The sequence below is a fragment of the Idiotropiscis lumnitzeri genome, chromosome 14, assembly GCF_059441095.1.
Source record: "Idiotropiscis lumnitzeri isolate Australia: NSW breed Sydney's pygmy pipehorse chromosome 14, RoL_Ilum_1.0, whole genome shotgun sequence".
NCBI classification, from domain to species: Eukaryota; Metazoa; Chordata; class Actinopteri; order Syngnathiformes; family Syngnathidae; genus Idiotropiscis; species Idiotropiscis lumnitzeri.
Window position 1 is genome coordinate 256 of NC_142404.1, and position 71,886 is coordinate 72,141.

Below are 71,886 nucleotides of genomic sequence, written 5' to 3' on the forward strand. Positions count from 1 at the left end.
TCTTGCTTGGTACTTTCAATGGGCTCTGTCTGAGGTGGGATTCGAACCCACGCCTCCTGGGGAGACTGCGACCTGAACGCAACGCCTTAGACCGCTCTGCCTTCCTGGCAACTGGTAATGCTCTCTTGACTGTGTTTGCTTTGTTATTGCTTGGTACTTTCAATGGGCTCTGTCTGAGGTGGGATTCGAACCCACGCCTCCTGGGGAGACTGCGACCTGAACGCAACGCCTTAGACCGCTCTGCCATCCTGGCACCTGGTAATGCTCTCATCACTGTGTTTGCTTTGTTCTTGCTTGGTACTTTCAATGGGCTCTGTCTGAGGTGGGATTCGAACCCACGCCTCCTGGGGAGACTGCGACCTGAACGCAACGCCTTAGACCGCTCTGCCATCCTGGCACCTGGTAATGCTCTCTTGAATGTGTTTGCTTTGTTCTTGCTGGTACTTTCAATGGGCTCTGTCTGAAGCGGGATTCGAACCCACGCCTCCTGGGGAGACTGCGACCTGAACGCAACGCCATCCTGGAAGCTGGTAATGCTCTCTTGACTGTGTTTGCTTTGTTATTGCTTGGTACTTTCAATGGGCTCTGTCTGAGGTGGGATTCGAACCCACGCCTCCTGGGGTTACTGCGACCTGAACGCAACGCCTTAGACTGCTCTGCCATCCTGGCATCTGGTAATTCTCTCTGGACTGTGTTTGCTTTGTTATTGCTTGGTACTTTCAATGGGCTCTGTCTGAGGTGGGATTCGAACCCACGCCTCCTGGGGAGACTGCGACCTGAACGCAACGCCTTAGACCGCTCTGCCATCCTGGCACCTGGTAATGCTCTCATCACTGTGTTTGCTTTGTTCTTGCTTGGTACTTTCAATGGGCTCTGTCTGAGGTGGGATTCGAACCCACGCCTCCTGGGGTGACTGCGACCTGAACGCAACGCCTTAGATCGCTCTGCCATCCTGGCAACTGGTAATTCTCTCTTGACTGTGTTTGCTTTGTTATTGCTTGGTACTTTCAATGGGCTCTGTCTGAGGTGGGATACGAACCCACGCCTCCTGGGGAGACTGCGACCTGAACGCAACGCCTTAGACCGCTCTGCTATCCTGGCAACTGGTAATGCTCTCTTTACTGTGATTGCTTTGTTATTGCTTGGTACTTTCAATGGGCTCTGTCTGAGGTGGGATTCGAACCCACGCCTCCAGGGGAGACTGCGACCTGAACGCAACGCCTTAGACCACTCTGCCATCCTGGCATCTGGTAATGCTCTCTTGAATGTGTTTGCTTTGTTCTTGCTTGGTACTTTCAATGGGCACTGTCTGAGGTGGGATTCGAACCCACGCCTCCTGGGGAGACTGCGACCTGAACGCAACGCCTTAGACCGCTCTGCCATCCTGGCACCTGGTAGTGCTCTCATCACTGTGTTTGCTTTGTTCTTGCTTGGTACTTTCAATGGGCTCTGTCTGAGGTGGGATTCGAACCCACGCCTCCTGGGGAGACTGCGACCTGAACGCAACGCCTTAGACCGCTCTGCCATCCTGGCAACTGGTAATGCTCTTTTGACTGTGTTTGCTTTTTTCTTGCTTGGTACTTTCAATGGGCTCTGTCTGAGGTGGGATTCGAACCCACGCCTCCTGGGGTTACTGCGACCTGAACGCAACGCCTTAGACCGCTCTGCCATCCTGGCAACTGGTAATGCTCTCTTGACTGTGTTTGCTTTGTTACTGCTTGGTACTTTCAATGGGCTCTGTCTGAGGTGGGATTCGAACCCACGCCTCCTGGGGAGACTGCGACCTGAACGCAACGCCTTAGACCGCTCTGCCATCCTGGCAACTGGTAATTCTCTCTTGACTGTGTTTTCTTTGTTATTAATTGGTACTTTCAATGGGCTCTGTCTGAGGTGGGATTCGAACCCACGCCTCCTGGGGAGACTGCGACCTGAACGCAACGCCTTAGAGCGCTCTGCCATCCTGGCAACTGGTAATGCTCTCTTGACTTTGTTTGCTTTGTTATTGCTTGGTACTTTCAATGGGCTCTGTCTGAGGTGGGATTCGAACCCACGCCTCCTGGGGAGACTGCGACCTGAACGCAACGCCTTAGACCGCTCTGCCATCCTGGCAACTGGTAATGCTCTCTTGACTGTGTTTGCTTTGTTCTTGCTTGGTACTTTCAATGGGCACTGTCTGAGGTGGGATTCAACCCACGCCTCCTGGGGAGACTGCGACCTGAACGCAACGCCTTAGACCGCTCTGCCATCCTGGCACCTCGTAATGCTCTTATGACTGTGTTTGCTTTGTTCTTGCTTGGTACTTTCAATGGGCTCTGTCTGAGGTGGGATTTGAACCCCTGCGTCCTGGGGAGACTGCGACCTGAACGCAACGCCTTAGATCGCTCTGCCATCCTGGCACCTGGTAATGCTCTCATCACTGTGTTTGCTTTGTTCTTGCTTGGTACTTTCAATAGGCTCTGTCTGAGGTGGGATTCGAACCCACGCCTCCTGGGGAGACTGCGACCTGAACGCAACGCCTTAGACCGCTCTGCCATCCTGGCAACTGGTAATGCTCTCTTGACTGTGTTTGCTTTTTTTCTTGCTTGGTACTTTCAATGGGCTCTGTCTGAGGTGGGATTCGAACCCACGCCTCCTGGGGAGACTGCGACCTGAACGCAACGCCTTAGACCGCTCTGCCATCCTGGCAACTGGTAATTCTCTCTTGACTGTGTTTGCTTTGTTATTGCTTGGTACTTTCAATGGGCTCTGTCTGAGGTGGGATTCGAACCCACGCCTCCTGGGGAGACTGCGACCTGAACGCAACGCCTTAGACCGCTCTGCCATCCTGGCAACTGGTAATTCTCTCTTGACTGTGTTTGCTTTGTTATTGCTTGGTACTTTCAATGGGCTCTGTCTGAGGTGGGATTCGAACCCACGCCTCCTGGGGAGACTGCGACCTGAACGCAACGCCTTAGACCGCTCTGCCATCCTGGCACCTGGTAATGCTCTCATCACTGTGTTTGCTTTGTTCTTGCTTGGTACTTTCAATGGGCTCTGTCTGAGGTGGGATTCGAACCCACGCCTCCTGGGGAGACTGCGACCTGAACGCAACGCCTTAGACCGCTCTGCCTTCCTGGCAACTGGTAATGCTCTCTTGACTGTGTTTGCTTTGTTATTGCTTGGTACTTTCAATGGGCTCTGTCTGAGGTGGGATTCGAACCCACGCCTCCTGGGGAGACTGCGACCTGAACGCAACGCCTTAGACCGCTCTGCCATCCTGGCAACTGGTAATTCTCCCTTGACTGTGTTTGCTTTTTTCTTGCTTGGTACTATCAATGGGCTCTGTCTGAGGTGGGATTCGAACCCACGCCTCCTGGGGTTACTGCGACCTGAACGCAATGCCTTAGACAACTCTGCCATCCTGGCAACTGGTACCTCTCTCTTGACTGTGTTTGTTTTGTTCTTGCTTGGTACTTTCAATGGGCTCTGTCTGAGGCGGGATTCGAACCCACGCCTCCTGGGGAGACTGCGACCTGAACGCAACGCCTTAGACCACTCTGCCATCCTGGCATCTGGTAATGCTCTCTTGAATGTGTTTGCTTTGTTCTTGCTTGGTACTTTCAATGGGCACTGTCTGAGGTGGGATTCGAACCCACGCCTCCTGGGGAGACTGCGACCTGAACGCAACGCCTTAGACCGCTCTGCCTTCCTGGCAACTGGTAATGCTCTCTTGACTGTGTTTGCTTTGTTATTGCTTGGTACTTTCAATGGGCTCTGTCTGAGGTGGGATTCGAACCCACGCCTCCTGGGGAGACTGCGACCTGAACGCAACGCCTTAGACCGCTCTGCCTTCCTGGCAACTGGTAATGCTCTCTTGACTGTGTTTGCTTTGTTATTGCTTGGTACTTTCAATGGGCTCTGTCTGAGGTGGGATTCGAACCCACGCCTCCTGGGGAGACTGCGACCTGAACGCAACGCCTTAGACCGCTCTGCCATCCTGGCACCTGGTAATGCTCTCATCACTGTGTTTGCTTTGTTCTTGCTTGGTACTTTCAATGGGCTCTGTCTGAGGTGGGATTCGAACCCACGCCTCCTGGGGAGACTGCGACCTGAACGCAACGCCTTAGACCGCTCTGCCATCCTGGCACCTGGTAATGCTCTCTTGAATGTGTTTGCTTTGTTCTTGCTGGTACTTTCAATGGGCTCTGTCTGAAGCGGGATTCGAACCCACGCCTCCTGGGGAGACTGCGACCTGAACGCAACGCCATCCTGGAAGCTGGTAATGCTCTCTTGACTGTGTTTGCTTTGTTATTGCTTGGTACTTTCAATGGGCTCTGTCTGAGGTGGGATTCGAACCCACGCCTCCTGGGGTTACTGCGACCTGAACGCAACGCCTTAGACTGCTCTGCCATCCTGGCATCTGGTAATTCTCTCTGGACTGTGTTTGCTTTGTTATTGCTTGGTACTTTCAATGGGCTCTGTCTGAGGTGGGATTCGAACCCACGCCTCCTGGGGAGACTGCGACCTGAACGCAACGCCTTAGACCGCTCTGCCATCCTGGCACCTGGTAATGCTCTCATCACTGTGTTTGCTTTGTTCTTGCTTGGTACTTTCAATGGGCTCTGTCTGAGGTGGGATTCGAACCCACGCCTCCTGGGGTGACTGCGACCTGAACGCAACGCCTTAGATCGCTCTGCCATCCTGGCAACTGGTAATTCTCTCTTGACTGTGTTTGCTTTGTTATTGCTTGGTACTTTCAATGGGCTCTGTCTGAGGTGGGATACGAACCCACGCCTCCTGGGGAGACTGCGACCTGAACGCAACGCCTTAGACCGCTCTGCTATCCTGGCAACTGGTAATGCTCTCTTTACTGTGATTGCTTTGTTATTGCTTGGTACTTTCAATGGGCTCTGTCTGAGGTGGGATTCGAACCCACGCCTCCAGGGGAGACTGCGACCTGAACGCAACGCCTTAGACCACTCTGCCATCCTGGCATCTGGTAATGCTCTCTTGAATGTGTTTGCTTTGTTCTTGCTTGGTACTTTCAATGGGCACTGTCTGAGGTGGGATTCGAACCCACGCCTCCTGGGGAGACTGCGACCTGAACGCAATGCCTTAGACCGCTCTGCCATCCTGGCACCTGGTAGTGCTCTCATCACTGTGTTTGCTTTGTTCTTGCTTGGTACTTTCAATGGGCTCTGTCTGAGGTGGGATTCGAACCCACGCCTCCTGGGGAGACTGCGACCTGAACGCAACGCCTTAGACCGCTCTGCCATCCTGGCAACTGGTAATGCTCTTTTGACTGTGTTTGCTTTTTTCTTGCTTGGTACTTTCAATGGGCTCTGTCTGAGGTGGGATTCGAACCCACGCCTCCTGGGGTTACTGCGACCTGAACGCAACGCCTTAGACCGCTCTGCCATCCTGGCAACTGGTAATGCTCTCTTGACTGTGTTTGCTTTGTTACTGCTTGGTACTTTCAATGGGCTCTGTCTGAGGTGGGATTCGAACCCACGCCTCCTGGGGAGACTGCGACCTGAACGCAACGCCTTAGACCGCTCTGCCATCCTGGCAACTGGTAATTCTCTCTTGACTGTGTTTTCTTTGTTATTAATTGGTACTTTCAATGGGCTCTGTCTGAGGTGGGATTCGAACCCACGCCTCCTGGGGAGACTGCGACCTGAACGCAACGCCTTAGAGCGCTCTGCCATCCTGGCAACTGGTAATGCTCTCTTGACTTTGTTTGCTTTGTTATTGCTTGGTACTTTCAATGGGCTCTGTCTGAGGTGGGATTCGAACCCACGCCTCCTGGGGAGACTGCGACCTGAACGCAACGCCTTAGACCGCTCTGCCATCCTGGCAACTGGTAATGCTCTCTTGACTGTGTTTGCTTTGTTCTTGCTTGGTACTTTCAATGGGCACTGTCTGAGGTGGGATTCAACCCACGCCTCCTGGGGAGACTGCGACCTGAACGCAACGCCTTAGACCGCTCTGCCATCCTGGCACCTCGTAATGCTCTTATGACTGTGTTTGCTTTGTTCTTGCTTGGTACTTTCAATGGGCTCTGTCTGAGGTGGGATTTGAACCCCTGCGTCCTGGGGAGACTGCGACCTGAACGCAACGCCTTAGATCGCTCTGCCATCCTGGCACCTGGTAATGCTCTCATCACTGTGTTTGCTTTGTTCTTGCTTGGTACTTTCAATGGGCTCTGTCTGAGGTGGGATTCGAACCCACGCCTCCTGGGGAGACTGCGACCTGAACGCAACGCCTTAGACCGCTCTGCCATCCTGGCAACTGGTAATTCTCTCTTGACTGTGTTTGCTTTGTTATTGCTTGGTACTTTCAATGGGCTCTGTCTGAGGTGGGATTCGAACCCACGCCTCCTGGGGAGACTGCGACCTGAACGCAACGCCTTAGACCGCTCTGCCATCCTGGCAACTGGTAATTCTCTCTTGACTGTGTTTGCTTTGTTATTGCTTGGTACTTTCAATGGGCTCTGTCTGAGGTGGGATTCGAACCCACGCCTCCTGGGGAGACTGCGACCTGAACGCAACGCCTTAGACCGCTCTGCCATCCTGGCACCTGGTAATGCTCTCATCACTGTGTTTGCTTTGTTCTTGCTTGGTACTTTCAATGGGCTCTGTCTGAGGTGGGATTCGAACCCACGCCTCCTGGGGAGACTGCGACCTGAACGCAACGCCTTAGACCGCTCTGCCTTCCTGGCAACTGGTAATGCTCTCTTGACTGTGTTTGCTTTGTTATTGCTTGGTACTTTCAATGGGCTCTGTCTGAGGTGGGATTCGAACCCACGCCTCCTGGGGAGACTGCGACCTGAACGCAACGCCTTAGACCGCTCTGCCATCCTGGCAACTGGTAATTCTCCCTTGACTGTGTTTGCTTTTTTCTTGCTTGGTACTATCAATGGGCTCTGTCTGAGGTGGGATTCGAACCCACGCCTCCTGGGGTTACTGCGACCTGAACGCAATGCCTTAGACAACTCTGCCATCCTGGCAACTGGTACCTCTCTCTTGACTGTGTTTGTTTTGTTCTTGCTTGGTACTTTCAATGGGCTCTGTCTGAGGCGGGATTCGAACCCACGCCTCCTGGGGAGACTGCGACCTGAACGCAACGCCTTAGACCACTCTGCCATCCTGGCATCTGGTAATGCTCTCTTGAATGTGTTTGCTTTGTTCTTGCTTGGTACTTTCAATGGGCACTGTCTGAGGTGGGATTCGAACCCACGCCTCCTGGGGAGACTGCGACCTGAACGCAACGCCTTAGACCGCTCTGCCTTCCTGGCAACTGGTAATGCTCTCTTGACTGTGTTTGCTTTGTTATTGCTTGGTACTTTCAATGGGCTCTGTCTGAGGTGGGATTCGAACCCACGCCTCCTGGGGAGACTGCGACCTGAACGCAACGCCTTAGACCGCTCTGCCATCCTGGCAACTGGTAATTCTCCCTTGACTGTGTTTGCTTTTTTCTTGCTTGGTACTATCAATGGGCTCTGTCTGAGGTGGGATTCGAACCCACGCCTCCTGGGGTTACTGCGACCTGAACGCAATGCCTTAGACAACTCTGCCATCCTGGCAACTGGTACCTCTCTCTTGACTGTGTTTGTTTTGTTCTTGCTTGGTACTTTCAATGGGCTCTGTCTGAGGCGGGATTCGAACCCACGCCTCCTGGGGAGACTGCGACCTGAACGCAACGCCTTAGACCACTCTGCCATCTGGTAATGCTCTCTTGAATGTGTTTGCTTTGTTCTTGGGATTCGAACCCACGCCTCCTGGGGAGACTGCGACCTGAACGCAACGCCTTAGACCGCTCTGCCATCCTGGCATCTGGTAATGCTCTCTTGACTGTGTTTGCTTTGTTCTTGCTTGGTACTTTCAATGGGCACTGTCTGAGGTGGGGTTCGAACCCACGCCTCCTGGAGAGACTGCGACCTGAACGCAACGCCTTAGACCGCTCTGCCATCCTGGCAACTGGTAATGCACTCTTGACTGTGTTTGCTTTATTATTGCTTGGTACTTTCAATGGGCACTGTCTGAGGCGGGATTCGAACCCACGCCTCCTGGGGAGACTGCGACCTGAACGCAACGCCTTAGACCGCTCTGCTATCCTGGCAACTGGTAATGCTCTCTTGACTGTGTTTGCTTTATTATTGCTTGGTACTTTCAATGGGCACTGTCTGAGGCGGGATTCGAACCCACGCCTCCTGGGGAGACTGCGATCTGAACGCAACGCCTTAGACCGCTCTGCCATCCTGGCAGCTGGTAATGCTCTCTTGACTGTGTTAGCTTTGTTCTTGCTTGGTACTTTCAATGGGCTCTGTCGGAGGCGGGATTCGAACCCACGCCTCCTGGGGAGACTGCGACCTGAACGCAACGCCATCCTGGAAGCTGGTAATGCTCTCTTGACTGTGTTTGCTTTGTTATTGCTTGGTACATTCAATGGGCTCTGTCTGAGGTGGGATTCGAACCCACGCCTCCTGGGGAGACTGCGACCTGAACGCAACGCCTTAGACCGCTCTGCCATCCTGGCAACTGGTAATGCTCTCTTGACTGTGTTTGCTTTGTTCTTGCTTGGTACTTTCAATGGGCACTGTCTGAGGTGGGATTCAACCCACGCCTCCTGGGGAGACTGCGACCTGAACGCAACGCCTTAGACCGCTCTGCCATCCTGGCACCTCGTAATGCTCTTATGACTGTGTTTGCTTTGTTCTTGCTTGGTACTTTCAATGGGCTCTGTCTGAGGTGGGATTTGAACCCCTGCGTCCTGGGGAGACTGCGACCTGAACGCAACGCCTTAGATCGCTCTGCCATCCTGGCACCTGGTAATGCTCTCATCACTGTGTTTGCTTTGTTCTTGCTTGGTACTTTCAATGGGCTCTGTCTGAGGTGGGATTCGAACCCACGCCTCCTGGGGAGACTGCGACCTGAACGCAACGCCTTAGACCGCTCTGCCATCCTGGCAACTGGTAATGCTCTCTTGACTGTGTTTGCTTTTTTTCTTGCTTGGTACTTTCAATGGGCTCTGTCTGAGGTGGGATTCGAACCCACGCCTCCTGGGGAGACTGCGACCTGAACGCAACGCCTTAGACCGCTCTGCCATCCTGGCAACTGGTAATTCTCTCTTGACTGTGTTTGCTTTGTTATTGCTTGGTACTTTCAATGGGCTCTGTCTGAGGTGGGATTCGAACCCACGCCTCCTGGGGAGACTGCGACCTGAACGCAACGCCTTAGACCGCTCTGCCATCCTGGCAACTGGTAATTCTCTCTTGACTGTGTTTGCTTTGTTATTGCTTGGTACTTTCAATGGGCTCTGTCTGAGGTGGGATTCGAACCCACGCCTCCTGGGGAGACTGCGACCTGAACGCAACGCCTTAGATCGCTCTGCCATCCTGGCACTTGGTAATGCTCTCATCACTGTGTTTGCTTTGTTCTTGCTTGGTACTTTCAATGGGCTCTGTCTGAGGTGGGATTCGAACCCACGCCTCCTGGGGAGACTGCGACCTGAACGCAACGCCTTAGACCGCTCTGCCATCCTGGCAACTGGTAATGCTCTCTTGACTGTGTTTGCTTTTTTTCTTGCTTGGTACTTTCAATGGGCTCTGTCTGAGGTGGGATTCGAACCCACGCCTCCTGGGGAGACTGCGACCTGAACGCAACGCCTTAGACCGCTCTGCCTTCCTGGCAACTGGTAATGCTCTCTTGACTGTGTTTGCTTTGTTATTGCTTGGTACTTTCAATGGGCTCTGTCTGAGGTGGGATTCGAACCCACGCCTCCTGGGGAGACTGCGACCTGAACGCAACGCCTTAGACCGCTCTGCCATCCTGGCAACTGGTAATTCTCCCTTGACTGTGTTTGCTTTTTTCTTGCTTGGTACTATCAATGGGCTCTGTCTGAGGTGGGATTCGAACCCACGCCTCCTGGGGAGACTGCGACCTGAACGCAACGCCTTAGACCGCTCTGCCTTCCTGGCAACTGGTAATGCTCTCTTGACTGTGTTTGTTTTGTTCTTGCTTGGTACTTTCAATGGGCTCTGTCTGAGGCGGGATTCGAACCCACGCCTCCTGGGGAGACTGCGACCTGAACGCAACGCCTTAGACCACTCTGCCATCTGGTAATGCTCTCTTGAATGTGTTTGCTTTGTTCTTGGGATTCGAACCCACGCCTCCTGGGGAGACTGCGACCTGAACGCAACGCCTTAGACCGCTCTGCCATCCTGGCATCTGGTAATGCTCTCTTGACTGTGTTTGCTTTGTTCTTGCTTGGTACTTTCAATGGGCACTGTCTGAGGTGGGGTTCGAACCCACGCCTCCTGGAGAGACTGCGACCTGAACGCAACGCCTTAGACCGCTCTGCCATCCTGGCAACTGGTAATGCACTCTTGACTGTGTTTGCTTTATTATTGCTTGGTACTTTCAATGGGCACTGTCTGAGGCGGGATTCGAACCCACGCCTCCTGGGGAGACTGCGACCTGAACGCAACGCCTTAGACCGCTCTGCTATCCTGGCAACTGGTAATGCTCTCTTGACTGTGTTTGCTTTATTATTGCTTGGTACTTTCAATGGGCACTGTCTGAGGCGGGATTCGAACCCACGCCTCCTGGGGAGACTGCGATCTGAACGCAACGCCTTAGACCGCTCTGCCATCCTGGCAGCTGGTAATGCTCTCTTGACTGTGTTAGCTTTGTTCTTGCTTGGTACTTTCAATGGGCTCTGTCGGAGGCGGGATTCGAACCCACGCCTCCTGGGGAGACTGCGACCTGAACGCAACGCCATCCTGGAAGCTGGTAATGCTCTCTTGACTGTGTTTGCTTTGTTATTGCTTGGTACATTCAATGGGCTCTGTCTGAGGTGGGATTCGAACCCACGCCTCCTGGGGAGACTGCGACCTGAACGCAACGCCTTAGACCGCTCTGCCATCCTGGCAACTGGTAATGCTCTCTTGACTGTGTTTGCTTTGTTCTTGCTTGGTACTTTCAATGGGCACTGTCTGAGGTGGGATTCAACCCACGCCTCCTGGGGAGACTGCGACCTGAACGCAACGCCTTAGACCGCTCTGCCATCCTGGCACCTCGTAATGCTCTTATGACTGTGTTTGCTTTGTTCTTGCTTGGTACTTTCAATGGGCTCTGTCTGAGGTGGGATTTGAACCCCTGCGTCCTGGGGAGACTGCGACCTGAACGCAACGCCTTAGATCGCTCTGCCATCCTGGCACCTGGTAATGCTCTCATCACTGTGTTTGCTTTGTTCTTGCTTGGTACTTTCAATGGGCTCTGTCTGAGGTGGGATTCGAACCCACGCCTCCTGGGGAGACTGCGACCTGAACGCAACGCCTTAGACCGCTCTGCCATCCTGGCAACTGGTAATGCTCTCTTGACTGTGTTTGCTTTTTTTCTTGCTTGGTACTTTCAATGGGCTCTGTCTGAGGTGGGATTCGAACCCACGCCTCCTGGGGAGACTGCGACCTGAACGCAACGCCTTAGACCGCTCTGCCATCCTGGCAACTGGTAATTCTCTCTTGACTGTGTTTGCTTTGTTATTGCTTGGTACTTTCAATGGGCTCTGTCTGAGGTGGGATTCGAACCCACGCCTCCTGGGGAGACTGCGACCTGAACGCAACGCCTTAGACCGCTCTGCCATCCTGGCAACTGGTAATTCTCTCTTGACTGTGTTTGCTTTGTTATTGCTTGGTACTTTCAATGGGCTCTGTCTGAGGTGGGATTCGAACCCACGCCTCCTGGGGAGACTGCGACCTGAACGCAACGCCTTAGATCGCTCTGCCATCCTGGCACTTGGTAATGCTCTCATCACTGTGTTTGCTTTGTTCTTGCTTGGTACTTTCAATGGGCTCTGTCTGAGGTGGGATTCGAACCCACGCCTCCTGGGGAGACTGCGACCTGAACGCAACGCCTTAGACCGCTCTGCCATCCTGGCAACTGGTAATGCTCTCTTGACTGTGTTTGCTTTTTTTCTTGCTTGGTACTTTCAATGGGCTCTGTCTGAGGTGGGATTCGAACCCACGCCTCCTGGGGAGACTGCGACCTGAACGCAACGCCTTAGACCGCTCTGCCTTCCTGGCAACTGGTAATGCTCTCTTGACTGTGTTTGCTTTGTTATTGCTTGGTACTTTCAATGGGCTCTGTCTGAGGTGGGATTCGAACCCACGCCTCCTGGGGAGACTGCGACCTGAACGCAACGCCTTAGACCGCTCTGCCATCCTGGCAACTGGTAATTCTCCCTTGACTGTGTTTGCTTTTTTCTTGCTTGGTACTATCAATGGGCTCTGTCTGAGGTGGGATTCGAACCCACGCCTCCTGGGGAGACTGCGACCTGAACGCAACGCCTTAGACCGCTCTGCCTTCCTGGCAACTGGTAATGCTCTCTTGACTGTGTTTGCTTTGTTATTGCTTGGTACTTTCAATGGGCTCTGTCTGAGGTGGGATTCGAACCCACGCCTCCTGGGGAGACTGCGACCTGAACGCAACGCCTTAGACCGCTCTGCCATCCTGGCAACTGGTAATTCTCCCTTGACTGTGTTTGCTTTTTTCTTGCTTGGTACTATCAATGGGCTCTGTCTGAGGTGGGATTCGAACCCACGCCTCCTGGGGAGACTGCGACCTGAACGCAACGCCTTAGACCGCTCTGCCTTCCTGGCAACTGGTAATGCTCTCTTGACTGTGTTTGCTTTGTTATTGCTTGGTACTTTCAATGGGCTCTGTCTGAGGTGGGATTCGAACCCACGCCTCCTGGGGAGACTGCGACCTGAACGCAACGCCTTAGACCGCTCTGCCATCCTGGCAACTGGTAATTCTCCCTTGACTGTGTTTGCTTTTTTCTTGCTTGGTACTATCAATGGGCTCTGTCTGAGGTGGGATTCGAACCCACGCCTCCTGGGGAGACTGCGACCTGAACGCAACGCCTTAGACCGCTCTGCCTTCCTGGCAACTGGTAATGCTCTCTTGACTGTGTTTGCTTTGTTATTGCTTGGTACTTTCAATGGGCTCTGTCTGAGGTGGGATTCGAACCCACGCCTCCTGGGGAGACTGCGACCTGAACGCAACGCCTTAGACCGCTCTGCCATCCTGGCAACTGGTAATTCTCCCTTGACTGTGTTTGCTTTTTTCTTGCTTGGTACTATCAATGGGCTCTGTCTGAGGTGGGATTCGAACCCACGCCTCCTGGGGTTACTGCGACCTGAACGCAATGCCTTAGACAACTCTGCCATCCTGGCAACTGGTACCTCTCTCTTGACTGTGTTTGTTTTGTTCTTGCTTGGTACTTTCAATGGGCTCTGTCTGAGGCGGGATTCGAACCCACGCCTCCTGGGGAGACTGCGACCTGAACGCAACGCCTTAGACCACTCTGCCATCTGGTAATGCTCTCTTGAATGTGTTTGCTTTGTTCTTGGGATTCGAACCCACGCCTCCTGGGGAGACTGCGACCTGAACGCAACGCCTTAGACCGCTCTGCCATCCTGGCATCTGGTAATGCTCTCTTGACTGTGTTTGCTTTGTTCTTGCTTGGTACTTTCAATGGGCACTGTCTGAGGTGGGGTTCGAACCCACGCCTCCTGGAGAGACTGCGACCTGAACGCAACGCCTTAGACCGCTCTGCCATCCTGGCAACTGGTAATGCACTCTTGACTGTGTTTGCTTTATTATTGCTTGGTACTTTCAATGGGCACTGTCTGAGGCGGGATTCGAACCCACGCCTCCTGGGGAGACTGCGACCTGAACGCAACGCCTTAGACCGCTCTGCTATCCTGGCAACTGGTAATGCTCTCTTGACTGTGTTTGCTTTATTATTGCTTGGTACTTTCAATGGGCACTGTCTGAGGCGGGATTCGAACCCACGCCTCCTGGGGAGACTGCGATCTGAACGCAACGCCTTAGACCGCTCTGCCATCCTGGCAGCTGGTAATGCTCTCTTGACTGTGTTAGCTTTGTTCTTGCTTGGTACTTTCAATGGGCTCTGTCGGAGGCGGGATTCGAACCCACGCCTCCTGGGGAGACTGCGACCTGAACGCAGCGTCTTTGACCACTCTGCCATCCTGGCCCCTGGTAATGCTCTCTTGAATGTGTTTCCTTTGTTCTTGCTGGTACTTTCAATGGGCTCTGTCTGAAGCGGGATTCGAACCCACGCCTCCTGGGGAGACTGCGACCTGAACGCAACGCCATCCTGGAAGCTGGTAATGCTCTCTTGACTGTGTTTGCTTTGTTATTGCTTGGTACATTCAATGGGCTCTGTCTGAGGTGGGATTCGAACCCACGCCTCCTGGGGAGACTGCGACCTGAACGCAACGCCTTAGACCGCTCTGCCATCCTGGCAACTGGTAATGCTCTCTTGACTGTGTTTGCTTTGTTCTTGCTTGGTACTTTCAATGGGCACTGTCTGAGGTGGGATTCAACCCACGCCTCCTGGGGAGACTGCGACCTGAACGCAACGCCTTAGACCGCTCTGCCATCCTGGCACCTCGTAATGCTCTTATGACTGTGTTTGCTTTGTTCTTGCTTGGTACTTTCAATGGGCTCTGTCTGAGGTGGGATTTGAACCCCTGCGTCCTGGGGAGACTGCGACCTGAACGCAACGCCTTAGATCGCTCTGCCATCCTGGCACCTGGTAATGCTCTCATCACTGTGTTTGCTTTGTTCTTGCTTGGTACTTTCAATGGGCTCTGTCTGAGGTGGGATTCGAACCCACGCCTCCTGGGGAGACTGCGACCTGAACGCAACGCCTTAGACCGCTCTGCCATCCTGGCAACTGGTAATGCTCTCTTGACTGTGTTTGCTTTTTTTCTTGCTTGGTACTTTCAATGGGCTCTGTCTGAGGTGGGATTCGAACCCACGCCTCCTGGGGAGACTGCGACCTGAACGCAACGCCTTAGACCGCTCTGCCATCCTGGCAACTGGTAATTCTCTCTTGACTGTGTTTGCTTTGTTATTGCTTGGTACTTTCAATGGGCTCTGTCTGAGGTGGGATTCGAACCCACGCCTCCTGGGGAGACTGCGACCTGAACGCAACGCCTTAGACCGCTCTGCCTTCCTGGCAACTGGTAATGCTCTCTTGACTGTGTTTGCTTTGTTATTGCTTGGTACTTTCAATGGGCTCTGTCTGAGGTGGGATTCGAACCCACGCCTCCTGGGGAGACTGCGACCTGAACGCAACGCCTTAGACCGCTCTGCCATCCTGGCACCTGGTAATGCTCTCATCACTGTGTTTGCTTTGTTCTTGCTTGGTACTTTCAATGGGCTCTGTCTGAGGTGGGATTCGAACCCACGCCTCCTGGGGAGACTGCGACCTGAACGCAACGCCTTAGACCGCTCTGCCTTCCTGGCAACTGGTAATGCTCTCTTGACTGTGTTTGCTTTGTTATTGCTTGGTACTTTCAATGGGCTCTGTCTGAGGTGGGATTCGAACCCACGCCTCCTGGGGAGACTGCGACCTGAACGCAACGCCTTAGACCGCTCTGCCATCCTGGCACCTGGTAATGCTCTCATCACTGTGTTTGCTTTGTTCTTGCTTGGTACTTTCAATGGGCTCTGTCTGAGGTGGGATTCGAACCCACGCCTCCTGGGGAGACTGCGACCTGAACGCAACGCCTTAGACCGCTCTGCCATCCTGGCACCTGGTAATGCTCTCTTGAATGTGTTTGCTTTGTTCTTGCTGGTACTTTCAATGGGCTCTGTCTGAAGCGGGATTCGAACCCACGCCTCCTGGGGAGACTGCGACCTGAACGCAACGCCATCCTGGAAGCTGGTAATGCTCTCTTGACTGTGTTTGCTTTGTTATTGCTTGGTACTTTCAATGGGCTCTGTCTGAGGTGGGATTCGAACCCACGCCTCCTGGGGTTACTGCGACCTGAACGCAACGCCTTAGACTGCTCTGCCATCCTGGCATCTGGTAATTCTCTCTGGACTGTGTTTGCTTTGTTATTGCTTGGTACTTTCAATGGGCTCTGTCTGAGGTGGGATTCGAACCCACGCCTCCTGGGGAGACTGCGACCTGAACGCAACGCCTTAGACCGCTCTGCCATCCTGGCACCTGGTAATGCTCTCATCACTGTGTTTGCTTTGTTCTTGCTTGGTACTTTCAATGGGCTCTGTCTGAGGTGGGATTCGAACCCACGCCTCCTGGGGTGACTGCGACCTGAACGCAACGCCTTAGATCGCTCTGCCATCCTGGCAACTGGTAATTCTCTCTTGACTGTGTTTGCTTTGTTATTGCTTGGTACTTTCAATGGGCTCTGTCTGAGGTGGGATACGAACCCACGCCTCCTGGGGAGACTGCGACCTGAACGCAACGCCTTAGACCGCTCTGCTATCCTGGCAACTGGTAATGCTCTCTTTACTGTGATTGCTTTGTTATTGCTTGGTACTTTCAATGGGCTCTGTCTGAGGTGGGATTCGAACCCACGCCTCCAGGGGAGACTGCGACCTGAACGCAACGCCTTAGACCACTCTGCCATCCTGGCATCTGGTAATGCTCTCTTGAATGTGTTTTTCTTTGTTCTTGCTTGGTACTTTCAATGGGCACTGTCTGAGGTGGGATTCGAACCCACGCCTCCTGGGGAGACTGCGACCTGAACGCAACGCCTTAGACCGCTCTGCCATCCTGGCACCTGGTAGTGCTCTCATCACTGTGTTTGCTTTGTTCTTGCTTGGTACTTTCAATGGGCTCTGTCTGAGGTGGGATTCGAACCCACGCCTCCTGGGGAGACTGCGACCTGAACGCAACGCCTTAGACCGCTCTGCCATCCTGGCAACTGGTAATGCTCTTTTGACTGTGTTTGCTTTTTTCTTGCTTGGTACTTTCAATGGGCTCTGTCTGAGGTGGGATTCGAACCCACGCGTCCTGGGGTTACTGCGACCTGAACGCAACGCCTTAGACCGCTCTGCCATCCTGGCAACTGGTAATGCTCTCTTGACTGTGTTTGCTTTGTTACTGCTTGGTACTTTCAATGGGCTCTGTCTGAGGTGGGATTCGAACCCACGCCTCCTGGGGAGACTGCGACCTGAACGCAACGCCTTAGACCGCTCTGCCATCCTGGCAACTGGTAATTCTCTCTTGACTGTGTTTTCTTTGTTATTAATTGGTACTTTCAATGGGCTCTGTCTGAGGTGGGATTCGAACCCACGCCTCCTGGGGAGACTGCGACCTGAACGCAACGCCTTAGAGCGCTCTGCCATCCTGGCAACTGGTAATGCTCTCTTGACTTTGTTTGCTTTGTTATTGCTTGGTACTTTCAATGGGCTCTGTCTGAGGTGGGATTCGAACCCACGCCTCCTGGGGAGACTGCGACCTGAACGCAACGCCTTAGACCGCTCTGCCATCCTGGCAACTGGTAATGCTCTCTTGACTGTGTTTGCTTTGTTCTTGCTTGGTACTTTCAATGGGCACTGTCTGAGGTGGGATTCAACCCACGCCTCCTGGGGAGACTGCGACCTGAACGCAACGCCTTAGACCGCTCTGCCATCCTGGCACCTCGTAATGCTCTTATGACTGTGTTTGCTTTGTTCTTGCTTGGTACTTTCAATGGGCTCTGTCTGAGGTGGGATTTGAACCCCTGCGTCCTGGGGAGACTGCGACCTGAACGCAACGCCTTAGATCGCTCTGCCATCCTGGCACCTGGTAATGCTCTCATCACTGTGTTTGCTTTGTTCTTGCTTGGTACTTTCAATAGGCACTGTCTGAGGTGGGATTCGAACCCACGCCTCCTGGGGAGACTGCGACCTGAACGCAACGCCTTAGACCGCTCTGCCATCCTGGCACCTGGTAGTGCTCTCATCACTGTGTTTGCTTTGTTCTTGCTTGGTACTTTCAATGGGCTCTGTCTGAGGTGGGATTCGAACCCACGCCTCCTGGGGAGACTGCGACCTGAACGCAACGCCTTAGACCGCTCTGCCATCCTGGCAACTGGTAATGCTCTCTTGACTGTGTTTGCTTTTTTTCTTGCTTGGTACTTTCAATGGGCTCTGTCTGAGGTGGGATTCGAACCCACGCCTCCTGGGGAGACTGCGACCTGAACGCAACGCCTTAGACCGCTCTGCCATCCTGGCAACTGGTAATTCTCTCTTGACTGTGTTTGCTTTGTTATTGCTTGGTACTTTCAATGGGCTCTGTCTGAGGTGGGATTCGAACCCACGCCTCCTGGGGAGACTGCGACCTGAACGCAACGCCTTAGACCGCTCTGCCATCCTGGCAACTGGTAATTCTCTCTTGACTGTGTTTGCTTTGTTATTGCTTGGTACTTTCAATGGGCTCTGTCTGAGGTGGGATTCGAACCCACGCCTCCTGGGGAGACTGCGACCTGAACGCAACGCCTTAGACCGCTCTGCCATCCTGGCACCTGGTAATGCTCTCATCACTGTGTTTGCTTTGTTCTTGCTTGGTACTTTCAATGGGCTCTGTCTGAGGTGGGATTCGAACCCACGCCTCCTGGGGAGACTGCGACCTGAACGCAACGCCTTAGACCGCTCTGCCTTCCTGGCAACTGGTAATGCTCTCTTGACTGTGTTTGCTTTGTTATTGCTTGGTACTTTCAATGGGCTCTGTCTGAGGTGGGATTCGAACCCACGCCTCCTGGGGAGACTGCGACCTGAACGCAACGCCTTAGACCGCTCTGCCATCCTGGCAACTGGTAATTCTCCCTTGACTGTGTTTGCTTTTTTCTTGCTTGGTACTATCAATGGGCTCTGTCTGAGGTGGGATTCGAACCCACGCCTCCTGGGGTTACTGCGACCTGAACGCAATGCCTTAGACAACTCTGCCATCCTGGCAACTGGTACCTCTCTCTTGACTGTGTTTGTTTTGTTCTTGCTTGGTACTTTCAATGGGCTCTGTCTGAGGCGGGATTCGAACCCACGCCTCCTGGGGAGACTGCGACCTGAACGCAACGCCTTAGACCACTCTGCCATCCTGGCATCTGGTAATGCTCTCTTGAATGTGTTTGCTTTGTTCTTGCTTGGTACTTTCAATGGGCACTGTCTGAGGTGGGATTCGAACCCACGCCTCCTGGGGAGACTGCGACCTGAACGCAACGCCTTAGACCGCTCTGCCTTCCTGGCAACTGGTAATGCTCTCTTGACTGTGTTTGCTTTGTTATTGCTTGGTACTTTCAATGGGCTCTGTCTGAGGTGGGATTCGAACCCACGCCTCCTGGGGAGACTGCGACCTGAACGCAACGCCTTAGACCGCTCTGCCATCCTGGCAACTGGTAATTCTCCCTTGACTGTGTTTGCTTTTTTCTTGCTTGGTACTATCAATGGGCTCTGTCTGAGGTGGGATTCGAACCCACGCCTCCTGGGGTTACTGCGACCTGAACGCAATGCCTTAGAAAACTCTGCCATCCTGGCAACTGGTACCTCTCTCTTGACTGTGTTTGTTTTGTTCTTGCTTGGTACTTTCAATGGGCTCTGTCTGAGGCGGGATTCGAACCCACGCCTCCTGGGGAGACTGCGACCTGAACGCAACGCCTTAGACCGCTCTGCCATCCTGGCAACTGGTAATGCTCTCTTGACTGTGTTTGCTTTTTTTCTTGCTTGGTACTTTCAATGGGCTCTGTCTGAGGTGGGATTCGAACCCACGCCTCCTGGGGAGACTGCGACCTGAACGCAACGCCTTAGACCGCTCTGCCATCCTGGCAACTGGTAATTCTCTCTTGACTGTGTTTGCTTTGTTATTGCTTGGTACTTTCAATGGGCTCTGTCTGAGGTGGGATTCGAACCCACGCCTCCTGGGGAGACTGCGACCTGAACGCAACGCCTTAGACCGCTCTGCCATCCTGGCAACTGGTAATTCTCTCTTGACTGTGTTTGCTTTGTTATTGCTTGGTACTTTCAATGGGCTCTGTCTGAGGTGGGATTCGAACCCACGCCTCCTGGGGAGACTGCGACCTGAACGCAACGCCTTAGACCGCTCTGCCATCCTGGCACCTGGTAATGCTCTCATCACTGTGTTTGCTTTGTTCTTGCTTGGTACTTTCAATGGGCTCTGTCTGAGGTGGGATTCGAACCCACGCCTCCTGGGGAGACTGCGACCTGAACGCAACGCCTTAGACCGCTCTGCCTTCCTGGCAACTGGTAATGCTCTCTTGACTGTGTTTGCTTTGTTATTGCTTGGTACTTTCAATGGGCTCTGTCTGAGGTGGGATTCGAACCCACGCCTCCTGGGGAGACTGCGACCTGAACGCAACGCCTTAGACCGCTCTGCCATCCTGGCACCTGGTAATGCTCTCATCACTGTGTTTGCTTTGTTCTTGCTTGGTACTTTCAATGGGCTCTGTCTGAGGTGGGATTCGAACCCACGCCTCCTGGGGAGACTGCGACCTGAACGCAACGCCTTAGACCGCTCTGCCATCCTGGCACCTGGTAATGCTCTCTTGAATGTGTTTGCTTTGTTCTTGCTGGTACTTTCAATGGGCTCTGTCTGAAGCGGGATTCGAACCCACGCCTCCTGGGGAGACTGCGACCTGAACGCAACGCCATCCTGGAAGCTGGTAATGCTCTCTTGACTGTGTTTGCTTTGTTATTGCTTGGTACTTTCAATGGGCTCTGTCTGAGGTGGGATTCGAACCCACGCCTCCTGGGGTTACTGCGACCTGAACGCAACGCCTTAGACTGCTCTGCCATCCTGGCATCTGGTAATTCTCTCTGGACTGTGTTTGCTTTGTTATTGCTTGGTACTTTCAATGGGCTCTGTCTGAGGTGGGATTCGAACCCACGCCTCCTGGGGAGACTGCGACCTGAACGCAACGCCTTAGACCGCTCTGCCATCCTGGCACCTGGTAATGCTCTCATCACTGTGTTTGCTTTGTTCTTGCTTGGTACTTTCAATGGGCTCTGTCTGAGGTGGGATTCGAACCCACGCCTCCTGGGGTGACTGCGACCTGAACGCAACGCCTTAGATCGCTCTGCCATCCTGGCAACTGGTAATTCTCTCTTGACTGTGTTTGCTTTGTTATTGCTTGGTACTTTCAATGGGCTCTGTCTGAGGTGGGATACGAACCCACGCCTCCTGGGGAGACTGCGACCTGAACGCAACGCCTTAGACCGCTCTGCTATCCTGGCAACTGGTAATGCTCTCTTTACTGTGATTGCTTTGTTATTGCTTGGTACTTTCAATGGGCTCTGTCTGAGGTGGGATTCGAACCCACGCCTCCAGGGGAGACTGCGACCTGAACGCAACGCCTTAGACCACTCTGCCATCCTGGCATCTGGTAATGCTCTCTTGAATGTGTTTGCTTTGTTCTTGCTTGGTACTTTCAATGGGCACTGTCTGAGGTGGGATTCGAACCCACGCCTCCTGGGGAGACTGCGACCTGAACGCAACGCCTTAGACCGCTCTGCCATCCTGGCACCTGGTAGTGCTCTCATCACTGTGTTTGCTTTGTTCTTGCTTGGTACTTTCAATGGGCTCTGTCTGAGGTGGGATTCGAACCCACGCCTCCTGGGGAGACTGCGACCTGAACGCAACGCCTTAGACCGCTCTGCCATCCTGGCAACTGGTAATGCTCTTTTGACTGTGTTTGCTTTTTTCTTGCTTGGTACTTTCAATGGGCTCTGTCTGAGGTGGGATTCGAACCCACGCCTCCTGGGGTTACTGCGACCTGAACGCAACGCCTTAGACCGCTCTGCCATCCTGGCAACTGGTAATGCTCTCTTGACTGTGTTTGCTTTGTTACTGCTTGGTACTTTCAATGGGCTCTGTCTGAGGTGGGATTCGAACCCACGCCTCCTGGGGAGACTGCGACCTGAACGCAACGCCTTAGACCGCTCTGCCATCCTGGCAACTGGTAATTCTCTCTTGACTGTGTTTTCTTTGTTATTAATTGGTACTTTCAATGGGCTCTGTCTGAGGTGGGATTCGAACCCACGCCTCCTGGGGAGACTGCGACCTGAACGCAACGCCTTAGAGCGCTCTGCCATCCTGGCAACTGGTAATGCTCTCTTGACTTTGTTTGCTTTGTTATTGCTTGGTACTTTCAATGGGCTCTGTCTGAGGTGGGATTCGAACCCACGCCTCCTGGGGAGACTGCGACCTGAACGCAACGCCTTAGACCGCTCTGCCATCCTGGCAACTGGTAATGCTCTCTTGACTGTGTTTGCTTTGTTCTTGCTTGGTACTTTCAATGGGCACTGTCTGAGGTGGGATTCAACCCACGCCTCCTGGGGAGACTGCGACCTGAACGCAACGCCTTAGACCGCTCTGCCATCCTGGCACCTCGTAATGCTCTTATGACTGTGTTTGCTTTGTTCTTGCTTGGTACTTTCAATGGGCTCTGTCTGAGGTGGGATTTGAACCCCTGCGTCCTGGGGAGACTGCGACCTGAACGCAACGCCTTAGATCGCTCTGCCATCCTGGCACCTGGTAATGCTCTCATCACTGTGTTTGCTTTGTTCTTGCTTGGTACTTTCAATAGGCTCTGTCTGAGGTGGGATTCGAACCCACGCCTCCTGGGGAGACTGCGACCTGAACGCAACGCCTTAGACCGCTCTGCCATCCTGGCAACTGGTAATGCTCTCTTGACTGTGTTTGCTTTTTTTCTTGCTTGGTACTTTCAATGGGCTCTGTCTGAGGTGGGATTCGAACCCACGCCTCCTGGGGAGACTGCGACCTGAACGCAACGCCTTAGACCGCTCTGCCATCCTGGCAACTGGTAATTCTCTCTTGACTGTGTTTGCTTTGTTATTGCTTGGTACTTTCAATGGGCTCTGTCTGAGGTGGGATTCGAACCCACGCCTCCTGGGGAGACTGCGACCTGAACGCAACGCCTTAGACCGCTCTGCCATCCTGGCAACTGGTAATTCTCTCTTGACTGTGTTTGCTTTGTTATTGCTTGGTACTTTCAATGGGCTCTGTCTGAGGTGGGATTCGAACCCACGCCTCCTGGGGAGACTGCGACCTGAACGCAACGCCTTAGACCGCTCTGCCATCCTGGCACCTGGTAATGCTCTCATCACTGTGTTTGCTTTGTTCTTGCTTGGTACTTTCAATGGGCTCTGTCTGAGGTGGGATTCGAACCCACGCCTCCTGGGGAGACTGCGACCTGAACGCAACGCCTTAGACCGCTCTGCCTTCCTGGCAACTGGTAATGCTCTCTTGACTGTGTTTGCTTTGTTATTGCTTGGTACTTTCAATGGGCTCTGTCTGAGGTGGGATTCGAACCCACGCCTCCTGGGGAGACTGCGACCTGAACGCAACGCCTTAGACCGCTCTGCCATCCTGGCAACTGGTAATTCTCCCTTGACTGTGTTTGCTTTTTTCTTGCTTGGTACTATCAATGGGCTCTGTCTGAGGTGGGATTCGAACCCACGCCTCCTGGGGTTACTGCGACCTGAACGCAATGCCTTAGACAACTCTGCCATCCTGGCAACTGGTACCTCTCTCTTGACTGTGTTTGTTTTGTTCTTGCTTGGTACTTTCAATGGGCTCTGTCTGAGGCGGGATTCGAACCCACGCCTCCTGGGGAGACTGCGACCTGAACGCAACACCTTAGACCACTCTGCCATCCTGGCATCTGGTAATGCTCTCTTGAATGTGTTTGCTTTGTTCTTGCTTGGTACTTTCAATGGGCACTGTCTGAGGTGGGATTCGAACCCACGCCTCCTGGGGAGACTGCGACCTGAACGCAACGCCTTAGACCGCTCTGCCTTCCTGGCAACTGGTAATGCTCTCTTGACTGTGTTTGCTTTGTTATTGCTTGGTACTTTCAATGGGCTCTGTCTGAGGTGGGATTCGAACCCACGCCTCCTGGGGAGACTGCGACCTGAACGCAACGCCTTAGACCGCTCTGCCATCCTGGCAACTGGTAATTCTCCCTTGACTGTGTTTGCTTTTTTCTTGCTTGGTACTATCAATGGGCTCTGTCTGAGGTGGGATTCGAACCCACGCCTCCTGGGGTTACTGCGACCTGAACGCAATGCCTTAGACAACTCTGCCATCCTGGCAACTGGTACCTCTCTCTTGACTGTGTTTGTTTTGTTCTTGCTTGGTACTTTCAATGGGCTCTGTCTGAGGCGGGATTCGAACCCACGCCTCCTGGGGAGACTGCGACCTGAACGCAACGCCTTAGACCACTCTGCCATCTGGTAATGCTCTCTTGAATGTGTTTGCTTTGTTCTTGGGATTCGAACCCACGCCTCCTGGGGAGACTGCGACCTGAACGCAACGCCTTAGACCGCTCTGCCATCCTGGCATCTGGTAATGCTCTCTTGACTGTGTTTGCTTTGTTCTTGCTTGGTACTTTCAATGGGCACTGTCTGAGGTGGGGTTCGAACCCACGCCTCCTGGAGAGACTGCGACCTGAACGCAACGCCTTAGACCGCTCTGCCATCCTGGCAACTGGTAATGCACTCTTGACTGTGTTTGCTTTATTATTGCTTGGTACTTTCAATGGGCACTGTCTGAGGCGGGATTCGAACCCACGCCTCCTGGGGAGACTGCGACCTGAACGCAACGCCTTAGACCGCTCTGCTATCCTGGCAACTGGTAATGCTCTCTTGACTGTGTTTGCTTTATTATTGCTTGGTACTTTCAATGGGCACTGTCTGAGGCGGGATTCGAACCCACGCCTCCTGGGGAGACTGCGATCTGAACGCAACGCCTTAGACCGCTCTGCCATCCTGGCAGCTGGTAATGCTCTCTTGACTGTGTTAGCTTTGTTCTTGCTTGGTACTTTCAATGGGCTCTGTCGGAGGCGGGATTCGAACCCACGCCTCCTGGGGAGACTGCGACCTGAACGCAACGCCATCCTGGAAGCTGGTAATGCTCTCTTGACTGTGTTTGCTTTGTTATTGCTTGGTACATTCAATGGGCTCTGTCTGAGGTGGGATTCGAACCCACGCCTCCTGGGGAGACTGCGACCTGAACGCAACGCCTTAGACCGCTCTGCCATCCTGGCAACTGGTAATGCTCTCTTGACTGTGTTTGCTTTGTTCTTGCTTGGTACTTTCAATGGGCACTGTCTGAGGTGGGATTCAACCCACGCCTCCTGGGGAGACTGCGACCTGAACGCAACGCCTTAGACCGCTCTGCCATCCTGGCACCTCGTAATGCTCTTATGACTGTGTTTGCTTTGTTCTTGCTTGGTACTTTCAATGGGCTCTGTCTGAGGTGGGATTTGAACCCCTGCGTCCTGGGGAGACTGCGACCTGAACGCAACGCCTTAGATCGCTCTGCCATCCTGGCACCTGGTAATGCTCTCATCACTGTGTTTGCTTTGTTCTTGCTTGGTACTTTCAATGGGCTCTGTCTGAGGTGGGATTCGAACCCACGCCTCCTGGGGAGACTGCGACCTGAACGCAACGCCTTAGACCGCTCTGCCATCCTGGCAACTGGTAATGCTCTCTTGACTGTGTTTGCTTTTTTTCTTGCTTGGTACTTTCAATGGGCTCTGTCTGAGGTGGGATTCGAACCCACGCCTCCTGGGGAGACTGCGACCTGAACGCAACGCCTTAGACCGCTCTGCCATCCTGGCAACTGGTAATTCTCTCTTGACTGTGTTTGCTTTGTTATTGCTTGGTACTTTCAATGGGCTCTGTCTGAGGTGGGATTCGAACCCACGCCTCCTGGGGAGACTGCGACCTGAACGCAACGCCTTAGACCGCTCTGCCATCCTGGCAACTGGTAATTCTCTCTTGACTGTGTTTGCTTTGTTATTGCTTGGTACTTTCAATGGGCTCTGTCTGAGGTGGGATTCGAACCCACGCCTCCTGGGGAGACTGCGACCTGAACGCAACGCCTTAGACCGCTCTGCCATCCTGGCACCTGGTAATGCTCTCATCACTGTGTTTGCTTTGTTCTTGCTTGGTACTTTCAATGGGCTCTGTCTGAGGTGGGATTCGAACCCACGCCTCCTGGGGAGACTGCGACCTGAACGCAACGCCTTAGACCGCTCTGCCTTCCTGGCAACTGGTAATGCTCTCTTGACTGTGTTTGCTTTGTTATTGCTTGGTACTTTCAATGGGCTCTGTCTGAGGTGGGATTCGAACCCACGCCTCCTGGGGAGACTGCGACCTGAACGCAACGCCTTAGACCGCTCTGCCATCCTGGCACCTGGTAATGCTCTCATCACTGTGTTTGCTTTGTTCTTGCTTGGTACTTTCAATGGGCTCTGTCTGAGGTGGGATTCGAACCCACGCCTCCTGGGGAGACTGCGACCTGAACGCAACGCCTTAGACCGCTCTGCCATCCTGGCACCTGGTAATGCTCTCTTGAATGTGTTTGCTTTGTTCTTGCTGGTACTTTCAATGGGCTCTGTCTGAAGCGGGATTCGAACCCACGCCTCCTGGGGAGACTGCGACCTGAACGCAACGCCATCCTGGAAGCTGGTAATGCTCTCTTGACTGTGTTTGCTTTGTTATTGCTTGGTACTTTCAATGGGCTCTGTCTGAGGTGGGATTCGAACCCACGCCTCCTGGGGTTACTGCGACCTGAACGCAACGCCTTAGACTGCTCTGCCATCCTGGCATCTGGTAATTCTCTCTGGACTGTGTTTGCTTTGTTATTGCTTGGTACTTTCAATGGGCTCTGTCTGAGGTGGGATTCGAACCCACGCCTCCTGGGGAGACTGCGACCTGAACGCAACGCCTTAGACCGCTCTGCCATCCTGGCACCTGGTAATGCTCTCATCACTGTGTTTGCTTTGTTCTTGCTTGGTACTTTCAATGGGCTCTGTCTGAGGTGGGATTCGAACCCACGCCTCCTGGGGTGACTGCGACCTGAACGCAACGCCTTAGATCGCTCTGCCATCCTGGCAACTGGTAATTCTCTCTTGACTGTGTTTGCTTTGTTATTGCTTGGTACTTTCAATGGGCTCTGTCTGAGGTGGGATACGATCCCACGCCTCCTGGGGAGACTGCGACCTGAACGCAACGCCTTAGACCGCTCTGCTATCCTGGCAACTGGTAATGCTCTCTTTACTGTGATTGCTTTGTTATTGCTTGGTACTTTCAATGGGCTCTGTCTGAGGTGGGATTCGAACCCACGCCTCCAGGGGAGACTGCGACCTGAACGCAACGCCTTAGACCACTCTGCCATCCTGGCATCTGGTAATGCTCTCTTGAATGTGTTTGCTTTGTTCTTGCTTGGTACTTTCAATGGGCACTGTCTGAGGTGGGATTCGAACCCACGCCTCCTGGGGAGACTGCGACCTGAACGCAACGCCTTAGACCGCTCTGCCATCCTGGCACCTGGTAGTGCTCTCATCACTGTGTTTGCTTTGTTCTTGCTTGGTACTTTCAATGGGCTCTGTCTGAGGTGGGATTCGAACCCACGCCTCCTGGGGAGACTGCGACCTGAACGCAACGCCTTAGACCGCTCTGCCATCCTGGCAACTGGTAATGCTCTTTTGACTGTGTTTGCTTTTTTCTTGCTTGGTACTTTCAATGGGCTCTGTCTGAGGTGGGATTCGAACCCACGCGTCCTGGGGTTACTGCGACCTGAACGCAACGCCTTAGACCGCTCTGCCATCCTGGCAACTGGTAATGCTCTCTTGACTGTGTTTGCTTTGTTACTGCTTGGTACTTTCAATGGGCTCTGTCTGAGGTGGGATTCGAACCCACGCCTCCTGGGGAGACTGCGACCTGAACGCAACGCCTTAGACCGCTCTGCCATCCTGGCAACTGGTAATTCTCTCTTGACTGTGTTTTCTTTGTTATTAATTGGTACTTTCAATGGGCTCTGTCTGAGGTGGGATTCGAACCCACGCCTCCTGGGGAGACTGCGACCTGAACGCAACGCCTTAGAGCGCTCTGCCATCCTGGCAACTGGTAATGCTCTCTTGACTTTGTTTGCTTTGTTATTGCTTGGTACTTTCAATGGGCTCTGTCTGAGGTGGGATTCGAACCCACGCCTCCTGGGGAGACTGCGACCTGAACGCAACGCCTTAGACCGCTCTGCCATCCTGGCAACTGGTAATGCTCTCTTGACTGTGTTTGCTTTGTTCTTGCTTGGTACTTTCAATGGGCACTGTCTGAGGTGGGATTCAACCCACGCCTCCTGGGGAGACTGCGACCTGAACGCAACGCCTTAGACCGCTCTGCCATCCTGGCACCTCGTAATGCTCTTATGACTGTGTTTGCTTTGTTCTTGCTTGGTACTTTCAATGGGCTCTGTCTGAGGTGGGATTTGAACCCCTGCGTCCTGGGGAGACTGCGACCTGAACGCAACGCCTTAGATCGCTCTGCCATCCTGGCACCTGGTAATGCTCTCATCACTGTGTTTGCTTTGTTCTTGCTTGGTACTTTCAATAGGCACTGTCTGAGGTGGGATTCGAACCCACGCCTCCTGGGGAGACTGCGACCTGAACGCAACGCCTTAGACCGCTCTGCCATCCTGGCACCTGGTAGTGCTCTCATCACTGTGTTTGCTTTGTTCTTGCTTGGTACTTTCAATGGGCTCTGTCTGAGGTGGGATTCGAACCCACGCCTCCTGGGGAGACTGCGACCTGAACGCAACGCCTTAGACCGCTCTGCCATCCTGGCAACTGGTAATGCTCTCTTGACTGTGTTTGCTTTTTTTCTTGCTTGGTACTTTCAATGGGCTCTGTCTGAGGTGGGATTCGAACCCACGCCTCCTGGGGAGACTGCGACCTGAACGCAACGCCTTAGACCGCTCTGCCATCCTGGCAACTGGTAATTCTCTCTTGACTGTGTTTGCTTTGTTATTGCTTGGTACTTTCAATGGGCTCTGTCTTAGGTGGGATTCGAACCCACGCCTCCTGGGGAGACTGCGACCTGAACGCAACGCCTTAGACCGCTCTGCCATCCTGGCAACTGGTAATTCTCTCTTGACTGTGTTTGCTTTGTTATTGCTTGGTACTTTCAATGGGCTCTGTCTGAGGTGGGATTCGAACCCACGCCTCCTGGGGAGACTGCGACCTGAACGCAACGCCTTAGACCGCTCTGCCATCCTGGCACCTGGTAATGCTCTCATCACTGTGTTTGCTTTGTTCTTGCTTGGTACTTTCAATGGGCTCTGTCTGAGGTGGGATTCGAACCCACGCCTCCTGGGGAGACTGCGACCTGAACGCAACGCCTTAGACCGCTCTGCCTTCCTGGCAACTGGTAATGCTCTCTTGACTGTGTTTGCTTTGTTATTGCTTGGTACTTTCAATGGGCTCTGTCTGAGGTGGGATTCGAACCCACGCCTCCTGGGGAGACTGCGACCTGAACGCAACGCCTTAGACCGCTCTGCCATCCTGGCAACTGGTAATTCTCCCTTGACTGTGTTTGCTTTTTTCTTGCTTGGTACTATCAATGGGCTCTGTCTGAGGTGGGATTCGAACCCACGCCTCCTGGGGTTACTGCGACCTGAACGCAATGCCTTAGACAACTCTGCCATCCTGGCAACTGGTACCTCTCTCTTGACTGTGTTTGTTTTGTTCTTGCTTGGTACTTTCAATGGGCTCTGTCTGAGGCGGGATTCGAACCCACGCCTCCTGGGGAGACTGCGACCTGAACGCAACGCCTTAGACCACTCTGCCATCCTGGCATCTGGTAATGCTCTCTTGAATGTGTTTGCTTTGTTCTTGCTTGGTACTTTCAATGGGCACTGTCTGAGGTGGGATTCGAACCCACGCCTCCTGGGGAGACTGCGACCTGAACGCAACGCCTTAGACCGCTCTGCCTTCCTGGCAACTGGTAATGCTCTCTTGACTGTGTTTGCTTTGTTATTGCTTGGTACTTTCAATGGGCTCTGTCTGAGGTGGGATTCGAACCCACGCCTCCTGGGGAGACTGCGACCTGAACGCAACGCCTTAGACCGCTCTGCCATCCTGGCAACTGGTAATTCTCCCTTGACTGTGTTTGCTTTTTTCTTGCTTGGTACTATCAATGGGCTCTGTCTGAGGTGGGATTCGAACCCACGCCTCCTGGGGTTACTGCGACCTGAACGCAATGCCTTAGACAACTCTGCCATCCTGGCAACTGGTACCTCTCTCTTGACTGTGTTTGTTTTGTTCTTGCTTGGTACTTTCAATGGGCTCTGTCTGAGGCGGGATTCGAACCCACGCCTCCTGGGGAGACTGCGACCTGAACGCAACGCCTTAGACCGCTCTGCCATCCTGGCAACTGGTAATGCTCTCTTGACTGTGTTTGCTTTTTTTCTTGCTTGGTACTTTCAATGGGCTCTGTCTGAGGTGGGATTCGAACCCACGCCTCCTGGGGAGACTGCGACCTGAACGCAACGCCTTAGACCGCTCTGCCATCCTGGCAACTGGTAATTCTCTCTTGACTGTGTTTGCTTTGTTATTGCTTGGTACTTTCAATGGGCTCTGTCTGAGGTGGGATTCGAACCCACGCCTCCTGGGGAGACTGCGACCTGAACGCAACGCCTTAGACCGCTCTGCCATCCTGGCAACTGGTAATTCTCTCTTGACTGTGTTTGCTTTGTTATTGCTTGGTACTTTCAATGGGCTCTGTCTGAGGTGGGATTCGAACCCACGCCTCCTGGGGAGACTGCGACCTGAACGCAACGCCTTAGACCGCTCTGCCATCCTGGCACCTGGTAATGCTCTCATCACTGTGTTTGCTTTGTTCTTGCTTGGTACTTTCAATGGGCTCTGTCTGAGGTGGGATTCGAACCCACGCCTCCTGGGGAGACTGCGACCTGAACGCAACGCCTTAGACCGCTCTGCCTTCCTGGCAACTGGTAATGCTCTCTTGACTGTGTTTGCTTTGTTATTGCTTGGTACTTTCAATGGGCTCTGTCTGAGGTGGGATTCGAACCCACGCCTCCTGGGGAGACTGCGACCTGAACGCAACGCCTTAGACCGCTCTGCCATCCTGGCACCTGGTAATGCTCTCATCACTGTGTTTGCTTTGTTCTTGCTTGGTACTTTCAATGGGCTCTGTCTGAGGTGGGATTCGAACCCACGCCTCCTGGGGAGACTGCGACCTGAACGCAACGCCTTAGACCGCTCTGCCATCCTGGCACCTGGTAATGCTCTCTTGAATGTGTTTGCTTTGTTCTTGCTGGTACTTTCAATGGGCTCTGTCTGAAGCGGGATTCGAACCCACGCCTCCTGGGGAGACTGCGACCTGAACGCAACGCCATCCTGGAAGCTGGTAATGCTCTCTTGACTGTGTTTGCTTTGTTATTGCTTGGTACTTTCAATGGGCTCTGTCTGAGGTGGGATTCGAACCCACGCCTCCTGGGGTTACTGCGACCTGAACGCAACGCCTTAGACTGCTCTGCCATCCTGGCATCTGGTAATTCTCTCTGGACTGTGTTTGCTTTGTTATTGCTTGGTACTTTCAATGGGCTCTGTCTGAGGTGGGATTCGAACCCACGCCTCCTGGGGAGACTGCGACCTGAACGCAACGCCTTAGACCGCTCTGCCATCCTGGCACCTGGTAATGCTCTCATCACTGTGTTTGCTTTGTTCTTGCTTGGTACTTTCAATGGGCTCTGTCTGAGGTGGGATTCGAACCCACGCCTCCTGGGGTGACTGCGACCTGAACGCAACGCCTTAGATCGCTCTGCCATCCTGGCAACTGGTAATTCTCTCTTGACTGTGTTTGCTTTGTTATTGCTTGGTACTTTCAATGGGCTCTGTCTGAGGTGGGATACGAACCCACGCCTCCTGGGGAGACTGCGACCTGAACGCAACGCCTTAGACCGCTCTGCTATCCTGGCAACTGGTAATGCTCTCTTTACTGTGATTGCTTTGTTATTGCTTGGTACTTTCAATGGGCTCTGTCTGAGGTGGGATTCGAACCCACGCCTCCAGGGGAGACTGCGACCTGAACGCAACGCCTTAGACCACTCTGCCATCCTGGCATCTGGTAATGCTCTCTTGAATGTGTTTGCTTTGTTCTTGCTTGGTACTTTCAATGGGCACTGTCTGAGGTGGGATTCGAACCCACGCCTCCTGGGGAGACTGCGACCTGAACGCAACGCCTTAGACCGCTCTGCCATCCTGGCACCTGGTAGTGCTCTCATCACTGTGTTTGCTTTGTTCTTGCTTGGTACTTTCAATGGGCTCTGTCTGAGGTGGGATTCGAACCCACGCCTCCTGGGGAGACTGCGACCTGAACGCAACGCCTTAGACCGCTCTGCCATCCTGGCAACTGGTAATGCTCTTTTGACTGTGTTTGCTTTTTTCTTGCTTGGTACTTTCAATGGGCTCTGTCTGAGGTGGGATTCGAACCCACGCCTCCTGGGGTTACTGCGACCTGAACGCAACGCCTTAGACCGCTCTGCCATCCTGGCAACTGGTAATGCTCTCTTGACTGTGTTTGCTTTGTTACTGCTTGGTACTTTCAATGGGCTCTGTCTGAGGTGGGATTCGAACCCACGCCTCCTGGGGAGACTGCGACCTGAACGCAACGCCTTAGACCGCTCTGCCATCCTGGCAACTGGTAATTCTCTCTTGACTGTGTTTTCTTTGTTATTAATTGGTACTTTCAATGGGCTCTGTCTGAGGTGGGATTCGAACCCACGCCTCCTGGGGAGACTGCGACCTGAACGCAACGCCTTAGAGCGCTCTGCCATCCTGGCAACTGGTAATGCTCTCTTGACTTTGTTTGCTTTGTTATTGCTTGGTACTTTCAATGGGCTCTGTCTGAGGTGGGATTCGAACCCACGCCTCCTGGGGAGACTGCGACCTGAACGCAACGCCTTAGACCGCTCTGCCATCCTGGCAACTGGTAATGCTCTCTTGACTGTGTTTGCTTTGTTCTTGCTTGGTACTTTCAATGGGCACTGTCTGAGGTGGGATTCAACCCACGCCTCCTGGGGAGACTGCGACCTGAACGCAACGCCTTAGACCGCTCTGCCATCCTGGCACCTCGTAATGCTCTTATGACTGTGTTTGCTTTGTTCTTGCTTGGTACTTTCAATGGGCTCTGTCTGAGGTGGGATTTGAACCCCTGCGTCCTGGGGAGACTGCGACCTGAACGCAACGCCTTAGATCGCTCTGCCATCCTGGCACCTGGTAATGCTCTCATCACTGTGTTTGCTTTGTTCTTGCTTGGTACTTTCAATAGGCTCTGTCTGAGGTGGGATTCGAACCCACGCCTCCTGGGGAGACTGCGACCTGAACGCAACGCCTTAGACCGCTCTGCCATCCTGGCAACTGGTAATGCTCTCTTGACTGTGTTTGCTTTTTTTCTTGCTTGGTACTTTCAATGGGCTCTGTCTGAGGTGGGATTCGAACCCACGCCTCCTGGGGAGACTGCGACCTGAACGCAACGCCTTAGACCGCTCTGCCATCCTGGCAACTGGTAATTCTCTCTTGACTGTGTTTGCTTTGTTATTGCTTGGTACTTTCAATGGGCTCTGTCTGAGGTGGGATTCGAACCCACGCCTCCTGGGGAGACTGCGACCTGAACGCAACGCCTTAGACCGCTCTGCCATCCTGGCAACTGGTAATTCTCTCTTGACTGTGTTTGCTTTGTTATTGCTTGGTACTTTCAATGGGCTCTGTCTGAGGTGGGATTCGAACCCACGCCTCCTGGGGAGACTGCGACCTGAACGCAACGCCTTAGACCGCTCTGCCATCCTGGCACCTGGTAATGCTCTCATCACTGTGTTTGCTTTGTTCTTGCTTGGTACTTTCAATGGGCTCTGTCTGAGGTGGGATTCGAACCCACGCCTCCTGGGGAGACTGCGACCTGAACGCAACGCCTTAGACCGCTCTGCCTTCCTGGCAACTGGTAATGCTCTCTTGACTGTGTTTGCTTTGTTATTGCTTGGTACTTTCAATGGGCTCTGTCTGAGGTGGGATTCGAACCCACGCCTCCTGGGGAGACTGCGACCTGAACGCAACGCCTTAGACCGCTCTGCCATCCTGGCAACTGGTAATTCTCCCTTGACTGTGTTTGCTTTTTTCTTGCTTGGTACTATCAATGGGCTCTGTCTGAGGTGGGATTCGAACCCACGCCTCCTGGGGTTACTGCGACCTGAACGCAATGCCTTAGACAACTCTGCCATCCTGGCAACTGGTACCTCTCTCTTGACTGTGTTTGTTTTGTTCTTGCTTGGTACTTTCAATGGGCTCTGTCTGAGGCGGGATTCGAACCCACGCCTCCTGGGGAGACTGCGACCTGAACGCAACGCCTTAGACCACTCTGCCATCCTGGCATCTGGTAATGCTCTCTTGAATGTGTTTGCTTTGTTCTTGCTTGGTACTTTCAATGGGCACTGTCTGAGGTGGGATTCGAACCCACGCCTCCTGGGGAGACTGTGACCTGAACGCAACGCCTTAGACCGCTCTGCGTTCCTGGCAACTGGTAATGCTCTCTTGACTGTGTTTGCTTTGTTATTGCTTGGTACTTTCAATGGGCTCTGTCTGAGGTGGGATTCGAACCCACGCCTCCTGGGGAGACTGCGACCTGAACGCAACGCCTTAGACCGCTCTGCCATCCTGGCAACTGGTAATTCTCCCTTGACTGTGTTTGCTTTTTTCTTGCTTGGTACTATCAATGGGCTCTGTCTGAGGTGGGATTCGAACCCACGCCTCCTGGGGTTACTGCGACCTGAACGCAATGCCTTAGACAACTCTGCCATCCTGGCAACTGGTACCTCTCTCTTGACTGTGTTTGTTTTGTTCTTGCTTGGTACTTTCAATGGGCTCTGTCTGAGGCGGGATTCGAACCCACGCCTCCTGGGGAGACTGCGACCTGAACGCAACGCCTTAGACCACTCTGCCATCTGGTAATGCTCTCTTGAATGTGTTTGCTTTGTTCTTGGGATTCGAACCCACGCCTCCTGGGGAGACTGCGACCTGAACGCAACGCCTTAGACCGCTCTGCCATCCTGGCATCTGGTAATGCTCTCTTGACTGTGTTTGCTTTGTTCTTGCTTGGTACTTTCAATGGGCACTGTCTGAGGTGGGGTTCGAACCCACGCCTCCTGGAGAGACTGCGACCTGAACGCAACGCCTTAGACCGCTCTGCCATCCTGGCAACTGGTAATGCACTCTTGACTGTGTTTGCTTTATTATTGCTTGGTACTTTCAATGGGCACTGTCTGAGGCGGGATTCGAACCCACGCCTCCTGGGGAGACTGCGACCTGAACGCAACGCCTTAGACCGCTCTGCTATCCTGGCAACTGGTAATGCTCTCTTGACTGTGTTTGCTTTATTATTGCTTGGTACTTTCAATGGGCACTGTCTGAGGCGGGATTCGAACCCACGCCTCCTGGGGAGACTGCGATCTGAACGCAACGCCTTAGACCGCTCTGCCATCCTGGCAGCTGGTAATGCTCTCTTGACTGTGTTAGCTTTGTTCTTGCTTGGTACTTTCAATGGGCTCTGTCGGAGGCGGGATTCGAACCCACGCCTCCTGGGGAGACTGCGACCTGAACGCAACGCCATCCTGGAAGCTGGTAATGCTCTCTTGACTGTGTTTGCTTTGTTATTGCTTGGTACATTCAATGGGCTCTGTCTGAGGTGGGATTCGAACCCACGCCTCCTGGGGAGACTGCGACCTGAACGCAACGCCTTAGACCGCTCTGCCATCCTGGCAACTGGTAATGCTCTCTTGACTGTGTTTGCTTTGTTCTTGCTTGGTACTTTCAATGGGCACTGTCTGAGGTGGGATTCAACCCACGCCTCCTGGGGAGACTGCGACCTGAACGCAACGCCTTAGACCGCTCTGCCATCCTGGCACCTCGTAATGCTCTTATGACTGTGTTTGCTTTGTTCTTGCTTGGTACTTTCAATGGGCTCTGTCTGAGGTGGGATTTGAACCCCTGCGTCCTGGGGAGACTGCGACCTGAACGCAACGCCTTAGATCGCTCTGCCATCCTGGCACCTGGTAATGCTCTCATCACTGTGTTTGCTTTGTTCTTGCTTGGTACTTTCAATGGGCTCTGTCTGAGGTGGGATTCGAACCCACGCCTCCTGGGGAGACTGCGACCTGAACGCAACGCCTTAGACCGCTCTGCCATCCTGGCAACTGGTAATGCTCTCTTGACTGTGTTTGCTTTTTTTCTTGCTTGGTACTTTCAATGGGCTCTGTCTGAGGTGGGATTCGAACCCACGCCTCCTGGGGAGACTGCGACCTGAACGCAACGCCTTAGACCGCTCTGCCATCCTGGCAACTGGTAATTCTCTCTTGACTGTGTTTGCTTTGTTATTGCTTGGTACTTTCAATGGGCTCTGTCTGAGGTGGGATTCGAACCCACGCCTCCTGGGGAGACTGCGACCTGAACGCAACGCCTTAGACCGCTCTGCCATCCTGGCAACTGGTAATTCTCTCTTGACTGTGTTTGCTTTGTTATTGCTTGGTACTTTCAATGGGCTCTGTCTGAGGTGGGATTCGAACCCACGCCTCCTGGGGAGACTGCGACCTGAACGCAACGCCTTAGACCGCTCTGCCATCCTGGCACCTGGTAATGCTCTCATCACTGTGTTTGCTTTGTTCTTGCTTGGTACTTTCAATGGGCTCTGTCTGAGGTGGGATTCGAACCCACGCCTCCTGGGGAGACTGCGACCTGAACGCAACGCCTTAGACCGCTCTGCCTTCCTGGCAACTGGTAATGCTCTCTTGACTGTGTTTGCTTTGTTATTGCTTGGTACTTTCAATGGGCTCTGTCTGAGGTGGGATTCGAACCCACGCCTCCTGGGGAGACTGCGACCTGAACGCAACGCCTTAGACCGCTCTGCCATCCTGGCACCTGGTAATGCTCTCATCACTGTGTTTGCTTTGTTCTTGCTTGGTACTTTCAATGGGCTCTGTCTGAGGTGGGATTCGAACCCACGCCTCCTGGGGAGACTGCGACCTGAACGCAACGCCTTAGACCGCTCTGCCATCCTGGCACCTGGTAATGCTCTCTTGAATGTGTTTGCTTTGTTCTTGCTGGTACTTTCAATGGGCTCTGTCTGAAGCGGGATTCGAACCCACGCCTCCTGGGGAGACTGCGACCTGAACGCAACGCCATCCTGGAAGCTGGTAATGCTCTCTTGACTGTGTTTGCTTTGTTATTGCTTGGTACTTTCAATGGGCTCTGTCTGAGGTGGGATTCGAACCCACGCCTCCTGGGGTTACTGCGACCTGAACGCAACGCCTTAGACTGCTCTGCCATCCTGGCATCTGGTAATTCTCTCTGGACTGTGTTTGCTTTGTTATTGCTTGGTACTTTCAATGGGCTCTGTCTGAGGTGGGATTCGAACCCACGCCTCCTGGGGAGACTGCGACCTGAACGCAACGCCTTAGACCGCTCTGCCATCCTGGCACCTGGTAATGCTCTCATCACTGTGTTTGCTTTGTTCTTGCTTGGTACTTTCAATGGGCTCTGTCTGAGGTGGGATTCGAACCCACGCCTCCTGGGGTGACTGCGACCTGAACGCAACGCCTTAGATCGCTCTGCCATCCTGGCAACTGGTAATTCTCTCTTGACTGTGTTTGCTTTGTTATTGCTTGGTACTTTCAATGGGCTCTGTCTGAGGTGGGATACGAACCCACGCCTCCTGGGGAGACTGCGACCTGAACGCAACGCCTTAGACCGCTCTGCCATCCTGGCAACTGGTAATGCTCTCTTTACTGTGATTGCTTTGTTATTGCTTGGTACTTTCAATGGGCTCTGTCTGAGGTGGGATTCGAACCCACGCCTCCTGGGGAGACTGCGACCTGAACGCAACGCCTTAGACCACTCTGCCATCCTGGCATCTGGTAATGCTCTCTTGAATGTGTTTGCTTTGTTCTTGCTTGGTACTTTCAATGGGCACTGTCTGAGGTGGGATTCGAACCCACGCCTCCTGGGGAGACTGCGACCTGAACGCAACGCCTTAGACCGCTCTGCCATCCTGGCACCTGGTAGTGCTCTCATCACTGTGTTTGCTTTGTTCTTGCTTGGTACTTTCAATGGGCTCTGTCTGAGGTGGGATTCGAACCCACGCCTCCTGGGGAGACTGCGACCTGAACGCAACGCCTTAGACCGCTCTGCCATCCTGGCAACTGGTAATGCTCTTTTGACTGTGTTTGCTTTTTTCTTGCTTGGTACTTTCAATGGGCTCTGTCTGAGGTGGGATTCGAACCCACGCCTCCTGGGGTTACTGCGACCTGAACGCAACGCCTTAGACCGCTCTGCCATCCTGGCAACTGGTAATGCTCTCTTGACTGTGTTTGCTTTGTTACTGCTTGGTACTTTCAATGGGCTCTGTCTGAGGTGGGATTCGAACCCACGCCTCCTGGGGAGACTGCGACCTGAACGCAACGCCTTAGACCGCTCTGCCATCCTGGCAACTGGTAATTCTCTCTTGACTGTGTTTTCTTTGTTATTAATTGGTACTTTCAATGGGCTCTGTCTGAGGTGGGATTCGAACCCACGCCTCCTGGGGAGACTGCGACCTGAACGCAACGCCTTAGAGCGCTCTGCCATCCTGGCAACTGGTAATGCTCTCTTGACTTTGTTTGCTTTGTTATTGCTTGGTACTTTCAATGGGCTCTGTCTGAGGTGGGATTCGAACCCACGCCTCCTGGGGAGACTGCGACCTGAACGCAACGCCTTAGACCGCTCTGCCATCCTGGCAACTGGTAATGCTCTCTTGACTGTGTTTGCTTTGTTCTTGCTTGGTACTTTCAATGGGCACTGTCTGAGGTGGGATTCAACCCACGCCTCCTGGGGAGACTGCGACCTGAACGCAACGCCTTAGACCGCTCTGCCATCCTGGCACCTCGTAATGCTCTTATGACTGTGTTTGCTTTGTTCTTGCTTGGTACTTTCAATGGGCTCTGTCTGAGGTGGGATTTGAACCCCTGCGTCCTGGGGAGACTGCGACCTGAACGCAACGCCTTAGATCGCTCTGCCATCCTGGCACCTGGTAATGCTCTCATCACTGTGTTTGCTTTGTTCTTGCTTGGTACTTTCAATAGGCTCTGTCTGAGGTGGGATTCGAACCCACGCCTCCTGGGGAGACTGCGACCTGAACGCAACGCCTTAGACCGCTCTGCCATCCTGGCAACTGGTAATGCTCTCTTGACTGTGTTTGCTTTTTTTCTTGCTTGGTACTTTCAATGGGCTCTGTCTGAGGTGGGATTCGAACCCACGCCTCCTGGGGAGACTGCGACCTGAACGCAACGCCTTAGACCGCTCTGCCATCCTGGCAACTGGTAATTCTCTCTTGACTGTGTTTGCTTTGTTATTGCTTGGTACTTTCAATGGGCTCTGTCTGAGGTGGGATTCGAACCCACGCCTCCTGGGGAGACTGCGACCTGAACGCAACGCCTTAGACCGCTCTGCCATCCTGGCAACTGGTAATTCTCTCTTGACTGTGTTTGCTTTGTTATTGCTTGGTACTTTCAATGGGCTCTGTCTGAGGTGGGATTCGAACCCACGCCTCCTGGGGAGACTGCGACCTGAACGCAACGCCTTAGACCGCTCTGCCATCCTGGCACCTGGTAATGCTCTCATCACTGTGTTTGCTTTGTTCTTGCTTGGTACTTTCAATGGGCTCTGTCTGAGGTGGGATTCGAACCCACGCCTCCTGGGGAGACTGCGACCTGAACGCAACGCCTTAGACCGCTCTGCCTTCCTGGCAACTGGTAATGCTCTCTTGACTGTGTTTGCTTTGTTATTGCTTGGTACTTTCAATGGGCTCTGTCTGAGGTGGGATTCGAACCCACGCCTCCTGGGGAGACTGCGACCTGAACGCAACGCCTTAGACCGCTCTGCCATCCTGGCAACTGGTAATTCTCCCTTGACTGTGTTTGCTTTTTTCTTGCTTGGTACTATCAATGGGCTCTGTCTGAGGTGGGATTCGAACCCACGCCTCCTGGGGTTACTGCGACCTGAACGCAATGACTTAGGCAACTCTGCCATCCTGGCAACTGGTACCTCTCTCTTGACTGTGTTTGTTTTGTTCTTGCTTGGTACTTTCAATGGGCTCTGTCTGAGGCGGGATTCGAACCCACGCCTCCTGGGGAGACTGCGACCTGAACGCAACGCCTTAGACCACTCTGCCATCCTGGCATCTGGTAATGCTCTCTTGAATGTGTTTGCTTTGTTCTTGCTTGGTACTTTCAATGGGCACTGTCTGAGGTGGGATTCGAACCCACGCCTCCTGGGGAGACTGCGACCTGAACGCAACGCCTTAGACCGCTCTGCCATCCTGGCATCTGGTAATGCTCTCTTGACTGTGTTTGCTTTGTTCTTGCTTGGTACTTTCAATGGGCACTGTCTGAGGTGGGGTTCGAACCCACGCCTCCTGGGGAGACTGCGACCTGAACGCAACGCCTTAGACCGCTCTGCCATCCTGGCAACTGGTAATGCACTCTTGACTGTGTTTGCTTTATTATTGCTTGGTACTTTCAATGGGCACTGTCTGAGGCGGGATTCGAACCCACGCCTCCTGGGGAGACTGCGACCTGAACGCAACGCCTTAGACCGCTCTGCTATCCTGGCAACTGGTAATGCTCTCTTGACTGTGTTTGCTTTATTATTGCTTGGTACTTTCAATGGGCACTGTCTGAGGCGGGATTCGAACCCACGCCTCCTGGGGAGACTGCGATCTGAACGCAACGCCTTAGACCGCTCTGCCATCCTGGCAGCTGGTAATGCTCTCTTGACTGTGTTAGCTTTGTTCTTGCTTGGTACTTTCAATGGGCTCTGTCGGAGGCGGGATTCGAACCCACGCCTCCTGGGGAGACTGCGACCTGAACGCAGCGTCTTTGACCACTCTGCCATCCTGGCACCTGGTAATGCTCTCTTGAATGTGTTTGCTTTGTTCTTGCTGGTACTTTCAATGGGCTCTGTCTGAAGCGGGATTCGAACCCACGCCTCCTGGGGAGACTGCGACCTGAACGCAACGCCATCCTGGAAGCTGGTAATGCTCTCTTGAATGTGTTTGCTTTGTTCTTGCTTGGTACTTTCAATGGGCACTGTCTGAGGTGGGATTCGAACCCACGCCTCCTGGGGAGACTGCGACCTGAACGCAACGCCTTAGACCGCTCTGCCATCCTGGCACCTGGTAGTGCTCTCATCACTGTGTTTGCTTTGTTCTTGCTTGGTACTTTCAATGGGCTCTGTCTGAGGTGGGATTCGAACCCACGCCTCCTGGGGAGACTGCGACCTGAACGCAACGCCTTAGACCGCTCTGCCATCCTGGCAACTGGTAATGCTCTTTTGACTGTGTTTGCTTTTTTCTTGCTTGATACTTTCAATGGGCTCTGTCTGAGGTGGGATTCGAACCCACGCCTCCTGGGGTTACTGCGACCTGAACGCAACGCCTTAGACCGCTCTGCCATCCTGGCAACTGGTAATGCTCTCTTGACTGTGTTTGCTTTGTTACTGCTTGGTACTTTCAATGGGCTCTGTCTGAGGTGGGATTCGAACCCACGCCTCCTGGGGAGACTGCGACCTGAACGCAACGCCTTAGACCGCTCTGCCATCCTGGCAACTGGTAATTCTCTCTTGACTGTGTTTGCTTTGTTATTGCTTGGTACTTTCAATGGGCTCTGTCTGAGGTGGGATTCGAACCCACGCCTCCTGGGGAGACTGCGACCTGAACGCAACGCCTTAGAGCGCTCTGCCATCCTGGCAACTGGTAATGCTCTCTTGACTTTGTTTGCTTTGTTATTGCTTGGTACTTTCAATGGGCTCTGTCTGAGGTGGGATTCGAACCCACGCCTCCTGGGGAGACTGCGACCTGAACGCAACGCCTTAGACCGCTCTGCCATCCTGGCAACTGGTAATGCTCTCTTGACTGTGTTTGCTTTGTTCTTGCTTGGTACTTTCAATGGGCACTGTCTGAGGTGGGATTCAACCCACGCCTCCTGGGGAGACTGCGACCTGAACGCAACGCCTTAGACCGTTCTGCCATCCTGGCACCTCGTAATGCTCTTATGACTGTGTTTGCTTTGTTCTTGCTTGGTACTTTCAATGGGCTCTGTCTGAGGTGGGATTCGAACCCCTGCGTCCTGGGGAGACTGCGACCTGAACGCAACGCCTTAGATCGCTCTGCCATCCTGGCACTTGGTAATGCTCTCATCACTGTGTCTGCTTTGTTCTTGCTTGGTACTTTCAATGGGCTCTGTCTGAGGTGGGATTCGAACCCACGCCTCCTGGGGAGACTGCGACCTGAACGCAACGCCTTAGACCGCTCTGCCATCCTGGCAACTGGTAATGCTCTCTTGACTGTGTTTGCTTTTTTTCTTGCTTGGTACTTTCAATGGGCTCTGTCTGAGGTGGGATTCGAACCCACGCCTCCTGGGGAGACTGCGACCTGAACGCAACGCCTTAGACCGCTCTGCCATCCTGGCAACTGGTAATTCTCTCTTGACTGTGTTTAATTTGTTATTGCTTGGTACTTTCAATGGGCTCTGTCTGAGGTGGGATTCGAACCCACGCCTCCTGGGGAGACTGCGACCTGAACGCAACGCCTTAGACCGCTCTGCCATCCTGGCAACTGGTAATTCTCTCTTGACTGTGTTTGCTTTGTTATTGCTTGGTACTTTCAATGGGCTCTGTCTGAGGTGGGATTCGAACCCACGCCTCCTGGGGAGACTGCGACCTGAACGCAACGCCTTAGACCGCTCTGCCATCCTGGCACCTGGTAATGCTCTCTTGAATGTGTTTGCTTTGTTCTTGCTGGTACTTTCAATGGGCTCTGTCTGAAGCGGGATTCGAACCCACGCCTCCTGGGGAGACTGCGACCTGAACGCAACGCCATCCTGGAAGCTGGTAATGCTCTCTTGACTGTGTTTGCTTTGTTATTGCTTGGTACTTTCAATGGGCTCTGTCTGAGGTGGGATTCGAACCCACGCCTCCTGGGGTTACTGCGACCTGAACGCAACGCCTTAGACTGCTCTGCCATCCTGGCATCTGGTAATTCTCTCTGGACTGTGTTTGCTTTGTTATTGCTTGGTACTTTCAATGGGCTCTGTCTGAGGTGGGATTCGAACCCACGCCTCCTGGGGAGACTGCGACCTGAACGCAACGCCTTAGACCGCTCTGCCATCCTGGCAACTGGTAATGCACTCTTGACTGTGTTTGCTTTGTTCTTGCTTGGTACTTTCAATGGGCACTGTCTGAGGTGGGATTCGAACCCACGCCTCCTGGGGAGACTGCGACCTGAACGCAACGCCTTAGACCGCTCTGCCATCCTGGCACCTGGTAGTGCTCTCATCACTGTGTTTGCTTTGTTCTTGCTTGGTACTTTCAATGGGCTCTGTCTGAGGTGGGATTCGAACCCACGCCTCCTGGGGAGACTGCGACCTGAACGCAACGCCTTAGACCGCTCTGCCATCCTGGCAACTGGTAATGCTCTTTTGACTGTGTTTGCTTTTTTCTTGCTTGATACTTTCAATGGGCTCTGTCTGAGGTGGGATTCGAACCCACGCCTCCTGGGGTTACTGCGACCTGAACGCAACGCCTTAGACCGCTCTGCCATCCTGGCAACTGGTAATGCTCTCTTGACTGTGTTTGCTTTGTTACTGCTTGGTACTTTCAATGGGCTCTGTCTGAGGTGGGATTCGAACCCACGCCTCCTGGGGAGACTGCGACCTGAACGCAACGCCTTAGACCGCTCTGCCATCCTGGCAACTGGTAATTCTCTCTTGACTGTGTTTGCTTTGTTATTGCTTGGTACTTTCAATGGGCTCTGTCTGAGGTGGGATTCGAACCCACGCCTCCTGGGGAGACTGCGACCTGAACGCAACGCCTTAGAGCGCTCTGCCATCCTGGCAACTGGTAATGCTCTCTTGACTTTGTTTGCTTTGTTATTGCTTGGTACTTTCAATGGGCTCTGTCTGAGGTGGGATTCGAACCCACGCCTCCTGGGGAGACTGCGACCTGAACGCAACGCCTTAGACCGCTCTGCCATCCTGGCAACTGGTAATGCTCTCTTGACTGTGTTTGCTTTGTTCTTGCTTGGTACTTTCAATGGGCACTGTCTGAGGTGGGATTCAACCCACGCCTCCTGGGGAGACTGCGACCTGAACGCAACGCCTTAGACCGTTCTGCCATCCTGGCACCTCGTAATGCTCTTATGACTGTGTTTGCTTTGTTCTTGCTTGGTACTTTCAATGGGCTCTGTCTGAGGTGGGATTCGAACCCCTGCGTCCTGGGGAGACTGCGACCTGAACGCAACGCCTTAGATCGCTCTGCCATCCTGGCACTTGGTAATGCTCTCATCACTGTGTCTGCTTTGTTCTTGCTTGGTACTTTCAATGGGCTCTGTCTGAGGTGGGATTCGAACCCACGCCTCCTGGGGAGACTGCGACCTGAACGCAACGCCTTAGACCGCTCTGCCATCCTGGCAACTGGTAATGCTCTCTTGACTGTGTTTGCTTTTTTTCTTGCTTGGTACTTTCAATGGGCTCTGTCTGAGGTGGGATTCGAACCCACGCCTCCTGGGGAGACTGCGACCTGAACGCAACGCCTTAGACCGCTCTGCCATCCTGGCAACTGGTAATTCTCTCTTGACTGTGTTTGCTTTGTTATTGCTTGGTACTTTCAATGGGCTCTGTCTGAGGTGGGATTCGAACCCACGCCTCCTGGGGAGACTGCGACCTGAACGCAACGCCTTAGACCGCTCTGCCATCCTGGCAACTGGTAATTCTCTCTTGACTGTGTTTGCTTTGTTATTGCTTGGTACTTTCAATGGGCTCTGTCTGAGGTGGGATTCGAACCCACGCCTCCTGGGGAGACTGCGACCTGAACGCAACGCCTTAGACCGCTCTGCCATCCTGGCACCTGGTAATGCTCTCTTGAATGTGTTTGCTTTGTTCTTGCTGGTACTTTCAATGGGCTCTGTCTGAAGCGGGATTCGAACCCACGCCTCCTGGGGAGACTGCGACCTGAACGCAACGCCATCCTGGAAGCTGGTAATGCTCTCTTGACTGTGTTTGCTTTGTTATTGCTTGGTACTTTCAATGGGCTCTGTCTGAGGTGGGATTCGAACCCACGCCTCCTGGGGTTACTGCGACCTGAACGCAACGCCTTAGACTGCTCTGCCATCCTGGCATCTGGTAATTCTCTCTGGACTGTGTTTGCTTTGTTATTGCTTGGTACTTTCAATGGGCTCTGTCTGAGGTGGGATTCGAACCCACGCCTCCTGGGGAGACTGCGACCTGAACGCAACGCCTTAGACCGCTCTGCCATCCTGGCAACTGGTAATGCTCTCTTGACTGTGTTTGCTTTTTTTCTTGCTTGGTACTTTCAATGGGCTCTGTCTGAGGTGGGATTCGAACCCACGCCTCCTGGGGAGACTGCGACCTGAACGCAACGCCTTAGACCGCTCTGCCATCCTGGCAACTGGTAATTCTCTCTTGACTGTGTTTGCTTTGTTATTGCTTGGTACTTTCAATGGGCTCTGTCTGAGGTGGGATTCGAACCCACGCCTCCTGGGGAGACTGCGACCTGAACGCAACGCCTTAGACCGCTCTGCCATCCTGGCAACTGGTAATTCTCTCTTGACTGTGTTTGCTTTGTTATTGCTTGGTACTTTCAATGGGCTCTGTCTGAGGTGGGATTCGAACCCACGCCTCCTGGGGAGACTGCGACCTGAACGCAACGCCTTAGACCGCTCTGCCATCCTGGCACCTGGTAATGCTCTCATCACTGTGTTTGCTTTGTTCTTGCTTGGTACTTTCAATGGGCTCTGTCTGAAGTGGGATTCGAACCCACGCCTCCTGGGGAGACTGCGACCTGAACGCAACGCCTTAGACCGCTCTGCCTTCCTGGCAACTGGTAATGCTCTCTTGACTGTGTTTGCTTTGTTATTGCTTGGTACTTTCAATGGGCTCTGTCTGAGGTGGGATTCGAACCCACGCCTCCTGGGGAGACTGCGACCTGAACGCAACGCCTTAGACCGCTCTGCCATCCTGGCAACTGGTAATTCTCCCTTGACTGTGTTTGCTTTTTTCTTGCTTGGTACTATCAATGGGCTCTGTCTGAGGTGGGATTCGAACCCACGCCTCCTGGGGTTACTGCGACCTGAACGCAATGCCTTAGACAACTCTGCCATCCTGGCAACTGGTACCTCTCTCTTGACTGTGTTTGTTTTGTTCTTGCTTGGTACTTTCAATGGGCTCTGTCTGAGGCGGGATTCGAACCCACGCCTCCTGGGGAGACTGCGACCTGAACGCAACGCCTTAGACCACTCTGCCATCCTGGCATCTGGTAATGCTCTCTTGAATGTGTTTGCTTTGTTCTTGCTTGGTACTTTCAATGGGCACTGTCTGAGGTGGGATTCGAACCCACGCCTCCTGGGGAGACTGCGACCTGAACGCAACGCCTTAGACCGCTCTGCCATCCTGGCATCTGGTAATGCTCTCTTGACTGTGTTTGCTTTGTTCTTGCTTGGTACTTTCAATGGGCACTGTCTGAGGTGGGGTTCGAAAACCACGCCTCCTGGGGAGACTGCGACCTGAACGCAACGCCTTAGACCGCTCTGCCATCCTGGCAACTGGTAATGCACTCTTGACTGTGTTTGCTTTATTATTGCTTGGTACTTTCAATGGGCACTGTCTGAGGCGGGATTCGAACCCACGCCTCCTGGGGAGACTGCGACCTGAACGCAACGCCTTAGACCGCTCTGCTATCCTCGCAACTGGTAATGCTCTCTTGACTGTGTTTGCTTTATTATTGCTTGGTACTTTCAATGGGCACTGTCTGAGGCGGGATTCGAACCCACGCCTCCTGGGGAGACTGCGATCTGAACGCAACGCCTTAGACCGCTCTGCCATCCTGGCAGCTGGTAATGCTCTCTTGACTGTGTTAGCTTTGTTCTTGCTTGGTACTTTCAATGGGCTCTGTCGGAGGCGGGATTCGAACCCACGCCTCCTGGGGAGACTGCGACCTGAACGCAGCGTCTTTGACCACTCTGCCATCCTGGCACCTGGTAATGCTCTCTTGAATGTGTTTGCTTTGTTCTTGCTGGTACTTTCAATGGGCTCTGTCTGAAGCGGGATTCGAACCCACGCCTCCTGGGGAGACTGCGACCTGAACGCAACGCCATCCTGGAAGCTGGTAATGCTCTCTTGAATGTGTTTGCTTTGTTCTTGCTTGGTACTTTCAATGGGCACTGTCTGAGGTGGGATTCGAACCCACGCCTCCTGGGGAGACTGCGACCTGAACGCAACGCCTTAGACCGCTCTGCCATCCTGGCACCTGGTAGTGCTCTCATCACTGTGTTTGCTTTGTTCTTGCTTGGTACTTTCAATGGGCTCTGTCTGAGGTGGGATTCGAACCCACGCCTCCTGGGGAGACTGCGACCTGAACGCAACGCCTTAGACCGTTCTGCCATCCTGGCAACTGGTAATGCTCTTTTGACTGTGTTTGCTTTTTTCTTGCTTGGTACTTTCAATGGGCTCTGTCTGAGGTGGGATTCGAACCCACGCCTCCTGGGGTTACTGCGACCTGAACGCAACGCCTTAGACCGCTCTGCCATCCTGGCAACTGGTAATGCTCTCTTGACTGTGTTTGCTTTGTTACTGCTTGGTACTTTCAATGGGCTCTGTCTGAGGTGGGATTCGAACCCACGCCTCCTGGGGAGACTGTGACCTGAACGCAACGCCTTAGACCGCTCTGCCATCCTGGCAACTGGTAATGCTCTCTTGACTGTGTTTGCTTTTTTTCTTGCTTGGTACTTTCAATGGGCTCTGTCTGAGGTGGGATTCGAACCCACGCCTCCTGGGGAGACTGCGACCTGAACGCAACGCCTTAGACCGCTCTGCCATCCTGGCAACTGGTAATTCTCTCTTGACTGTGTTTGCTTTGTTATTGCTTGGTACTTTCAATGGGCTCTGTCTGAGGTGGGATTCGAACCCACGCCTCCTGGGGAGACTGCGACCTGAACGCAACGCCTTAGACCGCTCTGCCATCCTGGCAACTGGTAATTCTCTCTTGACTGTGTTTGCTTTGTTATTGCTTGGTACTTTCAATGGGCTCTGTCTGAGGTGGGATTCGAACCCACGCCTCCTGGGGAGACTGCGACCTGAACGCAACGCCTTAGACCGCTCTGCCATCCTGGCACCTGGTAATGCTCTCATCACTGTGTTTGCTTTGTTCTTGCTTGGTACTTTCAATGGGCTCTGTCTGAGGTGGGATTCGAACCCACGCCTCCTGGGGAGACTGCGACCTGAACGCAACGCCTTAGACCGCTCTGCCTTCCTGGCAACTGGTAATGCTCTCTTGACTGTGTTTGCTTTGTTATTGCTTGGTACTTTCAATGGGCTCTGTCTGAGGTGGGATTCGAACCCACGCCTCCTGGGGAGACTGCGACCTGAACGCAACGCCTTAGACCGCTCTGCCATCCTGGCAACTGGTAATTCTCCCTTGACTGTGTTTGCTTTTTTCTTGCTTGGTACTATCAATGGGCTCTGTCTGAGGTGGGATTCGAACCCACGCCTCCTGGGGTTACTGCGACCTGAACGCAATGCCTTAGACAACTCTGCCATCCTGGCAACTGGTACCTCTCTCTTGACTGTGTTTGTTTTGTTCTTGCTTGGTACTTTCAATGGGCTCTGTCTGAGGCGGGATTCGAACCCACGCCTCCTGGGGAGACTGCGACCTGAACGCAACGCCTTAGACCACTCTGCCATCCTGGCATCTGGTAATGCTCTCTTGAATGTGTTTGCTTTGTTCTTGCTTGGTACTTTCAATGGGCACTGTCTGAGGTGGGATTCGAACCCACGCCTCCTGGGGAGACTGCGACCTGAACGCAACGCCTTAGACCGCTCTGCCATCCTGGCATCTGGTAATGCTCTCTTGACTGTGTTTGCTTTGTTCTTGCTTGGTACTTTCAATGGGCACTGTCTGAGGTGGGGTTCGAAAACCACGCCTCCTGGGGAGACTGCGACCTGAACGCAACGCCTTAGACCGCTCTGCCATCCTGGCAACTGGTAATGCACTCTTGACTGTGTTTGCTTTATTATTGCTTGGTACTTTCAATGGGCACTGTCTGAGGCGGGATTCGAACCCACGCCTCCTGGGGAGACTGCGATCTGAACGCAACGCCTTAGACCGCTCTGCCATCCTGGCAGCTGGTAATGCTCTCTTGACTGTGTTAGCTTTGTTCTTGCTTGGTACTTTCAATGGGCTCTGTCGGAGGCGGGATTCGAACCCACGCCTCCTGGGGAGACTGCGACCTGAACGCAGCGTCTTTGACCACTCTGCCATCCTGGCACCTGGTAATGCTCTCTTGAATGTGTTTGCTTTGTTCTTGCTGGTACTTTCAATGGGCTCTGTCTGAAGCGGGATTCGAACCCACGCCTCCTGGGGAGACTGCGACCTGAACGCAACGCCATCCTGGAAGCTGGTAATGCTCTCTTGAATGTGTTTGCTTTGTTCTTGCTTGGTACTTTCAATGGGCACTGTCTGAGGTGGGATTCGAACCCACGCCTCCTGGGGAGACTGCGACCTGAACGCAACGCCTTAGACCGCTCTGCCATCCTGGCACCTGGTAGTGCTCTCATCACTGTGTTTGCTTTGTTCTTGCTTGGTACTTTCAATGGGCTCTGTCTGAGGTGGGATTCGAACCCACGCCTCCTGGGGAGACTGCGACCTGAACGCAACGCCTTAGACCGCTCTGCCATCCTGGCAACTGGTAATGCTCTTTTGATTGTGTTTGCTTTTTTCTTGCTTGGTACTTTCAATGGGCTCTGTCTGAGGTGGGATTCGAACCCACGCCTCCTGGGGTTACTGCGACCTGAACGCAACGCCTTAGACCGCTCTGCCATCCTGGCAACTGGTAATGCTCTCTTGACTGTGTTTGCTTTGTTATTGCTTGGTACTTTCAATGGGCTCTGTCTGAGGTGGGATTCGAACCCCTGCGTCCTGGGGAGACTGCGACCTGAACGCAACGCCTTAGATCGCTCTGCCATCCTGGCACTTGGTAATGCTCTCATCACTGTGTCTGCTTTGTTCTTGCTTGGTACTTTCAATGGGCTCTGTCTGAGGTGGGATTCGAACCCACGCCTCCTGGGGAGACTGCGACCTGAACGCAACGCCTTAGACCGCTCTGCCATCCTGGCAACTGGTAATGCTCTCTTGACTGTGTTTGCTTTTTTTCTTGCTTGGTACTTTCAATGGGCTCTGTCTGAGGTGGGATTCGAACCCACGCCTCCTGGGGAGACTGCGACCTGAACGCAACGCCTTAGACCGCTCTGCCATCCTGGCAACTGGTAATTCTCTCTTGACTGTGTTTGCTTTGTTATTGCTTGGTACTTTCAATGGGCTCTGTCTGAGGTGGGATTCGAACCCACGCCTCCTGGGGAGACTGCGACCTGAACGCAACGCCTTAGACCGCTCTGCCATCCTGGCAACTGGTAATGCTCTCTTGACTGTGTTTGCTTTTTTTCTTGCTTGGTACTTTCAATGGGCTCTGTCTGAGGTGGGATTCGAACCCACGCCTCCTGGGGAGACTGCGACCTGAACGCAACGCCTTAGACCGCTCTGCCATCCTGGCAACTGGTAATTCTCTCTTGACTGTGTTTGCTTTGTTATTGCTTGGTACTTTCAATGGGCTCTGTCTGAGGTGGGATTCGAACCCACGCCTCCTGGGGAGACTGCGACCTGAACGCAACGCCTTAGACCGCTCTGCCATCCTGGCAACTGGTAATTCTCTCTTGACTGTGTTTGCTTTGTTATTGCTTGGTACTTTCAATGGGCTCTGTCTGAGGTGGGATTCGAACCCACGCCTCCTGGGGAGACTGCGACCTGAACGCAACGCCTTAGACCGCTCTGCCATCCTGGCACCTGGTAATGCTCTCTTGAATGTGTTTGCTTTGTTCTTGCTGGTACTTTCAATGGGCTCTGTCTGAAGCGGGATTCGAACCCACGCCTCCTGGGGAGACTGCGACCTGAACGCAACGCCATCCTGGAAGCTGGTAATGCTCTCTTGACTGTGTTTGCTTTGTTATTGCTTGGTACTTTCAATGGGCTCTGTCTGAGGTGGGATTCGAACCCACGCCTCCTGGGGTTACTGCGACCTGAACGCAACGCCTTAGACTGCTCTGCCATCCTGGCATCTGGTAATTCTCTCTGGACTGTGTTTGCTTTGTTATTGCTTGGTACTTTCAATGGGCTCTGTCTGAGGTGGGATTCGAACCCACGCCTCCTGGGGAGACTGCGACCTGAACGCAACGCCTTAGACCGCTCTGCCATCCTGGCAACTGGTAATGCTCTCTTGACTGTGTTTGCTTTTTTTCTTGCTTGGTACTTTCAATGGGCTCTGTCTGAGGTGGGATTCGAACCCACGCCTCCTGGGGAGACTGCGACCTGAACGCAACGCCTTAGACCGCTCTGCCATCCTGGCAACTGGTAATTCTCTCTTGACTGTGTTTGCTTTGTTATTGCTTGGTACTTTCAATGGGCTCTGTCTGAGGTGGGATTCGAACCCACGCCTCCTGGGGAGACTGCGACCTGAACGCAACGCCTTAGACCGCTCTGCCATCCTGGCAACTGGTAATTCTCTCTTGACTGTGTTTGCTTTGTTATTGCTTGGTACTTTCAATGGGCTCTGTCTGAGGTGGGATTCGAACCCACGCCTCCTGGGGAGACTGCGACCTGAACGCAACGCCTTAGACCGCTCTGCCATCCTGGCACCTGGTAATGCTCTCATCACTGTGTTTGCTTTGTTCTTGCTTGGTACTTTCAATGGGCTCTGTCTGAAGTGGGATTCGAACCCACGCCTCCTGGGGAGACTGCGACCTGAACGCAACGCCTTAGACCGCTCTGCCTTCCTGGCAACTGGTAATGCTCTCTTGACTGTGTTTGCTTTGTTATTGCTTGGTACTTTCAATGGGCTCTGTCTGAGGTGGGATTCGAACCCACGCCTCCTGGGGAGACTGCGACCTGAACGCAACGCCTTAGACCGCTCTGCCATCCTGGCAACTGGTAATTCTCCCTTGACTGTGTTTGCTTTTTTCTTGCTTGGTACTATCAATGGGCTCTGTCTGAGGTGGGATTCGAACCCACGCCTCCTGGGGTTACTGCGACCTGAACGCAATGCCTTAGACAACTCTGCCATCCTGGCAACTGGTACCTCTCTCTTGACTGTGTTTGTTTTGTTCTTGCTTGGTACTTTCAATGGGCTCTGTCTGAGGCGGGATTCGAACCCACGCCTCCTGGGGAGACTGCGACCTGAACGCAACGCCTTAGACCACTCTGCCATCCTGGCATCTGGTAATGCTCTCTTGAATGTGTTTGCTTTGTTCTTGCTTGGTACTTTCAATGGGCACTGTCTGAGGTGGGATTCGAACCCACGCCTCCTGGGGAGACTGCGACCTGAACGCAACGCCTTAGACCGCTCTGCCATCCTGGCATCTGGTAATGCTCTCTTGACTGTGTTTGCTTTGTTCTTGCTTGGTACTTTCAATGGGCACTGTCTGAGGTGGGGTTCGAAAACCACGCCTCCTGGGGAGACTGCGACCTGAACGCAACGCCTTAGACCGCTCTGCCATCCTGGCAACTGGTAATGCACTCTTGACTGTGTTTGCTTTATTATTGCTTGGTACTTTCAATGGGCACTGTCTGAGGCGGGATTCGAACCCACGCCTCCTGGGGAGACTGCGACCTGAACGCAACGCCTTAGACCGCTCTGCTATCCTCGCAACTGGTAATGCTCTCTTGACTGTGTTTGCTTTATTATTGCTTGGTACTTTCAATGGGCACTGTCTGAGGCGGGATTCGAACCCACGCCTCCTGGGGAGACTGCGATCTGAACGCAACGCCTTAGACCGCTCTGCCATCCTGGCAGCTGGTAATGCTCTCTTGACTGTGTTAGCTTTGTTCTTGCTTGGTACTTTCAATGGGCTCTGTCGGAGGCGGGATTCGAACCCACGCCTCCTGGGGAGACTGCGACCTGAACGCAGCGTCTTTGACCACTCTGCCATCCTGGCACCTGGTAATGCTCTCTTGAATGTGTTTGCTTTGTTCTTGCTGGTACTTTCAATGGGCTCTGTCTGAAGCGGGATTCGAACCCACGCCTCCTGGGGAGACTGCGACCTGAACGCAACGCCATCCTGGAAGCTGGTAATGCTCTCTTGAATGTGTTTGCTTTGTTCTTGCTTGGTACTTTCAATGGGCACTGTCTGAGGTGGGATTCGAACCCACGCCTCCTGGGGAGACTGCGACCTGAACGCAACGCCTTAGACCGCTCTGCCATCCTGGCACCTGGTAGTGCTCTCATCACTGTGTTTGCTTTGTTCTTGCTTGGTACTTTCAATGGGCTCTGTCTGAGGTGGGATTCGAACCCACGCCTCCTGGGGAGACTGCGACCTGAACGCAACGCCTTAGACCGTTCTGCCATCCTGGCAACTGGTAATGCTCTTTTGACTGTGTTTGCTTTTTTCTTGCTTGGTACTTTCAATGGGCTCTGTCTGAGGTGGGATTCGAACCCACGCCTCCTGGGGTTACTGCGACCTGAACGCAACGCCTTAGACCGCTCTGCCATCCTGGCAACTGGTAATGCTCTCTTGACTGTGTTTGCTTTGTTACTGCTTGGTACTTTCAATGGGCTCTGTCTGAGGTGGGATTCGAACCCACGCCTCCTGGGGAGACTGTGACCTGAACGCAACGCCTTAGACCGCTCTGCCATCCTGGCAACTGGTAATGCTCTCTTGACTGTGTTTGCTTTTTTTCTTGCTTGGTACTTTCAATGGGCTCTGTCTGAGGTGGGATTCGAACCCACGCCTCCTGGGGAGACTGCGACCTGAACGCAACGCCTTAGACCGCTCTGCCATCCTGGCAACTGGTAATTCTCTCTTGACTGTGTTTGCTTTGTTATTGCTTGGTACTTTCAATGGGCTCTGTCTGAGGTGGGATTCGAACCCACGCCTCCTGGGGAGACTGCGACCTGAACGCAACGCCTTAGACCGCTCTGCCATCCTGGCAACTGGTAATTCTCTCTTGACTGTGTTTGCTTTGTTATTGCTTGGTACTTTCAATGGGCTCTGTCTGAGGTGGGATTCGAACCCACGCCTCCTGGGGAGACTGCGACCTGAACGCAACGCCTTAGACCGCTCTGCCATCCTGGCACCTGGTAATGCTCTCATCACTGTGTTTGCTTTGTTCTTGCTTGGTACTTTCAATGGGCTCTGTCTGAGGTGGGATTCGAACCCACGCCTCCTGGGGAGACTGCGACCTGAACGCAACGCCTTAGACCGCTCTGCCTTCCTGGCAACTGGTAATGCTCTCTTGACTGTGTTTGCTTTGTTATTGCTTGGTACTTTCAATGGGCTCTGTCTGAGGTGGGATTCGAACCCACGCCTCCTGGGGAGACTGCGACCTGAACGCAACGCCTTAGACCGCTCTGCCATCCTGGCAACTGGTAATTCTCCCTTGACTGTGTTTGCTTTTTTCTTGCTTGGTACTATCAATGGGCTCTGTCTGAGGTGGGATTCGAACCCACGCCTCCTGGGGTTACTGCGACCTGAACGCAATGCCTTAGACAACTCTGCCATCCTGGCAACTGGTACCTCTCTCTTGACTGTGTTTGTTTTGTTCTTGCTTGGTACTTTCAATGGGCTCTGTCTGAGGCGGGATTCGAACCCACGCCTCCTGGGGAGACTGCGACCTGAACGCAACGCCTTAGACCACTCTGCCATCCTGGCATCTGGTAATGCTCTCTTGAATGTGTTTGCTTTGTTCTTGCTTGGTACTTTCAATGGGCACTGTCTGAGGTGGGATTCGAACCCACGCCTCCTGGGGAGACTGCGACCTGAACGCAACGCCTTAGACCGCTCTGCCATCCTGGCATCTGGTAATGCTCTCTTGACTGTGTTTGCTTTGTTCTTGCTTGGTACTTTCAATGGGCACTGTCTGAGGTGGGGTTCGAAAACCACGCCTCCTGGGGAGACTGCGACCTGAACGCAACGCCTTAGACCGCTCTGCCATCCTGGCAACTGGTAATGCACTCTTGACTGTGTTTGCTTTATTATTGCTTGGTACTTTCAATGGGCACTGTCTGAGGCGGGATTCGAACCCACGCCTCCTGGGGAGACTGCGATCTGAACGCAACGCCTTAGACCGCTCTGCCATCCTGGCAGCTGGTAATGCTCTCTTGACTGTGTTAGCTTTGTTCTTGCTTGGTACTTTCAATGGGCTCTGTCGGAGGCGGGATTCGAACCCACGCCTCCTGGGGAGACTGCGACCTGAACGCAGCGTCTTTGACCACTCTGCCATCCTGGCACCTGGTAATGCTCTCTTGAATGTGTTTGCTTTGTTCTTGCTGGTACTTTCAATGGGCTCTGTCTGAAGCGGGATTCGAACCCACGCCTCCTGGGGAGACTGCGACCTGAACGCAACGCCATCCTGGAAGCTGGTAATGCTCTCTTGAATGTGTTTGCTTTGTTCTTGCTTGGTACTTTCAATGGGCACTGTCTGAGGTGGGATTCGAACCCACGCCTCCTGGGGAGACTGCGACCTGAACGCAACGCCTTAGACCGCTCTGCCATCCTGGCACCTGGTAGTGCTCTCATCACTGTGTTTGCTTTGTTCTTGCTTGGTACTTTCAATGGGCTCTGTCTGAGGTGGGATTCGAACCCACGCCTCCTGGGGAGACTGCGACCTGAACGCAACGCCTTAGACCGCTCTGCCATCCTGGCAACTGGTAATGCTCTTTTGATTGTGTTTGCTTTTTTCTTGCTTGGTACTTTCAATGGGCTCTGTCTGAGGTGGGATTCGAACCCACGCCTCCTGGGGTTACTGCGACCTGAACGCAACGCCTTAGACCGCTCTGCCATCCTGGCAACTGGTAATGCTCTCTTGACTGTGTTTGCTTTGTTACTGCTTGGTACTTTCAATGGGCTCTGTCTGAGGTGGGATTCGAACCCACGCCTCCTGGGGAGACTGCGACCTGAACGCAACGCCTTAGACCGCTCTGCCATCCTGGCAACTGGTAATTCTCTCTTGACTGTGTTTGCTTTGTTATTGCTTGGTACTTTCAATGGGCTCTGTCTGAGGTGGGATTCGAACCCACGCCTCCTGGGGAGACTGCGACCTGAACGCAACGCCTTAGAGCGCTCTGCCATCCTGGCAACTGGTAATGCTCTCTTGACTTTGTTTGCTTTGTTATTGCTTGGTACTATCAATGAGCTCTGTCTGAGGTGGGATTCGAACCCACGCCTCCTGGGGAGACTGCGACCTGAACGCAACGCCTTAGACCGCTCTGCCATCCTGGCAACTGGTAATGCTCTCTTGACTGTGTTTGCTTTGTTTTTGCTTGGTACTTTCAATGGGCACTGTCTGAGGTGGGATTCAACCCACGCCTCCTGGGGAGACTGCGACCTGAACGCAACGCCTTAGACCGCTCTGCCATCCTGGCACCTCGTAATGCTCTTATGACTGTGTTTGCTTTGTTCTTGCTTGGTACTTTCAATGGGCTCTGTCTGAGGTGGGATTCGAACCCCTGCGTCCTGGGGAGACTGCGACCTGAACGCAACGCCTTAGATCGCTCTGCCATCCTGGCACCTGGTAATGCTCTCATCACTGTGTTTGCTTTGTTCTTGCTTGGTACTTTCAATGGGCTCTGTCTGAGGTGGGATTCGAACCCACGCCTCCTGGGGAGACTGCGACCTGAACGCAACGCCTTAGACCGCTCTGCCATCCTGGCAACTGGTAATGCTCTCTTGACTGTGTTTGCTTTTTTTCTTGCTTGGTACTTTCAATGGGCTCTGTCTGAGGTGGGATTCGAACCCACGCCTCCTGGGGAGACTGCGACCTGAACGCAACGCCTTAGACCGCTCTGCCATCCTGGCAACTGGTAATTCTCTCTTGACTGTGTTTGCTTTGTTATTGCTTGGTACTTTCAATGGGCACTGTCTGAGGTGGGATTCAACCCACGCCTCCTGGGGAGACTGCGACCTGAACGCAACGCCTTAGACCGCTCTGCCATCCTGGCAGCTGGTAATGCTCTCTTGACTGTGTTAGCTTTGTTCTTGCTTGGTACTTTCAATGGGCTCTGTCGGAGGCGGGATTCGAACCCACGCCTCCTGGGGAGACTGCGACCTGAACGCAGCGTCTTTGACCACTCTGCCATCCTGGCACCTGGTAATGCTCTCTTGAATGTGTTTGCTTTGTTCTTGCTGGTACTTTCAATGGGCTCTGTCTGAAGCGGGATTCGAACCCACGCCTCCTGGGGAGACTGCGACCTGAACGCAACGCCATCCTGGAAGCTGGTAATGCTCTCTTGAATGTGTTTGCTTTGTTCTTGCTTGGTACTTTCAATGGGCACTGTCTGAGGTGGGATTCGAACCCACGCCTCCTGGGGAGACTGCGACCTGAACGCAACGCCTTAGACCGCTCTGCCATCCTGGCACCTGGTAGTGCTCTCATCACTGTGTTTGCTTTGTTCTTGCTTGGTACTTTCAATGGGCTCTGTCTGAGGTGGGATTCGAACCCACGCCTCCTGGGGAGACTGCGACCTGAACGCAACGCCTTAGACCGTTCTGCCATCCTGGCAACTGGTAATGCTCTTTTGACTGTGTTTGCTTTTTTCTTGCTTGGTACTTTCAATGGGCTCTGTCTGAGGTGGGATTCGAACCCACGCCTCCTGGGGTTACTGCGACCTGAACGCAACGCCTTAGACCGCTCTGCCATCCTGGCAACTGGTAATGCTCTCTTGACTGTGTTTGCTTTGTTACTGCTTGGTACTTTCAATGGGCTCTGTCTGAGGTGGGATTCGAACCCACGCCTCCTGGGGAGACTGTGACCTGAACGCAACGCCTTAGACCGCTCTGCCATCCTGGCAACTGGTAATGCTCTCTTGACTGTGTTTGCTTTTTTTCTTGCTTGGTACTTTCAATGGGCTCTGTCTGAGGTGGGATTCGAACCCACGCCTCCTGGGGAGACTGCGACCTGAACGCAACGCCTTAGACCGCTCTGCCATCCTGGCAACTGGTAATTCTCTCTTGACTGTGTTTGCTTTGTTATTGCTTGGTACTTTCAATGGGCTCTGTCTGAGGTGGGATTCGAACCCACGCCTCCTGGGGAGACTGCGACCTGAACGCAACGCCTTAGACCGCTCTGCCATCCTGGCAACTGGTAATTCTCTCTTGACTGTGTTTGCTTTGTTATTGCTTGGTACTTTCAATGGGCTCTGTCTGAGGTGGGATTCGAACCCACGCCTCCTGGGGAGACTGCGACCTGAACGCAACGCCTTAGACCGCTCTGCCATCCTGGCACCTGGTAATGCTCTCATCACTGTGTTTGCTTTGTTCTTGCTTGGTACTTTCAATGGGCTCTGTCTGAGGTGGGATTCGAACCCACGCCTCCTGGGGAGACTGCGACCTGAACGCAACGCCTTAGACCGCTCTGCCTTCCTGGCAACTGGTAATGCTCTCTTGACTGTGTTTGCTTTGTTATTGCTTGGTACTTTCAATGGGCTCTGTCTGAGGTGGGATTCGAACCCACGCCTCCTGGGGAGACTGCGACCTGAACGCAACGCCTTAGACCGCTCTGCCATCCTGGCAACTGGTAATTCTCCCTTGACTGTGTTTGCTTTTTTCTTGCTTGGTACTATCAATGGGCTCTGTCTGAGGTGGGATTCGAACCCACGCCTCCTGGGGTTACTGCGACCTGAACGCAATGCCTTAGACAACTCTGCCATCCTGGCAACTGGTACCTCTCTCTTGACTGTGTTTGTTTTGTTCTTGCTTGGTACTTTCAATGGGCTCTGTCTGAGGCGGGATTCGAACCCACGCCTCCTGGGGAGACTGCGACCTGAACGCAACGCCTTAGACCACTCTGCCATCCTGGCATCTGGTAATGCTCTCTTGAATGTGTTTGCTTTGTTCTTGCTTGGTACTTTCAATGGGCACTGTCTGAGGTGGGATTCGAACCCACGCCTCCTGGGGAGACTGCGACCTGAACGCAACGCCTTAGACCGCTCTGCCATCCTGGCATCTGGTAATGCTCTCTTGACTGTGTTTGCTTTGTTCTTGCTTGGTACTTTCAATGGGCACTGTCTGAGGTGGGGTTCGAAAACCACGCCTCCTGGGGAGACTGCGACCTGAACGCAACGCCTTAGACCGCTCTGCCATCCTGGCAACTGGTAATGCACTCTTGACTGTGTTTGCTTTATTATTGCTTGGTACTTTCAATGGGCACTGTCTGAGGCGGGATTCGAACCCACGCCTCCTGGGGAGACTGCGATCTGAACGCAACGCCTTAGACCGCTCTGCCATCCTGGCAGCTGGTAATGCTCTCTTGACTGTGTTAGCTTTGTTCTTGCTTGGTACTTTCAATGGGCTCTGTCGGAGGCGGGATTCGAACCCACGCCTCCTGGGGAGACTGCGACCTGAACGCAGCGTCTTTGACCACTCTGCCATCCTGGCACCTGGTAATGCTCTCTTGAATGTGTTTGCTTTGTTCTTGCTGGTACTTTCAATGGGCTCTGTCTGAAGCGGGATTCGAACCCACGCCTCCTGGGGAGACTGCGACCTGAACGCAACGCCATCCTGGAAGCTGGTAATGCTCTCTTGAATGTGTTTGCTTTGTTCTTGCTTGGTACTTTCAATGGGCACTGTCTGAGGTGGGATTCGAACCCACGCCTCCTGGGGAGACTGCGACCTGAACGCAACGCCTTAGACCGCTCTGCCATCCTGGCACCTGGTAGTGCTCTCATCACTGTGTTTGCTTTGTTCTTGCTTGGTACTTTCAATGGGCTCTGTCTGAGGTGGGATTCGAACCCACGCCTCCTGGGGAGACTGCGACCTGAACGCAACGCCTTAGACCGCTCTGCCATCCTGGCAACTGGTAATGCTCTTTTGATTGTGTTTGCTTTTTTCTTGCTTGGTACTTTCAATGGGCTCTGTCTGAGGTGGGATTCGAACCCACGCCTCCTGGGGTTACTGCGACCTGAACGCAACGCCTTAGACCGCTCTGCCATCCTGGCAACTGGTAATGCTCTCTTGACTTTGTTTGCTTTGTTACTGCTTGGTACTTTCAATGGGCTCTGTCTGAGGTGGGATTCGAACCCACGCCTCCTGGGGAGACTGCGACCTGAACGCAACGCCTTAGACCGCTCTGCCATCCTGGCAACTGGTAATTCTCTCTTGACTGTGTTTGCTTTGTTATTGCTTGGTACTTTCAATGGGCTCTGTCTGAGGTGGGATTCGAACCCACGCCTCCTGGGGAGACTGCGACCTGAACGCAACGCCTTAGAGCGCTCTGCCATCCTGGCAACTGGTAATGCTCTCTTGACTTTGTTTGCTTTGTTATTGCTTGGTACTATCAATGAGCTCTGTCTGAGGTGGGATTCGAACCCACGCCTCCTGGGGAGACTGCGACCTGAACGCAACGCCTTAGACCGCTCTGCCATCCTGGCAACTGGTAATGCTCTCTTGACTGTGTTTGCTTTGTTTTTGCTTGGTACTTTCAATGGGCACTGTCTGAGGTGGGATTCAACCCACGCCTCCTGGGGAGACTGCGACCTGAACGCAACGCCTTAGACCGCTCTGCCATCCTGGCACCTCGTAATGCTCTTATGACTGTGTTTGCTTTGTTCTTGCTTGGTACTTTCAATGGGCTCTGTCTGAGGTGGGATTCGAACCCCTGCGTCCTGGGGAGACTGCGACCTGAACGCAACGCCTTAGATCGCTCTGCCATCCTGGCACCTGGTAATGCTCTCATCACTGTGTTTGCTTTGTTCTTGCTTGGTACTTTCAATGGGCTCTGTCTGAGGTGGGATTCGAACCCACGCCTCCTGGGGAGACTGCGACCTGAACGCAACGCCTTAGACCGCTCTGCCATCCTGGCAACTGGTAATGCTCTCTTGACTGTGTTTGCTTTTTTTCTTGCTTGGTACTTTCAATGGGCTCTGTCTGAGGTGGGATTCGAACCCACGCCTCCTGGGGAGACTGCGACCTGAACGCAACGCCTTAGACCGCTCTGCCATCCTGGCAACTGGTAATTCTCTCTTGACTGTGTTTGCTTTGTTATTGCTTGGTACTTTCAATGGGCTCTGTCTGAGGTGGGATTCGAACCCACGCCTCCTGGGGAGACTGCGACCTGAACGCAACGCCTTAGACCGCTCTGCCATCCTGGCAACTGGTAATTCTCTCTTGACTGTGTTTGCTTTGTTATTGCTTGGTACTTTCAATGGGCTCTGTCTGAGGTGGGATTCGAACCCACGCCTCCTGGGGAGACTGCGACCTGAACGCAACGCCTTAGACCGCTCTGCCATCCTGGCACCTGATAATGCTCTCATCACTGTGTTTGCTTTGTTCTTGCTTGGTACTTTCAATGGGCTCTGTCTGAGGTGGGATTCGAACCCACGCCTCCTGGGGAGACTGCGACCTGAACGCAACGCCTTAGACCGCTCTGCCTTCCTGGCAACTGGTAATGCTCTCTTGACTGTGTTTGCTTTGTTCTTGCTTGGTACTTTCAATGGGCACTGTCTGAGGTGGGATTCAACCCACGCCTCCTGGGGAGACTGCGACCTGAACGCAACGCCTTAGACCGTTCTGCCATCCTGGCACCTCGTAATGCTCTTATGACTGTGCTTGCTTTGTTCTTGCTTGGTACTTTCAATGGGCTCTGTCTGAGGTGGTATTCGAACCCCTGCGTCCTGGGGAGACTGCGACCTGAACGCAACGCCTTAGATCGCTCTGCCATCCTGGCACTTGGTAATGCTCTCATCACTGTGTTTGCTTTGTTCTTGCTTGGTACTTTCAATGGGCTCTGTCTGAGGTGGGATTCGAACCCACGCCTCCTGGGGAGACTGCGACCTGAACGCAACGCCTTAGACCGCTCTGCCATCCTGGCAACTGGTAATGCTCTCTTGACTGTGTTTGCTTTTTTTCTTGCTTGGTACTTTCAATGGGCTCTGTCTGAGGTGGGATTCGAACCCACGCCTCCTGGGGAGACTGCGACCTGAACGCAACGCCTTAGACCGCTCTGCCATCCTGGCAACTGGTAATTCTCTCTTGACTGTGTTTGCTTTGTTATTGCTTGGTACTTTCAATGGGCTCTGTCTGAGGTGGGATTCGAACCCACGCCTCCTGGGGAGACTGCGACCTGAACGCAACGCCTTAGACCGCTCTGCCATCCTGGCAACTGGTAATTCTCTCTTGACTGTGTTTGCTTTGTTATTGCTTGGTACTTTCAATGGGCTCTGTCTGAGGTGGGATTCGAACCCACGCCTCCTGGGGAGACTGCGACCTGAACGCAACGCCTTAGACCGCTCTGCCATCCTGGCACCTGGTAATGCTCTCTTGAATGTGTTTGCTTTGTTCTTGCTGGTACTTTCAATGGGCTCTGTCTGAAGCGGGATTCGAACCCACGCCTCCTGGGGAGACTGCGACCTGAACGCAACGCCTTAGACCGCTCTGCCATCCTGGCAACTGGTAATTCTCCCTTGACTGTGTTTGCTTTTTTCTTGCTTGGTACTATCAATGGGCTCTGTCTGAGGTGGGATTCGAACCCACGCCTCCTGGGGTTACTGCGACCTGAACGCAATGCCTTAGACAACTCTGCCATCCTGGCAACTGGTACCTCTCTCTTGACTGTGTTTGTTTTGTTCTTGCTTGGTACTTTCAATGGGCTCTGTCTGAGGCGGGATTCGAACCCACGCCTCCTGGGGAGACTGCGACCTGAACGCAACGCCTTAGACCACTCTGCCATCCTGGCATCTGGTAATGCTCTCTTGAATGTGTTTGCTTTGTTCTTGCTTGGTACTTTCAATGGGCACTGTCTGAGGTGGGATTCGAACCCACGCCTCCTGGGGAGACTGCGACCTGAACGCAACGCCTTAGACCGCTCTGCCATCCTGGCATCTGGTAATGCTCTCTTGACTGTGTTTGCTTTGTTCTTGCTTGGTACTTTCAATGGGCACTGTCTGAGGTGGGGTTCGAAAACCACGCCTCCTGGGGAGACTGCGACCTGAACGCAACGCCTTAGACCGCTCTGCCATCCTGGCAACTGGTAATGCACTCTTGACTGTGTTTGCTTTATTATTGCTTGGTACTTTCAATGGGCACTGTCTGAGGCGGGATTCGAACCCACGCCTCCTGGGGAGACTGCGACCTGAACGCAACGCCTTAGACCGCTCTGCTATCCTCGCAACTGGTAATGCTCTCTTGACTGTGTTTGCTTTATTATTGCTTGGTACTTTCAATGGGCACTGTCTGAGGCGGGATTCGAACCCACGCCTCCTGGGGAGACTGCGATCTGAACGCAACGCCTTAGACCGCTCTGCCATCCTGGCAGCTGGTAATGCTCTCTTGACTGTGTTAGCTTTGTTCTTGCTTGGTACTTTCAATGGGCTCTGTCGGAGGCGGGATTCGAACCCACGCCTCCTGGGGAGACTGCGACCTGAACGCAGCGTCTTTGACCACTCTGCCATCCTGGCACCTGGTAATGCTCTCTTGAATGTGTTTGCTTTGTTCTTGCTGGTACTTTCAATGGGCTCTGTCTGAAGCGGGATTCGAACCCACGCCTCCTGGGGAGACTGCGACCTGAACGCAACGCCATCCTGGAAGCTGGTAATGCTCTCTTGAATGTGTTTGCTTTGTTCTTGCTTGGTACTTTCAATGGGCACTGTCTGAGGTGGGATTCGAACCCACGCCTCCTGGGGAGACTGCGACCTGAACGCAACGCCTTAGACCGCTCTGCCATCCTGGCACCTGGTAGTGCTCTCATCACTGTGTTTGCTTTGTTCTTGCTTGGTACTTTCAATGGGCTCTGTCTGAGGTGGGATTCGAACCCACGCCTCCTGGGGAGACTGCGACCTGAACGCAACGCCTTAGACCGTTCTGCCATCCTGGCAACTGGTAATGCTCTTTTGACTGTGTTTGCTTTTTTCTTGCTTGGTACTTTCAATGGGCTCTGTCTGAGGTGGGATTCGAACCCACGCCTCCTGGGGTTACTGCGACCTGAACGCAACGCCTTAGACCGCTCTGCCATCCTGGCAACTGGTAATGCTCTCTTGACTGTGTTTGCTTTGTTACTGCTTGGTACTTTCAATGGGCTCTGTCTGAGGTGGGATTCGAACCCACGCCTCCTGGGGAGACTGTGACCTGAACGCAACGCCTTAGACCGCTCTGCCATCCTGGCAACTGGTAATGCTCTCTTGACTGTGTTTGCTTTTTTTCTTGCTTGGTACTTTCAATGGGCTCTGTCTGAGGTGGGATTCGAACCCACGCCTCCTGGGGAGACTGCGACCTGAACGCAACGCCTTAGACCGCTCTGCCATCCTGGCAACTGGTAATTCTCTCTTGACTGTGTTTGCTTTGTTATTGCTTGGTACTTTCAATGGGCTCTGTCTGAGGTGGGATTCGAACCCACGCCTCCTGGGGAGACTGCGACCTGAACGCAACGCCTTAGACCGCTCTGCCATCCTGGCAACTGGTAATTCTCTCTTGACTGTGTTTGCTTTGTTATTGCTTGGTACTTTCAATGGGCTCTGTCTGAGGTGGGATTCGAACCCACGCCTCCTGGGGAGACTGCGACCTGAACGCAACGCCTTAGACCGCTCTGCCATCCTGGCACCTGGTAATGCTCTCATCACTGTGTTTGCTTTGTTCTTGCTTGGTACTTTCAATGGGCTCTGTCTGAGGTGGGATTCGAACCCACGCCTCCTGGGGAGACTGCGACCTGAACGCAACGCCTTAGACCGCTCTGCCTTCCTGGCAACTGGTAATGCTCTCTTGACTGTGTTTGCTTTGTTATTGCTTGGTACTTTCAATGGGCTCTGTCTGAGGTGGGATTCGAACCCACGCCTCCTGGGGAGACTGCGACCTGAACGCAACGCCTTAGACCGCTCTGCCATCCTGGCAACTGGTAATTCTCCCTTGACTGTGTTTGCTTTTTTCTTGCTTGGTACTATCAATGGGCTCTGTCTGAGGTGGGATTCGAACCCACGCCTCCTGGGGTTACTGCGACCTGAACGCAATGCCTTAGACAACTCTGCCATCCTGGCAACTGGTACCTCTCTCTTGACTGTGTTTGTTTTGTTCTTGCTTGGTACTTTCAATGGGCTCTGTCTGAGGCGGGATTCGAACCCACGCCTCCTGGGGAGACTGCGACCTGAACGCAACGCCTTAGACCACTCTGCCATCCTGGCATCTGGTAATGCTCTCTTGAATGTGTTTGCTTTGTTCTTGCTTGGTACTTTCAATGGGCACTGTCTGAGGTGGGATTCGAACCCACGCCTCCTGGGGAGACTGCGACCTGAACGCAACGCCTTAGACCGCTCTGCCATCCTGGCATCTGGTAATGCTCTCTTGACTGTGTTTGCTTTGTTCTTGCTTGGTACTTTCAATGGGCACTGTCTGAGGTGGGGTTCGAAAACCACGCCTCCTGGGGAGACTGCGACCTGAACGCAACGCCTTAGACCGCTCTGCCATCCTGGCAACTGGTAATGCACTCTTGACTGTGTTTGCTTTATTATTGCTTGGTACTTTCAATGGGCACTGTCTGAGGCGGGATTCGAACCCACGCCTCCTGGGGAGACTGCGATCTGAACGCAACGCCTTAGACCGCTCTGCCATCCTGGCAGCTGGTAATGCTCTCTTGACTGTGTTAGCTTTGTTCTTGCTTGGTACTTTCAATGGGCTCTGTCGGAGGCGGGATTCGAACCCACGCCTCCTGGGGAGACTGCGACCTGAACGCAGCGTCTTTGACCACTCTGCCATCCTGGCACCTGGTAATGCTCTCTTGAATGTGTTTGCTTTGTTCTTGCTGGTACTTTCAATGGGCTCTGTCTGAAGCGGGATTCGAACCCACGCCTCCTGGGGAGACTGCGACCTGAACGCAACGCCATCCTGGAAGCTGGTAATGCTCTCTTGAATGTGTTTGCTTTGTTCTTGCTTGGTACTTTCAATGGGCACTGTCTGAGGTGGGATTCGAACCCACGCCTCCTGGGGAGACTGCGACCTGAACGCAACGCCTTAGACCGCTCTGCCATCCTGGCACCTGGTAGTGCTCTCATCACTGTGTTTGCTTTGTTCTTGCTTGGTACTTTCAATGGGCTCTGTCTGAGGTGGGATTCGAACCCACGCCTCCTGGGGAGACTGCGACCTGAACGCAACGCCTTAGACCGCTCTGCCATCCTGGCAACTGGTAATGCTCTTTTGATTGTGTTTGCTTTTTTCTTGCTTGGTACTTTCAATGGGCTCTGTCTGAGGTGGGATTCGAACCCACGCCTCCTGGGGTTACTGCGACCTGAACGCAACGCCTTAGACCGCTCTGCCATCCTGGCAACTGGTAATGCTCTCTTGACTGTGTTTGCTTTGTTACTGCTTGGTACTTTCAATGGGCTCTGTCTGAGGTGGGATTCGAACCCACGCCTCCTGGGGAGACTGCGACCTGAACGCAACGCCTTAGACCGCTCTGCCATCCTGGCAACTGGTAATTCTCTCTTGACTGTGTTTGCTTTGTTATTGCTTGGTACTTTCAATGGGCTCTGTCTGAGGTGGGATTCGAACCCACGCCTCCTGGGGAGACTGCGACCTGAACGCAACGCCTTAGAGCGCTCTGCCATCCTGGCAACTGGTAATGCTCTCTTGACTTTGTTTGCTTTGTTATTGCTTGGTACTATCAATGAGCTCTGTCTGAGGTGGGATTCGAACCCACGCCTCCTGGGGAGACTGCGACCTGAACGCAACGCCTTAGACCGCTCTGCCATCCTGGCAACTGGTAATGCTCTCTTGACTGTGTTTGCTTTGTTTTTGCTTGGTACTTTCAATGGGCACTGTCTGAGGTGGGATTCAACCCACGCCTCCTGGGGAGACTGCGACCTGAACGCAACGCCTTAGACCGCTCTGCCATCCTGGCACCTCGTAATGCTCTTATGACTGTGTTTGCTTTGTTCTTGCTTGGTACTTTCAATGGGCTCTGTCTGAGGTGGGATTCGAACCCCTGCGTCCTGGGGAGACTGCGACCTGAACGCAACGCCTTAGATCGCTCTGCCATCCTGGCACCTGGTAATGCTCTCATCACTGTGTTTGCTTTGTTCTTGCTTGGTACTTTCAATGGGCTCTGTCTGAGGTGGGATTCGAACCCACGCCTCCTGGGGAGACTGCGACCTGAACGCAACGCCTTAGACCGCTCTGCCATCCTGGCAACTGGTAATGCTCTCTTGACTGTGTTTGCTTTTTTTCTTGCTTGGTACTTTCAATGGGCTCTGTCTGAGGTGGGATTCGAACCCACGCCTCCTGGGGAGACTGCGACCTGAACGCAACGCCTTAGACCGCTCTGCCATCCTGGCAACTGGTAATTCTCTCTTGACTGTGTTTGCTTTGTTATTGCTTGGTACTTTCAATGGGCACTGTCTGAGGTGGGATTCAACCCACGCCTCCTGGGGAGACTGCGACCTGAACGCAACGCCTTAGACCGCTCTGCCATCCTGGCAGCTGGTAATGCTCTCTTGACTGTGTTAGCTTTGTTCTTGCTTGGTACTTTCAATGGGCTCTGTCGGAGGCGGGATTCGAACCCACGCCTCCTGGGGAGACTGCGACCTGAACGCAGCGTCTTTGACCACTCTGCCATCCTGGCACCTGGTAATGCTCTCTTGAATGTGTTTGCTTTGTTCTTGCTGGTACTTTCAATGGGCTCTGTCTGAAGCGGGATTCGAACCCACGCCTCCTGGGGAGACTGCGACCTGAACGCAACGCCATCCTGGAAGCTGGTAATGCTCTCTTGAATGTGTTTGCTTTGTTCTTGCTTGGTACTTTCAATGGGCACTGTCTGAGGTGGGATTCGAACCCACGCCTCCTGGGGAGACTGCGACCTGAACGCAACGCCTTAGACCGCTCTGCCATCCTGGCACCTGGTAGTGCTCTCATCACTGTGTTTGCTTTGTTCTTGCTTGGTACTTTCAATGGGCTCTGTCTGAGGTGGGATTCGAACCCACGCCTCCTGGGGAGACTGCGACCTGAACGCAACGCCTTAGACCGTTCTGCCATCCTGGCAACTGGTAATGCTCTTTTGACTGTGTTTGCTTTTTTCTTGCTTGGTACTTTCAATGGGCTCTGTCTGAGGTGGGATTCGAACCCACGCCTCCTGGGGTTACTGCGACCTGAACGCAACGCCTTAGACCGCTCTGCCATCCTGGCAACTGGTAATGCTCTCTTGACTGTGTTTGCTTTGTTACTGCTTGGTACTTTCAATGGGCTCTGTCTGAGGTGGGATTCGAACCCACGCCTCCTGGGGAGACTGTGACCTGAACGCAACGCCTTAGACCGCTCTGCCATCCTGGCAACTGGTAATGCTCTCTTGACTGTGTTTGCTTTTTTTCTTGCTTGGTACTTTCAATGGGCTCTGTCTGAGGTGGGATTCGAACCCACGCCTCCTGGGGAGACTGCGACCTGAACGCAACGCCTTAGACCGCTCTGCCATCCTGGCAACTGGTAATTCTCTCTTGACTGTGTTTGCTTTGTTATTGCTTGGTACTTTCAATGGGCTCTGTCTGAGGTGGGATTCGAACCCACGCCTCCTGGGGAGACTGCGACCTGAACGCAACGCCTTAGACCGCTCTGCCATCCTGGCAACTGGTAATTCTCTCTTGACTGTGTTTGCTTTGTTATTGCTTGGTACTTTCAATGGGCTCTGTCTGAGGTGGGATTCGAACCCACGCCTCCTGGGGAGACTGCGACCTGAACGCAACGCCTTAGACCGCTCTGCCATCCTGGCACCTGGTAATGCTCTCATCACTGTGTTTGCTTTGTTCTTGCTTGGTACTTTCAATGGGCTCTGTCTGAGGTGGGATTCGAACCCACGCCTCCTGGGGAGACTGCGACCTGAACGCAACGCCTTAGACCGCTCTGCCTTCCTGGCAACTGGTAATGCTCTCTTGACTGTGTTTGCTTTGTTATTGCTTGGTACTTTCAATGGGCTCTGTCTGAGGTGGGATTCGAACCCACGCCTCCTGGGGAGACTGCGACCTGAACGCAACGCCTTAGACCGCTCTGCCATCCTGGCAACTGGTAATTCTCCCTTGACTGTGTTTGCTTTTTTCTTGCTTGGTACTATCAATGGGCTCTGTCTGAGGTGGGATTCGAACCCACGCCTCCTGGGGTTACTGCGACCTGAACGCAATGCCTTAGACAACTCTGCCATCCTGGCAACTGGTACCTCTCTCTTGACTGTGTTTGTTTTGTTCTTGCTTGGTACTTTCAATGGGCTCTGTCTGAGGCGGGATTCGAACCCACGCCTCCTGGGGAGACTGCGACCTGAACGCAACGCCTTAGACCACTCTGCCATCCTGGCATCTGGTAATGCTCTCTTGAATGTGTTTGCTTTGTTCTTGCTTGGTACTTTCAATGGGCACTGTCTGAGGTGGGATTCGAACCCACGCCTCCTGGGGAGACTGCGACCTGAACGCAACGCCTTAGACCGCTCTGCCATCCTGGCATCTGGTAATGCTCTCTTGACTGTGTTTGCTTTGTTCTTTCTTGGTACTTTCAATGGGCACTGTCTGAGGTGGGGTTCGAAAACCACGCCTCCTGGGGAGACTGCGACCTGAACGCAACGCCTTAGACCGCTCTGCCATCCTGGCAACTGGTAATGCACTCTTGACTGTGTTTGCTTTATTATTGCTTGGTACTTTCAATGGGCACTGTCTGAGGCGGGATTCGAACCCACGCCTCCTGGGGAGACTGCGATCTGAACGCAACGCCTTAGACCGCTCTGCCATCCTGGCAGCTGGTAATGCTCTCTTGACTGTGTTAGCTTTGTTCTTGCTTGGTACTTTCAATGGGCTCTGTCGGAGGCGGGATTCGAACCCACGCCTCCTGGGGAGACTGCGACCTGAACGCAGCGTCTTTGACCACTCTGCCATCCTGGCACCTGGTAATGCTCTCTTGAATGTGTTTGCTTTGTTCTTGCTGGTACTTTCAATGGGCTCTGTCTGAAGCGGGATTCGAACCCACGCCTCCTGGGGAGACTGCGACCTGAACGCAACGCCATCCTGGAAGCTGGTAATGCTCTCTTGAATGTGTTTGCTTTGTTCTTGCTTGGTACTTTCAATGGGCACTGTCTGAGGTGGGATTCGAACCCACGCCTCCTGGGGAGACTGCGACCTGAACGCAACGCCTTAGACCGCTCTGCCATCCTGGCACCTGGTAGTGCTCTCATCACTGTGTTTGCTTTGTTCTTGCTTGGTACTTTCAATGGGCTCTGTCTGAGGTGGGATTCGAACCCACGCCTCCTGGGGAGACTGCGACCTGAACGCAACGCCTTAGACCGCTCTGCCATCCTGGCAACTGGTAATGCTCTTTTGATTGTGTTTGCTTTTTTCTTGCTTGGTACTTTCAATGGGCTCTGTCTGAGGTGGGATTCGAACCCACGCCTCCTGGGGTTACTGCGACCTGAACGCAACGCCTTAGACCGCTCTGCCATCCTGGCAACTGGTAATGCTCTCTTGACTGTGTTTGCTTTGTTACTGCTTGGTACTTTCAATGGGCTCTGTCTGAGGTGGGATTCGAACCCACGCCTCCTGGGGAGACTGCGACCTGAACGCAACGCCTTAGACCGCTCTGCCATCCTGGCAACTGGTAATTCTCTCTTGACTGTGTTTGCTTTGTTATTGCTTGGTACTTTCAATGGGCTCTGTCTGAGGTGGGATTCGAACCCACGCCTCCTGGGGAGACTGCGACCTGAACGCAACGCCTTAGAGCGCTCTGCCATCCTGGCAACTGGTAATGCTCTCTTGACTTTGTTTGCTTTGTTATTGCTTGGTACTATCAATGAGCTCTGTCTGAGGTGGGATTCGAACCCACGCCTCCTGGGGAGACTGCGACCTGAACGCAACGCCTTAGACCGCTCTGCCATCCTGGCAACTGGTAATGCTCTCTTGACTGTGTTTGCTTTGTTTTTGCTTGGTACTTTCAATGGGCACTGTCTGAGGTGGGATTCAACCCACGCCTCCTGGGGAGACTGCGACCTGAACGCAACGCCTTAGACCGCTCTGCCATCCTGGCACCTCGTAATGCTCTTATGACTGTGTTTGCTTTGTTCTTGCTTGGTACTTTCAATGGGCTCTGTCTGAGGTGGGATTCGAACCCCTGCGTCCTGGGGAGACTGCGACCTGAACGCAACGCCTTAGATCGCTCTGCCATCCTGGCACCTGGTAATGCTCTCATCACTGTGTTTGCTTTGTTCTTGCTTGGTACTTTCAATGGGCTCTGTCTGAGGTGGGATTCGAACCCACGCCTCCTGGGGAGACTGCGACCTGAACGCAACGCCTTAGACCGCTCTGCCATCCTGGCAACTGGTAATGCTCTCTTGACTGTGTTTGCTTTTTTTCTTGCTTGGTACTTTCAATGGGCTCTGTCTGAGGTGGGATTCGAACCCACGCCTCCTGGGGAGACTGCGACCTGAACGCAACGCCTTAGACCGCTCTGCCATCCTGGCAACTGGTAATTCTCTCTTGACTGTGTTTGCTTTGTTATTGCTTGGTACTTTCAATGGGCTCTGTCTGAGGTGGGATTCGAACCCACGCCTCCTGGGGAGACTGCGACCTGAACGCAACGCCTTAGACCGCTCTGCCATCCTGGCAACTGGTAATTCTCTCTTGACTGTGTTTGCTTTGTTATTGCTTGGTACTTTCAATGGGCTCTGTCTGAGGTGGGATTCGAACCCACGCCTCCTGGGGAGACTGCGACCTGAACGCAACGCCTTAGACCGCTCTGCCATCCTGGCACCTGATAATGCTCTCATCACTGTGTTTGCTTTGTTCTTGCTTGGTACTTTCAATGGGCTCTGTCTGAGGTGGGATTCGAACCCACGCCTCCTGGGGAGACTGCGACCTGAACGCAACGCCTTAGACCGCTCTGCCTTCCTGGCAACTGGTAATGCTCTCTTGACTGTGTTTGCTTTGTTCTTGCTTGGTACTTTCAATGGGCACTGTCTGAGGTGGGATTCAACCCACGCCTCCTGGGGAGACTGCGACCTGAACGCAACGCCTTAGACCGTTCTGCCATCCTGGCACCTCGTAATGCTCTTATGACTGTGCTTGCTTTGTTCTTGCTTGGTACTTTCAATGGGCTCTGTCTGAGGTGGTATTCGAACCC